Source organism: Rhinolophus sinicus, chromosome 14, assembly GCF_057876585.1.
Source record: "Rhinolophus sinicus isolate RSI-liver-muscle chromosome 14, RSI-T2T, whole genome shotgun sequence".
Taxonomy (NCBI): domain Eukaryota; kingdom Metazoa; phylum Chordata; class Mammalia; order Chiroptera; family Rhinolophidae; genus Rhinolophus; species Rhinolophus sinicus.
Window position 1 is genome coordinate 188,723,624 of NC_142514.1, and position 68,465 is coordinate 188,792,088.

At 57.6% G+C, this 68,465-nt stretch overlaps 4 protein-coding genes and 1 pseudogene across 10 annotated transcripts; 2 read left to right on the forward strand and 3 right to left on the reverse strand.

The window, feature by feature from the left end:
* Positions 1-3,812: 3,812 nt before the first annotated feature.
* B4GALNT4 (beta-1,4-N-acetyl-galactosaminyltransferase 4) lies at positions 3,813-15,551 on the reverse strand. 6 transcript variants are annotated; one of them, XM_088789840.1, is made up of 20 exons: positions 15,180-15,547; positions 12,308-12,411; positions 11,971-12,063; positions 11,797-11,892; positions 11,620-11,710; positions 11,446-11,546; positions 11,157-11,224; positions 10,863-10,941; positions 9,657-9,723; positions 9,387-9,521; positions 9,209-9,318; positions 9,006-9,106; positions 8,839-8,933; positions 7,819-8,764; positions 5,802-6,091; positions 5,501-5,654; positions 5,319-5,391; positions 5,053-5,206; positions 4,601-4,702; positions 3,813-4,193 (listed from the first exon to the last, which is right to left on the reverse strand). In XM_088789840.1, exons 1-20 carry the CDS (start codon positions 15,328-15,330, stop codon positions 4,009-4,011), a joined length of 3,195 nt encoding a protein of 1,064 aa, XP_088645966.1. In that variant the 5' UTR covers positions 15,331-15,547; the 3' UTR covers positions 3,813-4,008. The 6 variants fall into 6 exon arrangements, 5 of the variants coding, with proteins under 5 accessions (XP_088645966.1, XP_088645969.1, XP_088645967.1 ...); XM_088789843.1 differs by having other exon boundaries at positions 11,971-12,059; positions 15,245-15,546; XM_088789841.1 differs by having other exon boundaries at positions 15,245-15,545.
* A 20,135-nt stretch (positions 15,552-35,686) lies between these two features.
* Positions 35,687-37,146, forward strand: LOC141572313 (interferon-induced transmembrane protein 1-like; annotated as a pseudogene). The gene is made up of 2 exons (XR_016018451.1): positions 35,687-36,280; positions 36,845-37,146. The product of XR_016018451.1 is annotated as an interferon-induced transmembrane protein 1-like (transcript).
* Positions 37,147-38,220: 1,074 nt separating this feature from the next.
* On the forward strand, positions 38,221-39,423 carry LOC109436297 (interferon-induced transmembrane protein 3-like). Its single transcript, XM_074337040.2, has 2 exons — positions 38,221-38,580; positions 39,143-39,423. The coding sequence occupies exons 1-2, from the start codon at positions 38,332-38,334 to the stop codon at positions 39,302-39,304; spliced, it is 411 nt and encodes a 136-aa protein (XP_074193141.2). The 5' UTR covers positions 38,221-38,331; the 3' UTR covers positions 39,305-39,423.
* A 2,638-nt stretch (positions 39,424-42,061) lies between these two features.
* On the reverse strand, positions 42,062-43,283 carry LOC141572312 (interferon-induced transmembrane protein 3-like). Its single transcript, XM_074337039.2, is given in 3 exon segments — positions 42,062-42,220; positions 42,223-42,363; positions 42,926-43,283. Coding segments are annotated over 3 exon segments (456 nt in total). The 5' UTR covers positions 43,175-43,283; the 3' UTR covers positions 42,062-42,154.
* A 4,681-nt stretch (positions 43,284-47,964) lies between these two features.
* Positions 47,965-49,375, reverse strand: LOC141566988 (interferon-induced transmembrane protein 1-like). The gene is given in 3 exon segments (XM_074337038.2): positions 47,965-48,127; positions 48,130-48,270; positions 48,835-49,375. Coding segments are annotated over 3 exon segments (393 nt in total). The 5' UTR covers positions 49,021-49,375; the 3' UTR covers positions 47,965-48,061.
* Between the last annotated feature and the right edge of the window lie 19,090 nt (positions 49,376-68,465).

Consider the following 68,465-nt stretch of genomic DNA (forward strand, 5'->3'; position numbering starts at 1 on the left):
CAGGGAGCGGGGTGGTACCTTTCATCCGCATCTCCACTCTCCCCCCACACCTTCACATACACCCATCTGCCCCTCAGTCCCACTGTGGGTTCCTCAAATGGTACTGAGCTCTTCCAGTGCACAGGCGCTTCTCTGGGGAAAGTGTGTGACAAAGACAGACGTAGCTTCTCACCGGAGCTCTCCTGCTGGGGGCTTGGGGGGTCCCATGGGACATAGACCATGAACCCAGCGACCCACAAGCAGTGATTGATGCCTGTCAGGATGGTGGCGCCCGCGCGAGCCTCTGAGTCCCTTTAACTTCTCTCCAGACAGAGGGAGGAGCCTGGCAGAGGCCCCACAGAGGAACCAGCTTTGCACTGGAGGGCCCAAAATGGAATAGAGTGGCTGGAACCCAGGCTAGGTGGGCCGATGGGAGGAGCTTGGGGGAGGAGCAATGGGACTCCTTTGCGGCTTTGCAGCAGGGGAGTCACCATTAACTAGATTTGTGTTTCAAAAGAGTGACAGCCTCTCTGTGGAGAATGAATGAAAGAAAGCAGAGAGCCTGGTGGGGAAGTGGTGGCGTGGACCAGGTGGGGGGCAGGGAGGGCGGAGACCTGGCAGCTGCCTCCCTGTCCCCAGCTTTGCGTTCCTGTCACTGGAGGAGAGTCAGCTGATGCCACCTCTGTCAGGATGCCTGCGCTGGGGTCCTGAGAGAAGCAGTAGTAGGAGTCCCAGGGACCGTTTACCCAGGGCTGCCTGTGAACCAGGAAGATGCTAAATACTTTGTCATACTCTGTCCTTAACCCTCTGGGCCCCAGGAGGGCGGAGTTTTGACATCTCCACTTTACAGATGGGGAAAGCGAGGCTCTGTGAGGCTAAATAAGTTTCCAGAAGTTACAGTACAAGCCAGGTGTGGAGATATTATTTCTTCTTTTAAATAAATTTTATTGGGGAATGTTGGGGAACAGTGTGTTTTTCCAGGACCCATCAGCTCCAAGTAGTTGTCCTTCAGTCTAGTTGTGGACGGCGCAGCTCAGCTCTAAGTCCAGTTGCCATTTTCAATCTTAGTTGCAGGTGGTACAGCCCACCATCCCTTGCGGCAGTAGAGGAGTCCAACCGGCAATCTTGAAGTTGACAGCCCACACTCCAACCAACTGAGCCATCTGGCACTGGTCCATGTGGGAATTGAACCGGCAGCCTTTGGTGTTAGGAGCATGGAGCTCCAACCGCCTGAGCCATCAGGCCAGCCCTGTCTCTTCATTTTAATTTGCATTTCTCCTACCACTTATGATATGCAGCATCTTTTCATATACCTGTTTGCCGTCTGTACATCTTTTTTGGTGAGGTGTCTGGTAAGGTCTTTGGCCCATCTTTTAATTGGATTATTTGTTTTCTTATTGTTGAGTTTTAAGAGTTCTTTTGTACTTCGGGTAACATTCATCAAATGTGTCTTTTACAAATATTTTCTCCCAGTCTGTGGCTTGTCTTCTCATTCTCTTGACATTGTCTTTTGCAGAGCTGACGTTTTCAACTTTATGAAGTCCAGCTGATCAATTATTTATTTCATGTATCACATCTTTTGTGTTTGAGTCATTGCTATACCCAAGGTCATCTATGTTTTCTGTTATTTTCTAGAATTTTTATAGTTTTGTGTTTTATTTTTAGGACTGTGATTCATTTTTGAGTTAATTTCTATGAAAGGTGTAAGATTTGCATCTAGATTCTTTTTATTTTGCATGGGGATATCCCGTTGTCCCAGCACCATTGGTTGAAAACACTATCATTGCTCCACTGTATTACCTTTGCTCCTTTGTCAAAGATCAGCTGACCGTACTTATGTGGGTCGATTTCCGGGTTCTGATTGCTGTTCCACTGACCTAGTTGTCTGTTCTTTCATCAATACCACACTGTCTCGATTTCTGTAGCTTTATAATCAGCCTTGAATTTGGGTAGTGGTAGTGTCAGTCCAACTGGTAATGTCAGTTCTCCAACTTTATTCTCCTTCAATATTGTGTGGGCTGTTCCGGGTCTTTTGCCTCCATTGAAACTTTAGAATCAGTTTGTCAACATCCACAAAATAACGTGCTGGGATTTTGATTAGGATTGCGTTGAATCTGTGGATCGTTTGGAAGAACTGACATCTTGGCGATGTTGAGTCTTCCTATTGACAAACATGGGGTATCCCTCCATTTCTTTAGTTCTTTAATTCTTTCATCAGAGTTTTGTTGTTTTCCTCATATAGATCTTATTCAGACTTTTTTAGATTTATGCCTAAGTATTTAATTTTTTACAGTGTTGATGTAAACAGTATTGTTTTAAATGTCCAATTCCACTTGTTCATTGCTGGCATATAGGAAAGGATGTGCTTTTGTATATTAACTTTGTATCCTGCAACCTTGCTGCAACTGATTAGCCCCAGAAGTTTTCTGTGGATGTTCGTTCTTTCCTGTGCCCTGTGGGCACGGGTCCGCTATGGACCAGCAGGACTTGTGGTGAAGCCCACATGTCACGGCTAACTTAGCATCTGTGAACATCTGGCTGCTCTAATCACAGCCCCACAACTGAATGCCTCTTCCCTGTCCCTTCCAGCAGGGCCATCTCTAGAATCTTCTTGGGGCTGGATTGGAGTGTCCATCAAAACCCTTCCTGCTGCTCTGTGTTCTTGGATCATGAACCTAAGTGAGGTATGACTTAAGAATACAATTTGAGTAAATCTCAAGAGGATTGTTGGGGCTGTTGGGCAGATATGCTGCCTCCCCACTGAGTGTGAATGACAACTCCAAACATGTCCATGCCCTAAGTCCTGGACCTGTGACTGTCACCTTACATGGCAAAAGGGACTCTGCAGCTGTGATTAAGGAAAGGATGTTCACTGAGATGGGGAGACTCTCCTGGGTTACCTGGGTGGGCCCAAGGCAATCATAGGAGTCCTTCTAAGAGTCAGGCAGGAAGAAGATGTGAGAATAGAAGAAGCAGTGAGAGAGAGATGGGGGAGGAGAGGATGAAAATGGTAAGATGCTGGCTTTGAAGACCGAGGAAGAGCCTATGAGAAGAAATCCAGGCGGCCCATGGAAAGGCAGTAGATTGCATCCTGAAGCCTCCAGAGCAGCGCAGCACTGTAGGAACTTCTGACCTCCGGAAGTGTAAGATCACAAATCCCACAGCAGATACAAGGAATTCACACAAGCAGGCACCCGGCAGAGTCCCAGCTTCCCTCCCGTGACCCCCAGAGCAGAGCTGGTCCTCACCAGCATCATCCAGCCTCTGGGTCAAGACTCTCTGAGGAGCCCTCTTCACTCTGCACTTCCAGCTACAAGAGCAAAAGTCAAACAAGCCCCTGGTTTGCGTTTAAATTAGTTTGAGTCGGGTTTTGTTTCTGCCGACTCAGATCTAACTGATGAGCCCCCACCGGACCTCGTTATTGGACACTCCCCACCTAGGGTGCCAAGCGCCCCTTCCCCTCTGAGGAGGTCGGGGTAGGACTGACACCTAAGTTCTGGTTTCACATGAAGAGGGCTAAGGACATGGCCCAATGTTCTTTGCTCACAGGTGAGAAGGCCCTGCACTGGCCGTGTCTGGTGGCACCTAAGTGCAGGTAGTGAGGTGAGGAGGACGCAAAGCCCCTTCCTCTACGGGGTTCAACAGACGCTCAAAGGGACAGGACAGGGAGGGGACAGTGGTCTTGGGGTTGGGGGTGGGGTCAGCGTGGCACCTGCAGCTGTGAGTCAGGAAGGGCATCAGGAGTAGGGACAGTGCCCAGGGCCACCCGTGGGGACAGGGCTCTGGCCATTGCCAAGGCCCATCTGTGTCCTCCTAAGAAAGCCAGGCAGATGGCGAGTCAAAACTAAAAAATATATTTCATTTCATTTCATTCTGAATAAAAAACGGAACAGACAGAACTCCTGGAAATCCTGAAAACAATGTCATCGCTACGGCAAAATTTCACAGAAATCATCACACAAAGTGTGGGGACAGAGCCCGGGCCTGACCCGCTATGAAGGCTGCCTCTCTGGGGAGGGGGTGGTGGCCTCAGTGGGCAGGTACAGGACCAGGCGGGGCTGGGCAGGGTGGCCCTTCTTCAAGGTCCCTCTGTGCGGGAGCCCTTCCGGCTGTGAGCGCCCCGCTGCGCACCCCACATGCCCCGCCGGGAGTGGTAGTGGTGGTAGAAGTTCCGTAGGCGCAGCCGCTCCACCTCCAGCCCCGCCTGCAGCACCCTGGGTGGAGAGGGAGTCAGTGCTACCCTGAACCTGCAGCACCCTGGGGAGTGGGGGGTGGGGTGCTCAGGGCCCTGGGTGGGCGAGGGAGGTGATCAGCGCTGCCCTGAGCCTGCAACCTCCTGGGGAGAGTGGGATGGAAGTGGTCAGGACCCCAGTCCAGGAGCTAGGGGTGTCAGGGCTTCCACCACTGTAGGAGTGCAGTGGGAGTATGGGGACTCAGGGCCACCACTGGGTTGCTGGAATCTGGGAGCAGGACGGGTTCAAGGACTGTCCCTGTTCTGCAGGACCCTGGGACGGGATGTGGCTTCGGGGAGTGGGGCCTGCAGGTCCTGGAGGAGGAGGACACAGGTCTCAGTCTCTGTGGCGGGGGAGTGGTCACCTGTCCAGCAGCTCCCAGTCCTCACCGCCCCACTGGTCCCGGAACTCCTCAGTATTCATGCCTCCCACGCGCTCAAAGTCGGACTTGTAGATCCCAAAGAGGCCGAAGCCATTCACCTCCCAGTAACCTGGGGGCAAAGGGTGCCCCTCAGACTCCAGGTCCTGCGAGGCCCCCGGACCTCAGAGGGGTCTGGGGCAGGTCCCATCATCAGGGGGCTCCCAGACCTCACCCTTCCAAGTTAGTCATAACCAGGAGCCCTGCACATGACTGGGGTATGGACAAGGTTCCTAGTGGCTGGGCATGATCCTGGGGGGGAACCTGGGCACCCTGGGGGGGATAGGCATTATAGGGGCATTGATGGGGCCCCAGGTCTACCTTGGGGCTTGGGAGAGGTTCCGGGGAGCCTAGATTTCACCCTGGCACTGGTGGGACTCCTGGCACTACTGGGGTGGGGTGGGGGTGGGCATGGGGAACTACCGTGTGGGTCCCCTGGTGAGCTCCCGCAGGCCAGGCGCATGACCACAGGCGCAAAGGCCAGCTTGCCCTCCACGCAGTGCTTGCGGATGCCATCCAGAATGTTGGCCGGAAAGTGGATGTGCAGGTCACAGAGAAAAACGATGCTGCTGGCATCCTGGAGGTCGCGGGGAGATCAAAGAGCCGCCCTCTGCCCTGTCCTCCTTAAGCTGAGTTCCTACCTCAGCCAGCATCTCTCTCCACCCTCCCGCGCCATCCTGCCCACGCACCTCCACCGCGTCCACTCCAGCTTGCAACCCTGCGGAGCGCTCAAAATTTCCGGTTCTCCTCAGGTACTGGTACCTGTGGGCGAGGGAACAGGTACGGATCCCTCGGGGCAGGAAAACACACCTCCCCAGGAGGGAAGCGGCGCCAGGTCCCCCCAGGTGGGGGTAGGGCGGGGCGCCGGTACCGGGGCAGCCGCGCGGCTCGCAGGGCCTGCTCCACATCCATGTCCTCGCTCTCGAAGTCCACCAGGATGACGCTGAAGTGAGAGTCCCCGGTGTGGGCGTGCAGCAAGGCCATGTCCGCCAGGAACTGTGCCACCCAGCGCGCCTGGTTCTTCACTGGAGGAGGGTGGGGCCACTGAGACCACCCCCACCGCACCTAGCGGTACCCAGTCCAGGGCCAGGGGCGCTCTCTCCCCTTCCCAGGGGGCCTCCTGGGGCGCCCCCCACCCAAACCAGGTGCGGGTCCCCAGCACTCCCACGCACCTGGCACGATGAAGTGTACCATCACGTCCTGGCGCCAGACCAGGCGCAGCGGCCGACAGAGCCCCGGGCGGCCGTCAGGGCGCGTGGAGGCGGTGGGAACCGGCTCAGGACTCTCTCCATCCCCGTCCGCATCCCCGGTGCGAGCTCCTGGCAGGCGCAGGAAGACGTACTCGGACAGGCGCAGGCGGCCGCCCCCGCGCTCCTGTAGCTCCAGCTCCAGGAGGAAGCGGCTCCCGCGCGCGGAGTCCCGGCGCTTCTCCACATTCACGATGCGCAAGAGCACGTAGCGCCTGGGAGAGGTTGAGTCAGTTCCTAGGGCTGCGAGCATACCCCCTCCCTCTGTTCTCCAGGCACTGCCCTCATCACTGGAAGCCCCACAGGGGTTTGCAGAAGGCAGACCCACACTTCATCCCCTTCCCAGGGAAGCCCGGAGACGTCCAAGCCCAGGCCCTGTGCTCTTCTCCTGCCCTCTCAGGTTTTCTTCCACAGCCTTCGTCCACCGCCATCTTTCTGACATGCTCAGACCCTTCAGTGGCACCCATTACACACTGACAAGGTTCCAGTGTCTTAAACTGGCATTCTGGGATCTTAAGGCGGTCTCTAACTGCAGCCTTCAACAGCTCCTCACATTCCAGGAGCTCACTTCCCTTTCCGGTGGGATTTTTGTCCTGGGGGGGCCTTCTGGCGTGCTTGACCCCATCCTCCCAGTTCCTTGTAAGAGCCTGGGTGGCTCCCTTGGCACTAGCCCAGGGGCTGTCCTGATCCCTGAGGTTAGAAGACGCCTGGCCTGCCCCTCACAGCCCCTGCTGAGAACCTGACTTTCCCCCTCCACTGCGCCCTCAGGAGAGGCTTCTCATTATCCTGGGAAAACAGGACCCCGCCCTTGACTAAGGTGTCTTCCTCCTGCACCAGGCCCTCCCTTTGCACCCAGTGCCCCCTACCCTTACCCGTGTGACCTCCCAGGGCTCCAGACTCCTGCCGTCCCCACCAGGCTCTCCCCAAAAGTCCTGGACTTTCTGCCCCAAACACTCTGGGTCTGTCTACACTCTCATTCCTTGGGGCCACCCACAGCCTTGCACTGCTCGGGGAAGATGGGGCCACAGCCATGACCACTCCACTGAACACCCCCCCTTGTGCCCATGGGATGCTGAGCTGCTCTCCAGGAGCTCAGAACCAAGGGCGGGCTTGTCCTCTGTCACCTAGAATCAAATCCCCCCCCACTCCCAGTCCAGGTCATCCCATCACTGCCATGGTCACGTTGTGGTCACATCGAGCCTCAGTCACGGTCCCCAGGGGCTCCCCTCCCACCACTCCCCTCCAAGGCAGCAGCATGCCTGTCTTCAACCCAAACAAGTCAACCCCCTATCCTGCACAAGACCTTGTATGGCAGGCAAGAAAAATGAGTCCTGAGTGTGGCTTTCAGGGCCACGACCCTCCCTTCTCAGTCCTCCACCAGCCTCCCTGGCCTCCTGTCCCAATGCCTTTGCTTGTCACTGCTGTCAGTGCAGGTTCTGCCCCTCCTTCAAGGCTGGCACAACTCTGAACCCCCCAGTGCCTCCCTGGAGATCAAATTGGGGCCCCTACTCTCTACCCCCTACCTGCTTGGGGAGACGGGACTGGATTCCTGCGACCTGGGGGAGACCACTGGGGGCAATGGGACAGAAGCTGCGCCCTCCCAAGTCAGGTGGACACCCCTCAAGGAAGACCCAGCAGAATGTCAGGAGGAAGGATCTAGGGGCTCTTAGCATGACCTTTGGGTGTGTTTATCTGGAGGAGAGGCCTGGGTGGCTCAGAGTCATCGTTTAGGTCCAGGTCTGAGGTGACAGGGTGGGGTTTGGAGGTGCAGCATAGTGGAGCCAGCCCTGGGGTGGGAGGTGAGGGTCCTCGCACTGGACAGGGTCCCTGGACACTAAGGAGGCCCAGAAAGGAGAGAAGACTTCCCTAGGGGGTGGGTGTGCCACTCCCAGACCAGCCGGGGTGAAGGTCTGAGGGTCTCCCCTGCCATGCGTCCCCATACCCGCCATGGCGCGCGTTTAGCCTCTCCATATACTGAGCCACCACATCCACTGCCTCAGCCTCGGGCAGCTGCAGGTTCCCTGACACGTTGCAGCGCAGGTCATTCCAGTCGGAGCGCAGCAGCTCGAAGTCCACGGCGCCCACGCTGAACGTGCGCTGCCAGTCAATGGCGTCCTCGCGCCAGCGGCTGAGCGCCGGGCCAGCTGCCTCCTCGCTGTCCTCTGACAAGGCCTCCTCTCCCGGAGCCCCATCCTCCTCCTCCTCCTCCTCTTCCTCCTCCACCTCCCCAGGCAGCTGTGGCCTGGACACCTGAGACAAGCTCAGGAAGGAGGTCACAGGCCCCATTTCAGACGACGAGTTTAAGTCCGCGGTGGGTGCTGTGAGTTCCAGCAGGTGTGCCTGGTCCTCCCGGCTTCCCTGGGTGGCCTGCGCCCGGGCTGGGGGCCTCAGCTCTGTGGCCTGAGAGCCGCCGGTCCTGCGGCTTCGAGACTGGGGTGGGCGTGGGGGCGCCCGCAGCTGCACCCTGGGCAGAGGTCTCCGGCGCAGGAAGACACCCGGGAAGGGTGACCAGGGCGGGCCACGTGGGCTGAGTGGTGCCAGTGCCCGGGTAGACACCCGCAGGCCCGGCCGCACCCGTGTCACATACACTTTCGGGGGTGGCTGCCGGGCTGCCACGCGGGGAGGGGGGGCTCGGCCCAGGAAGAGGGGCAGGGGGCGTGGGGCCCTGGCCCTGGCGGCCCAGCTCAGTGCCCTGGAGCGCCTGGGGGTGGGTTGGTGCCTGGGACTGGGAGGCGTGGGCAAGGCAGGGGTGGTTCCGGCCTCGGTGGGGGCTTCAGTGGGGGCCGCCCGGGCCAGGCCGAGGGGTCGGGTGCTGCTCTGCGCAAGGGCCGCCTGAGTGGGCTCCAGACTGTCGAGCAGCTCCCCCTCGTCCTCATCATCCAGGAATTCTGCGGGAAGCGCCCACTGTTAAGCCCTCCATGCCCAGGTGGGCGCCGACTGGGGGCAGTGGGGGGACACTCACCATCCGGGTTGAGGAAGAGGAAGGCTCGGTGCTGCACCTGCTCATCTTCCTCCCCCTCCTCCTTGTCCATTTTCATGTACTTATAGAACCCAAACCTGGAGGGGCGGGACATCAGAGACCGATCCCAGAGGCCCCGCCCCGCTCTCCTCGGGCGCAGCCCCACCCACCTTTCCAAGTATAGCGGCGACTCGCGGTAGAAGCACTTGTTGTCCGTCTCCATGTGAGTGAGGCGCGTGTGGTCATTGGGATAAACGAAGGACAGGTACACCTGGGGCAGCGCAGAGAGCTCAGGGCGGGGCTGGAGGGGTTCAGGGGACCCTGGGGTGGGAGGGCCTGGGTCTCAGGGACCCTATAGGCGGGTGGCACTTACAAATTGCAGTCCCTGGTATCTCGCGATGGGAAAGTCTTTGACCACGTAGGTGGGGGCGTAGGCGCAGGGCTCCAGCACATTCTCCAGACTCGCAGGCTGCAGGCGAGGAGCTGTGGGAGGGGTGGTCACAGCGCGCCGGCCCATGGCCCCGCCCAGCCCCCCTCGGGCCCTTGCTCACTGAGGAAGAAGGTGTCTCGGGGGTCTGGCCTCAGCATGTCGGCTCTGGGCTCCTCCTGCGGCAGACGCCCACCCACGTGGCTGGCTGGGGACTGCGGGACGTGGGCGACGTGGTCCATCTTCAGGGCGGACTCATCTGGGGGCAGTGGGATGTGTGGGTTCCCCAGGAGTGTCCAGACCCCTTTTCACCCCTCCACACCCACATCTGGAGACTGTCCCAAAGAGACCACCATCGGGAGCCCCCCCCCCCAAAGAGGCACTAGCTCCTCACCTGTGTACAGGGAGAGGTGAGCGGAGCCTATGACCTGGAACTTCAGGCCGGGCAGGAAGGCTCGCCACTGAGGGGGGTGGAAAGCACCGTCAGGACCGAAGTCTGGGTTCCTGCAGGAACATGGCTGGGACACGAGGAATGGGTCTTGCCTGCTCTGAGGGTGAGGTACTAGTGGGGGAAACCCCTTCAGGGATGCCAGAAGTTCGGAGGGTGGATGGGAGGCGGGGGGCAACAGGGAAACTGGTGGTGGCCAGAAGGCTGGGGTCCCAGTGGCAGGTAAGGACTCCCCATCCTCCCCTCAAGGCTTTCCTGACATCCTGAGTGTTTCCTCACCTGCTGGTTATGGCTTCCACCCCCACCTGCTCCCTGGGGGGGTTCTGCAGCCATTGCTCTCCTAGAAGTCACAGCTGGCCTTCCAAGGGCCAGAGCCAGGCCCCCATCTCAGCTCACTGGAACCCCTCCGTTTACCCACTCCTGTGGCTGCTTGTCAGTCTCTGCAGACTCTGTCCCCGGCCCTCTTTCCTTCCTAGCTCATCCTAGGACCTCAGCTATCCCCTCCCCCCAGCTTCTGCAAGGTCATTCCAAACCTGGGTCTCCATCCTGGACCCTCCACCAAGCAGAGTTTGGGTAACACCCACCACACACACCATATACGTGCAACATCCCACAGGGCTGGGTTGAGGACCTTTGGCCCGCTGCAGTCACCAGCCGTCTGCCCTGCCATTTCCTCCATTTCCACCTCGCTGTGCAGGGACCCAGGGCCCTGTAAAGACTCCCGCCTCCCCCGAGGCTCTCTCCACACAGCGGCCACAGGGTTTTCCCGAAATGCAAATCCAAGTACCTCATTCTCAGGAGAAACCCAGCTGTCCAGGTGGCATTGCAGGCTCTGCCTGCTCTGGCCACTGGATACCTCTGAGTTCTGGAAGACTGGGTGTTTCCATTCCTCTGCACCCTCGCCCCAAATCCTCTCCCTACTGGACCTCCATGGGAATGTCTCTCATTTCTCAAGACTACTCCAGGGCCGCTTCCTCGAGGAAGCTTCCCTGAGCTTCCAGCAGCCATGGCCTGCCCTGAGCAGCTGCTTTGTCAACTAGACCAGAAGCTCCTGCGGGGAAGGGGGTGGAGGCAGGGTCCACATATTGTCCTGCAGGGAGTAGTCAGAGGGGGGGAGGGCAGGGCAGGCGAGGTTGGGGGGGCCACACTCACGCCCACTTCCACGTGGTCTGAGCCCCGGTCATCCTGCTTGTGCAGCAGCTCAAAGTAGTACCTCCGGGAGGCCATGAGCCTGGGGACACAAGGAGTCAGGGGGACGTGCCCCGCCATGCCCCAGGAACCCCAAACAGATGGAGAGCCCAGAGGAGGTGGAGGGCTCAGGACTGGTCCCTTAGGATGGCAGTGTGGCCGGGCAGCGGGGGTGCAGTGTTCTAGTGTGTGGGGCAAGATGTCACCTATACACTGACACACAAATACACTCATGTACACACCCTGCTAGTCACTCACCGTCTGGGCTTGGACACCTGGGAGCTGAACTTGGTGAATTCTCCAGGTGCCGTCCATTCTGAGCCAGTCTGGGGGGCGATACAGAAGGTATCATGTTTGGGTCCCGATACAGAAGGGGAGGTTCCCTCTCTCCTTGTGGGTTCCAGCCCCATCCAGTCCTAGTTTCTAAGAACTGGAGGGGGCAGGGGACCTCGGCGGCAGGACGCCCAGTGAAGACAGATGGGAGGTGTGGATGGTGAGTGGGAGGGCAGAGCTGGGAGCTGGGGTCAGGGCTGTGGAATGGGGGTACCTTGCCCACAAAGGCCACCAGCTGAGCACCCGCGGGGCTCTCGTTTGGGCTCAGCCAGAACTCAGAGTTGTCATCCGAAGCCACAGAGAACTGGACGTCTCCTAGGCCACAGGACAGGGGCTCAGGGGGCGGGTCCTTCAGGATGCCCCACCCCCGCCGGCCCCAACCCCGCACCATCTCTCGCTGGATGAATGAAGCCAAAGATGCGGAGTCCGTAGTTCTTCCACTTGGGGGACACAGCCAACTTCTTCACAATGGTACGCGTCTGCGGGCAGCAACCTCTGACGTCAACACCCACTGCACAGCCCTGTCCACCCTGGAGGGTCAGCCCCACCCTGCCGCCACACTCACGTGAGGGAACAGCGGGAAGTGCAGGTTCCTCCTCAGGTGGCCCACAGCGCCCCCGCACCAGTCCTCGAACACGTGCAGGTTGACCTGGCCCTTGTACTGGGGGGGGGAGGGGGACCTTATCTTCTGCACAAACCCCGCCCTCCCCCCAGCCACTGCAGGCTGCGCAGAGCTCACCTCAGCCCGCCATGGGGGCGCCTGATGGGTGAGGTTCAGCGGGGGAGGCCTTCCCACCTTCCCAGAGAGCAGCATGTTTGGGTCCTGACCTGGCTACAGAAGAGAAAGGATGCCAGGGTGAAAGCTGAGAAATGTGAGGGCAGGGAGGGGGCATCTTACAACCACACACACCACACTGGGACACAGCCCCTGGCAGAGCCATACATCACACCCACGCCCACCCTGACGCAGACCTAGGACATCTATCTGCCTGTGCCTGGGCCGGTGCCTGTTGCAGCTGATCCCGGGCCCCCACTCACAAAGTCCACACGGCTGCCTCTCCCACCGCCCTGCTCACCGCCTGCTCCTCCTCATGGCTCTCACTGGAGTCCTCTGCCTTCTGTGTGGACAGTGCAGCCAGGACACCCCGGCCATCTGTCACTCCAGTCAACTTCTCACCGTCTGTGGGTGGCACATGGGGTGGGACGGGGCCTATGCTCTCTCCAAAGCCACAGGTCCTGCTACTGAGGTCAGGCTCCCCCTTCCCACATGGCTGTGGTGGAGCAGGAAGGCCAGTGGTGTCTCCTCCTTTACGCTCCCTGTGCCGCCAGGTGCCCACCCTTCAGCTGCACAAGTCCTCTCCACTTGGCCCTTCTCTGACATCCCACTGTGGTAGGGGAGCCCCTGTCTGAGCCCTCTACCTGGCTTTCCCCAGTCCAGGTTGGTGAGGGAGCAGTTTTGTGTGTGCACATGTTAGTATATATGCGAGCACACACACACGCATCTGGCCAGCCTCTGCAGTGGCTCCACCTCCAGGAAGCTCCTTAGGACTGCTCTGTGCCCCCAGCATTTTCCTGGGCGCTGGAATGTTTTGTGTCTGCCTCCCTTACCAGAATTGAGAGCTAAGGGTTAGTGCTGGAGCTTGTGGTGCTGGTGTAGTGGGAGGCTAAGCCAGCCCAAGGTGTGGCACATGTAACCCCTGCTGCCCCTCAGGCTGGCATCTGGGACCACAGGAGCCCTGGCACCAGCCTTGGCAGGGGAGAGATGAGCACAGTGGTCTGGCTGCTGGAGGATCTGAGACCCAGGCAGCCCCTGAGGGAGACTGTCCCCTGTGCTTGGTGGCCCCAAAAACCCTTAGCCAGGAGCAGACCACCCCCATGCCCCTCCCCCCTCCACTTCCCAGGCCTCCTTCCTAAGCTGTGGACCTGAACACCCCTTCCCCAGGATCTGAGCCCACCCAGGAGGCCCCTCTGCCCCAGGGTCAAGCCTGGGCTTCGACATCCAGACGCCGGAGCTGGGTTCCTGTGTGACACACCTGTCCTGGGCCCTCCTCTCAGGGAGAGGCTGCCCATGGTCTCCCCCCTGTGATACCCCTGCTACTTGTTCTGGGTTCTTACCCCAGGCACTGTCCTCTGCCCAGCTGGGAGGGGAATCCTGGAGGCTCCCAGCCAAATCCCCACACCCTGGCCTTGGTGCTCACCCCCACCAGCCTCCTCCAGGCGGCGCCCAGCCCAGGCTGCCACCACGGTCCGGCAGGGCTCAGTGGCAGCACAAGGTCCACACCAGCTCCCTGCCTCCCAGCTAAGTCTCCCTTGGGGACCTCTGCCTGCACAGGATGCTGGCACAGGGAAGGTGGTCTCCTGCTTCACTCCTGTGGCAGTGAGGACAGCCCTGATCTGATAGGAAGGCCTCAGCCTGTCCAGCTGCTCTGCCCTGTGGGAGTCCAGGTGGCTGGCCAGGAAAGGGGGCTGAGAGCCGGAGCTGGGGAGCTCCTGGAAGGTGCCATATGAGACTTGATCTCCAGCACCCTGAGCAGTGCAGGCAAGGTGACCAGTTTCCCAGCTCCAATGGTCCAGAGGGGGGCTCAGAAGTGGGGTTCCCACACCTCCACCCCTCCCATTTGCTGAGTTCAGCTCCCTGACTGCTCAGGAAGTCAGGTTGGGGAGGACTGTGGTTGCTCAGAAAACCACACAGGCGTCTGAGGAGGGGGGCTGGTTTTGTTCTGTGTCACTGAGTCACGCTCTGGGGTCCTGCCTTATTTGCTGGTAGCTGGGGGTGGGGGTGGGGAGGGCGGAGGCTTCTTTTAGGGAATGAGCAGTGCTGGGTGCCTCTTGAGGGTGTGGCAGCTGGGAGGTGCGAGCACTCTGGGGGGTTGGGACCAGCCCAGACCCCTGGCCTGGGGTCTCTGGAGCCCCAGGTGTCAGGTATTGAGGGAAAGCAAAGGGGCTTTGGCAAGTGGGGAATGGGTGGGGCTGAACAGGGAGGTTCGGACCCCCCAGGTGTTGTGAGTCAAAGTCATCCTTCTGAGTCTTTGGGAAGCAAGACTACCCCTCCCCCATCCTAAGGATACTCCACTTCCTTGATAAGGGTCAGGGGCAGCCCAGCTGGGATCTTTCCTGCTCTGAGGTGTCTCCCTCTCTCCTGTTCCTCCTTTCCAGGTTCCAGGCACTCTGTCCCCCATCTTTGCACCCCAGGTTTTCATCATGCTGTTCCTCCTGTTGGGACACTCTTCCCCCAAATGTTGTGTGTCAAAGGTCACCACATCCAAGATCCCCCTGGCTAAGGCGGCAGGACACCTCCCATGGCTCTTTCCCACCGTGCTCACGGGGCCCTGATCTGTTCCATGGGTTCACTGCCCGCACTGGGGTGAGCTAGGGGTGCCTGGGAATTTAGTCCAGGCAGTTCAGGGCTCCCCGGGCTGGATCCCTAGCACCACGCCTACCTAGCACACAGTCCCCGATCCCAGGTTCACCTAGGGCACCATCTCCAGGAAGCGTTCCAACTGCACGGTTAGCTCCCCCAACCGCCCTGTACCTCCCCCAGAGCTGATGGGGACACTGAGGCTCTGCTAGGTACAAAGAGAGTGATGGAGACAGCAGTCAGACTTGGCCTCTGGAAATCCCAGCGCGCAGGGCGTGGGGGCGGAGATCTCTCTAGGAGACCCCCTCCCCATTAACCCCGTCACTACCGGCTCCAGGCCAGATCCCGAGTCCACTCAGTTTCAGGGACGCTCCCCAAGAGGGTCGCGCTCGTCACTGGTGACATCATAGGGCGTCCGGGCCGGGCCAAACCGCGCCCCCTGCCCCAATATTACCGAGCTGGGAAGGGCAGACAGGGTGTGCGGGCGGGTCTGGCCCACGCCGAGAGCAGGGCGCAGTGGGAGGGCCCTGACCGGCGCTGCTCGGGGTCCTCCCCGCCCCCCGCCCCAGGGCGCGCGCCCCCTCCTGTACCTCGCCCGTAGCCCAGCCGCTGGCGCAGCGCGCGGCCCTGGCGCACCAGGTTCAGGTGCACGTACGTGAGCCACGCGGCGCAGGTGAGCAGCACCAGCAGGAGCAGCAGCTTGATCTGCTTGCGGATCTTCTTCAACGGGAACCACGGCATCGCGGCCGGCCCTGTCCCGCCCCGGGCCGCGCTCAGCGGCGCCGCTGCGGCCCCCGGCTCCCGCGCGCCCCGCGCTGCATCCCCGAGCCCCGCATGGCCCTTTGTCCGCCGCCCGCGGCCACCGACTGCGGCCGCGACCCCAGGCTGCCCTTGGCCGCGGGCCCGGGATGGGCGGCGGAGAGGCTCCGGCGGTGCCCCCGCCCGGCCCCGCCCCGCCGCTCGGGCTCCACGCTCCTGGGGGCCGCGGCGGGATCGAGCAGCATCCACGCTGCGGTGCTACCCACCGTGAAACGGGCCCGGCCGGCGCGCGGCGGGAGCCAATCCCGGCCCCGCCAGCCCGCGGGAAGCCAATCCGCCGCGCGGGAGGCGGGCCGACGTGTTAGGGTGTGCCCGGCGCTCGTCTCCACGCAACGCGCGCGCATCCACCTGGGCGCGCCGACCCGCGCCGCGCAGGGGCGCGGGAACCCAGGATGTGCAGGGAGGAGGACGCGGATGCCGGGTTGGAGGGTTTGCAGAGGTGTGGAGGACCGGGACGCGGAGGGCGAGGGGCGCTGGCCGGGGGCGGAGGGTATGAGGACGTGCGGAGGACAGAGGATGGGGGGGAGGGGAGACGAGTACGGGGAGGTGCAAAGGACCGGGGAAGCGAGGACACGGGAACACAGTTGGGGGTGCACTGGAGGCCGTAGGGACAGGGGAGATACAGAGGACACGGCAACACGAGTTGCTGTGAGGACGAAGTGGGGAGAGGACAGGCCAGGACACGGGGCTGGGAGGTGCGGAGCGCTGGGAGACACGGCGACAGGGACGGGGGTAGGGGTGCGGTGGGGGGTGGGTAGGGATGGAGCCGGTGGGCGGTGCAGGCTATGCGTGGGGGGGACAGCGTGGACACGTGGAACAGAGTGATGGGGGAATACTGGGGGCTTGGGGAATGTGGGGGGAAGGCCGAAGGATGGGGACAGCTTGGTCTTGGAGTTGGAACAAGCCTCTTGAAAACAATGCAACCTGAAGGAATGGGGCTCAAAGTGGAGGAAAGAGGAAGTTTGGGGGAGAGCCACGTGTGGGTAGGTGGTGATGAGGAATGAGGGGTGCTGGTGTGTGTAGGTTCAACAGGCTGGTGAGAGGCCAGGCGGAGGAGAGTCTCAAAAGCACATGGCTTCACCTTGAGAAGGATAAGGAGCCACCAAAGGATCTTAGCTTGGGGTGTCAGGGTCTTACCAGGCGGGCCGGGCAGCAAGTGGTCCCCTGAGGGCGGAGTGAAGATGGAGAGCAGTTCCACAGGTACAAGGGTAGGAGGAGCTGTTCCAGGTGGGGGCTGAGGAGCAGCTCCTATGAGTTTAGGATGGGAGTGTGGGTTGGCCATGCACTTTGCCCCACTTGGTCCCCCTCTGCCCACTGCAGCCTGCCTGTCCTCTCCACCCCTGCCCTCCTGTGTGTGTGTGCTCTGGCTGTGTAACAAATCGCCCCAGCATTAGTGCTGCAGAATGATGTTTATGACGCTTTGTGCGTCAGGAGCTTGGGGCCCAACAGAACGGCTTTTCTCTGCTGCCTGATGTCAACGGGCCTCGGGTGAGAAGACATGAATGGCTGGGGGTCATCTGGAGAGTTCAGCCTTGGTAGGGAAGGCTGGGCTAAGCGTGGATGGCCAACCAGAGCCCCTGGACGTGGGCACCCTACAGCAGCGGTCTCTGAGAGTCACTGCACACAATTCTGTCACCTGCTGTCACAGACCAGCCATCTTTGATGAGGGGACATGGATTCCACCTCATCCTGGGATTGTCCAGGAAATTGCAGTCTTGTTTTCACCCTGCCACACCACCCCTCCATCCTTTAATTTTAATGTTGGGGCAGAGAATCTGGGTGGCCTTGTCCCTTTGTTTACGTCATGCTGTCATCTTTGCTGCATACCTCAGCAGCATCTTTTCAAACTTTCCTGCCTGTCACCTCCCATTCTCACCCCTTCCCTCCTCCAGTCCACTTTCCATAATTATGTTATCTGCACGTTTTTAAAAATATATATTGAGTTGTGTGTATTGTAAACATTTTATTCGTAGTATTGTGCTATAAATCTAATGTTGCCTGTGTCTTCTCCACAGCTCACATGTGTCCGCCCACGTTGCTGCGTGTGCATCTTGCGTGCCCCTCTGGTCGGGCAACCACTCTTTCAGCAAATCTGTTTTCACCTGGGGCCTTTGTGAGCCGAGACCAAAGGCCACAGTGACAAATAAGACAGACAAGGTCCCTCCTTTCATGGGGATGATATTTTTCTAAGCAGAGATTAAAAACGTGCTGTTTCAGATAGTGGTAGGTGCTGTGAAGGAAATAAGACGGGGTAACAGAATAGACTGACTGGAGGGGAGGCTCTCCTGATAGAGTGGTCACTCTGGGGGAGTGACACCTGACCGGAGATAAAAACATCTTAGAAAGCAAGCATTGGAAAATGGATCCACGGCGAGGTGATTGCCTCTGTCGGCCTAAGGGCCAGCAGCTGGGGTCTGCGACCATTCCTGGCCACGGTCACCCCTCACTCCACCTCCCCAACTTCACCCAAGTTCCAGCTGAAGCTGACAAGACGCACCCAGCACAGTCTCCCTCCTGATGACCCAATGTGCGTATACACACACACAGACACACACACACACACTTTATTTTAAATCACATTTAACTTCCAAATAAAAACAGGTAAAATCATGCTTCTGCTAACTAGGGCGTCTCTACCCCAACCCAACCCAAGCTAATGCTCCAGACGAGACTGAAGGAAAGTTATAGTCATCATTTTGTCCAGCTTTGGGTGACGGATTCTGACGGAGTCACATGCTCTCTAAGAGTGTTGGACTCGAAGCTCTGGAAGAGTTAAGGAACCAAAGCTAAGATGTAAGGCTCACTGTTATTAGTGTGTTATGTAGGTAGAAGGGGAGAGGAAACCGGGAGGGAAGAATTTAGTGCAGTGTAAGTGCTGTCCTGGGAAGCTAAGGAGAGGTACCCGGCCCTCCTACAGCCATGCCTGGAGCTGGCCCCCATCACCACCTCCCACCGCCCATCCCATGTTCCCTTTGTCCTCAGCTGGTCGCACTTCTCTCTGGTGGGGTGACTCAGACCTTCCTTCCCGAGGGGGCTGTGCCTGGGTCTGGTGGTCCTAGTTTCCACTGGCATTTACTCCGGGACAGAGGCTACTCAGACAGACCCTAGGTGACCTCCTGCCTTCCAGACTTTCTCCTTGCCCCATTCTGCAATGAAAGCCCAGCTTTCCCATCTGGGACTGGTTACCCCAGCCAGCACAGCCACCCTGTCGATTCCCCGGTGTGAGGGGCCCAAAGTTGATGGGGCAGCCTCACCTTACCGTGTAATGTGTCCCAAGGTGGAAGCCCTCTCGGGTTTGCCCAGGACTGGGGATTCCTAGGACGTGGCACTTGAAGTTTGAAACCCGTGAAGTCCCAGGCATATGAGGTTAGTTGGTCACTGTAGAGCACCTGTCTCTCAGAATCTGACTCCAGTCTGCAGAGCCCAGAGCTGTGGGACAGGAAGAGAGTTTTTTACTAGTGAACTGTTAGGGACAGCAACACTGCCACATCCACTTCCTGATACCTAGACCTGGAACCCTGTGGGAGAAGCTGTGGATCACCGACTCGGAGCGTCTACTGCACCCAGAGGGCATGACCCCAGCTCCATGGGGTCGCCACCCCACTGGCGCCAGGCTAGTCTAAACCCCACACTGCCATTCCTCCCACCATCTGCCAGGCCAGCTGTGTGGCCCGCAACCTCCACAAGCACGATCCCACTGCCACACTTCACCTGCGGTGGAGCGAGCTCCTGGGGACACTGTGAGGGTGGACAAGGCGTCTGCAATGCCACGATGGTGGTTTTGGCAGAAGCATCATAGGCAGGAAGGTAGGTCCACACCCCAAGTGTCCCCTACAGTAAGAATGGAGGGCCATCCACCCCACCCCATGGAGAAGACAGGGCCAGGGTGAGGCTCTGCACGTGGCAGCTGAGCACCTGACAGCCACTGCATCCAGCTGGCCCTGTGGGCGGAGTCCAGGTCGCAAGGCTATGGCACCCCCCGCCCCACTGCCGTGGCTCCTGAGCCTGCTGGCCGATGGCAGCAGTGCTGGGGAAAGAGGCTGACGTGCCCACGAAATGGGTCGTGCCGCCCACCTAATTATAAAGGTCCTCGTGTGCAGAGCCTCTGTCACTGGTCTGCCTTTGTTCCTTCCCAGTCAGCGGGTCACAGGAGACCCCCCCACACACTATGAAACCATGGGTGCAGGTTGGGAAGCTGAAGGCAGCGGACAGTTACCTGTCACTGTGTGTTCAGGACCTCCTCATGTAACCTATCTGGGTTGTCAGGACCTGCTCCAGTGCCATCCATACATGTCACTTCCAGTGATGATGCCTAGCCTGATGGCACCCTACTCACAATGGGACATTTGTCCCTTCTCCCCTGCTGATTCATTTATTTAGTCATTTATCAGCATGTGCACATGTGTGTTTATGCTTTGGGTTATAACTCACTGCCATTTATTTATTTTGTTGCTCAAATGGTTCCAGCCTTGGTTCCAGTTCTTTGTTTGTTTGTTGAGGACCTCCTTGCTTTCTAGAATTACAGATGCTCCAGGCTCATCCTGTACATTTCCTTCCTGGTGCTAAAATCATCCAATTCCCCAAGGAGCTCTGGGTCCTCCCTTGTATTAGAGAGTGGTCTTAGAAACCAAGTTCTGGGGAAGAGGTGTACTCATTGCTGCTGGGGTGTTGTTTCTTTGTGCCCTCCCAGCAGACAAAGCAAAGAAATAAATGTGTGTGGGCAAAACGTGCATGGTCAGGGACCTGTAAGCATTTCTCTGCTAACAGTGTATCCATTAACCACAAGCTCTTCTCCGTGCTGCCGCTCTGATCATTACCACACAGACCTTCCTCACCTCACCTCTTGCTCACCTGTAGCCTCCCACTCCGACGGAGACAAACCTAGTTCCCGCCATCCACCAGCCACTTCCTGAGTTGTTGGTTTCAGTACACAAGACAGAATGACCATTGCTAGCCACGCCCCCGTGGGACACATCTCCATCCACTAGAGCACAGGGCTTGTGCACACTCCCCTTCCCTTTCTTCTTACAGACTCCACTTATTCCCAGGTGACGGATGTCGGCCCCTTTCCCTAGCCACTCAGTGACCCAGCATGTGTAATACAGTGACATTCTTTTGCCAGAGGGGACATTCCTTCCTGGGATTCCCCCTGACCTCCTAAATTATTTTTTAAAAATTTGCATTCATTAAGGCTCACTATTTGTGTTGTCAAGTTCTGTGGCTATGGACAAGTACATAATGCGATGTATCTATTATTCCAGTATCCTCACCCTGGAGTATAGTTTCATCCTCCAAAAACCCCCTCATGCTTCACCTAACCACCCCACCCATGCCCCTCTATTCTCTGGCAAGCACTCATCTTCATTTTTTAAAAATTTTATTGTGGAATATTGGGAAACAGTGTGTTTCTCCAGGGCCCATCAGCTCCAAGTCGTCCTTCAATCTAGTTGTGGAGGGCGCAGCTCAGCTCCAAGTCCAGTCCCCGTTTTCAATCTTTAGTTGCAGGGGGCGCAGCCCACCATCCCATGCGGGAATTGAACCGGCAACCTTGTTGTTGAGAGCTCGTGCTCTAAGCACCTGAGCCATCTGGCTGCCCAACCAGCAGCTCAGCAGCAGCTCGTTGTCTTCAATCCAGTTGTGGAGGGCGCAGCTCACTGACCCATGTGGAAATCGAACCGGCAACCTTGTTCAGAGCTTGCGCTCTAACCAGCTGAGCCATCCAGCCACCCCCCAGCACTCACCTTCTTACCCTGTAGTCAGTTGTCCCTTTCCTAGAATGTCACATACTTGGAACGAGATAGCATGCAGCCAATTCACACTAGCTTATAGCACTTAGCAATGTGTATTTATGGCTCACCCATGCCTTTTTGTGGATAGATAGGCATTTTCTTTTTGTTGTGGAATACTATTTTATCATATGAGTGTATGGCCATTATTCTGTGCACCCTTCAAAGACATCTTGGTTGCACCCAGTTTTTGCCAATGGTGAAGAAATCTACCGCAGATATCGGTGTGCAGGTTTTTGGGTGGACATAAGTGTTCAACTCACTTGGCTAAATGCCAGAGAGCGCGACTGCTGGATCTCACGATGAGAGTGTGTTGGGTTCTGTCAGAAGCCACCACACTGTCCTCCAAAGTGGCTGCTCCATCTGCACCCCCCAAACCGTGAGTGGGAGTTCCCGCGGCTGCACACCCTGGGCAGCACTTGGCGTTGTCAGAGTTTGGGGTTTTAGCCATTCTCTTGATAGCTTATTGTTGCTTGGATTGGCATTTTCCTAATGACATATGCTGTGAAGCATCGTTTCAAATGCTGCCCGATTTAAAATTGGGTTGTTTTCTCCCCCCACCCTTCCTCCCGCATCCCCCCCACACACTCCGGTTCAAGCCCTTGTTTCTCAGTCTAGTTGTGTAGGGCACAGCTCCCTGGCCCACGCTGGTATTAGGAGCCTTGCGCTCGGCCCCCCCCCCCCCCCCCCCCCCGCCTCCCCGCCTCCCCGCCGCTGAGGCAGTCGGTCGCCAGTCATCGGTCGGCCGCTCACGGCAGCTCTCGCCGGATGCCGACCGCTCACAATGGCTGCTGGCCACCAGCCACTCATGGCGGCACACAGGAGCCTACCGCAGCACACGGCGGCCCACACCAAACTGTGGCTGCTCAGGGCAGCCCGGCTCCAGGGAGAACTGTTGTTCACCATCTTAGCTGCAGAGGGCGCTGCTCACTGGCCCATGTGGGAATTGAAGCGGCAGCCTTCGGTGTTAGGAGCGCGGCGCTCCAACCGCCTGAGCCACCGGGCTGTCCACCCCCACCCCCCGCCGGGTTGTTTTTCTTATTGTTGGCTTTTCAGAGTTCCTTGTGCATCTTGGACGCTATCTCGTATCAGGCACATGTTTAGGAAATATTTTCTCCTAAACTGTGGCTTGTTTTTGCATTGTCTTCACAGTATATTTAGCAGAGTAAAATTTTAAAGTTTAAATAAAGTCCAACTTACCGACTTTTTTCTCTCATGGATGGTGCTTATGATGTTGCAGCTAAAAAATCGTCGCCAAATCCAAGCTCATGTAGGTTTTCGCCCTTGTTATCTTTGACAAGGTTGAGAGTTTTGCAGGTCTACGATGAATTTTCAGCTAATTCTGTGAAAGGCATAAGGCCTGTGTCTAGACTCACCTTTTATTTACGCATGTCCAGATGTTCCACCACTGTTTCTGGAAAAGACACTCCACTCCACTGAGCAGGCTTAGCTCCTTAGTTGACCATGTTTGTGTGCACGTATTTCTGGCTCTCTGTTCCGTCCCACTGACCTATCTGTCCGGTCTGTGGTCAACACCAGGCTGTCTTGATGACTGGAGCTTGAGAGTAAGTCACCCAGGGTCAGTCCTCCAAGGCTGTTGTTCCCTTCAGTATGGTGTCGGCTCTTCTGGGTTTTTGCCTTCCGGTAAACTTCAGAATGGGTTTGTCAACATCGAGAAAATAACTTGCTGGGATTTAAACTGGGGTTGCTTTGAATCGATAGGTCAAGTTGGGAGGAACTGACTTCTGAACAGCATTGAGCTCCTATCGGTGAGCAGGGGACGCCTCTCCACTCATGGAGATCTTTGATTCCTCTCACCCTACTTTTGTGGTTGTCGTCAGACGCCGCGTACATGTTCCGTTAGGTACACCGAACGCTTCCATTTCTGTGGTGCTGCTGTAAATGGTGTTGCTTTAAGCGTCAGAATTCCACAGGGCACTGCTGGTGTGCAGGAAAGCAGCGGATTTTGTGCGCCACCCTTGGCTCCTGCAACCTTGTTGTCAGCACTTACTCGTTCCAGGGGCCTCTTGTTAATTCCTCGGGTTTCCCCGCAGACAGTCACGTCATGTGTGAACGAGGACAGTTGTATGTCTTCCTTCCCAGCGCGTACATGTCCTTTGCTTCCCTTGTCTCCCTTCACCTTCCTAGACTTCCAGGACGGTGGTGACTAGGAGAGATGACAGGGGACATCCTTGCCTTGCTCCTGCTCTCAAGGGGGAAGCATGTGGTTTCTCACCCTCAAGTGTGATGTCAGCGGTATGCTTTCCGGTAGACTGAGCTTGATCAAGTTGAAGATTACCCCGTCTTTGCAGTTTCTGGAGAGTTTCCATCAGGAATGTGTGTTGGGTTTTGTCAGATGCTCTTCCGGCATCCATTGATGAGGTCACGTCATGTGTTGATTTTTAGCCCATAGGCGTGAATTACAGTCTTTAATTTTTAAAATACTGAACCGATCTGCAGCCCCGGAAGCAAATCCACCGGGTAGAGGCATAGAATGCTTTGGTGCAGTGTAATCCATCGCTGGGTGTGATTTGCTCATATTTCGGGGAGGATTTTTGCGTTCATGCTCGAGAGAGGTACTGATCCGTGGTGATCTGCGGTTTCCCTTTCTTCTTCTTTCTCTGTCCGGGTTTGGATTTATTAGGGTCACGCTGGCCTCAAAATGAGGCAGGAAGCATTCTCTCTGTTTCTATTTTCTGGAACAGATTGTACAGAACGGGTATCATTTCTGCCTTAAAGGTCCAATACAATTTACCAGTGGGACCTTCTGGGCCTGCTGCTTTCCTGTTTCGAAGGTTATTAATTACTGATTCAACTTCGTTAATAGGTATCGGCCTCGTTAGCGTACCTTTCTCCGTGTACGAGTTGTGGTAGTTTACGTCTTTCCAGGACTCGGTCCCTTTCATCAGAGTTACCGGATTTGTGGGCATCGAGTCGTTCGTGTGACCTTCATTGTCCCTTCGATGTCCCTGGGGTCGGCAGCGATGGCCTGTCTGCCATTTCTCATTGCAGTGATCTCTCTTGCCTCTTCTTATTTCTGGTTAGCCTGAGTAGAGGCTTCTCAGTCTTATTGACGTTCCCCCCCCACACACACAACTAACCAGCTTTTGGTGTCATTGATTTTTCCCCTCTGATTTCCTGTCTTCAGTTGCACTGATTTCTGATCTAGTCGTTGTTATTTGTGTCCTTCTGTTGGCTTTAGGCTTCTAGTGCCTCTTCTTTCTCCGGTTTCCTCCGGCGGAAGCTTAGACTGCTGCTTGTAGGCCTTCCTTCCTTTCTAACACACACACCCAACACTAGAGATGCCCGCTAAGCAGAGATTTGCCTGCATCCCACACACTTGGGTAAGTTGAGTCTCCACGTTAGTGTAGTTGAATTACGGCTTCTTTTAATCCTCCTGGGATTTATTTGGATCGTGCCCACGTGGTTTGGGTGAAGCCACGTCCGGCGGGTGAGGCTGCGAATGCTGGTGACATTGCTCACAGGGCTGAAGCCAAATAACGAACGGATGACGCAGAGCAAGTTCAATCTGGGCTACGTGCTCCGATGCGGAGAGGGTGGGCCCCAGACGCCTCTCCCTGGGAACCGGGGCTGCCTCCTGGCCATGGTCGCCTCTAATGATTGCTCAGACCACGTCCTCTCATTGGACCCCCAGGTTGTCCCATGGGGGGACAGATCCCTGGCTCCAGGCAGCAGCGGGAGTGAGGACCCTCTTCTGGCAGTGGCACTAGGCCGAGGGACAGCGGTCAGGACCCTCTCTACCAGGCAGGTGAGCCGGCACAGCCCTAAGATCAGCAGGCCCGACCCAGCACCCACCCGGGCGGTCCTAAGGGAAAACAGCCTGAGGCTCCTCCCGGTGAGGTGGGGAGGAGCACCTCCCTGCTGTGTGTGGGTCAGGGCCACGTCGGGCCCTCAAAGAGGAAGCTCGGGTCCTCTGCGGTGCCACCAGCACCCCCTCTGGACCCGTGAACGATCCTGGGAGCATGGCAGAGGACAGCACGGCGGGTCACCTTACCCTGCAAGTGGACTGATCGAGCACGTGCGGGACAAAAGGAGCAGGTGTGGTCCCAGCCCGTCAGCACCTCTGGCCTGTGGCGGGGTGGCCCGCTGTGTGACAACTGGAGTTCAGCTGACGGTAGGATAGTTGAGAGAGGCTGTGAGCTGTGCGCCCCGTGTGTCCTACGTGTTCTCGCTGAATGCCCAGACCATAGGGCCAGCTGTCCGAGGCTGAGGGGTTTCTGTAGCCGCTAGGCAAGTCAAGGGGACCAGGGGTGACCACTGTCGACTGACCACTCCCGGGGGAGGGACTGGCACGTTTGCTGCTTGCCTCGAGACCCTAGGTCACTCCGCTGTGATCTGACCCGTTGTGTGCGTAGCCCATCGCGTCACCCCGGGACTTGGGGCAGGGACCTGGTGCTGTCCTGTGAGGCAGTGTGTGCTGTGACCCTGAGTCTCGCGGGTTCCTCTCGGCACCTGTGGAGTGGTGCGACTTCACTCCGGCAGCCTCTGTGTGGCTGCAGTTTTACCCGGGGGACCTGCCTGGGAGGTCACCCACTCACTCAGCGCCGGACCACACTGCCCGGGGCTGACCTCTCCCGCAGTCAGCTCCGTTCTCTGACCACTTCCCCTCTGGGTTCCCTCCACTGGAGGACCTCACGACCCCCTTGTCGCCCCAGGGCCTCTGCACAGCATCTCTTCTGGCCAGAATGCTCTTCTAGGCTCTTCCCTAGGGGCCTTGGCTCTCGGGGACCTCTCTTCCTGGGAGATTCCTTGACACTCCCTGTCCTCCGATCACACTTAAACATCACACTGCTCCGAGCGCTTCCTGGCCCTTATAGATCCTGGAATTATGCTGTTTCCTTCTGGTTCACGTGCGTCTTTTCCCTGCTGCACTGTCCCTTCTTCCCAGTGTGTCCCCAAGTCTTGGGGGGTATTTCCCCAACCTGTTCTTCCTGGTGGTGGGTGGGCTTGGAGAGAGCTGCCCAACCTGCCCCTGAGCCCCGCAGCGCCCTCTGCACCGCACTAGGCCCGCTGTTGGCTGTTCAGAGAAGGGGGGGAGGGGCGGATCCTGCAGCTCCAGAGAGCTCCCGGCAAAAACAGCCGTCCGTTCCTGCAACGGGGCCCTGACCCCAAACCCAGCAGGGGCTTGCCCAGGCACCCCTTCCTCTGCGGGTGGTCTCCGTGGGTGCGGGTCCACCAGCCCTCACCCGTGGGTCCAGCGACACCCCTCCCGGCCCCTAGTTAAAAGGCGTCCTAATTTGGGCTTCAGTCTCATCAGAAATGCGATGGGGACCGATCAGGATCAGAACTGGGATCGAGTCAGAATTGGGGTCCTGTGGGGTCCAGTGTCCCTCCCTGCGTTTGGGGCTGGTGGCTGAAGGCGGCCATCGGGAAACCGCTCCTCTCGGGGAGACGCCCCTCCTTCCTCCTCCCCGCGCTCCTGTCTTTGTACCCTTCTCCACTCCCTGCGGTCGCATTTTGCGCGGTTGGCCACCAGGAGGCGACACAGGCCCACGCGTCGCAGCATGGGTCCGGGGAGGGTGCCTGGGCTCATCACCCCAGAAGCGGCGTGTGCGCCCTGCCTGGAGGGAAAGTCTGCACCCGGCGGGCTGCCGGTGGACCTGAGCCGTCCAAGCAGCTCATGTGGTGGGTTGGGAGGGGGTGACTCGTTCCGTAGCGCTCCCCGAAGGCCTGACACGCTGTCCCGATCAGACCCTGTGTTCGGGGCTGTGGGCCGGGTCGTGGTTGTCCAGAGGGTCTCCGGGAGACCCGGCGTGTGTGGAGGCCCAGGACCGCCCTGGCCGCAGGGAGAGGCGATGCGTGGGGGGGACGGGGCGCTGGGGGCGGGGAGCAGGGGAGCAGTTCAGCGTTAGATGTGGGGCGTGGGGACCGGGAAGGAGAGCGGGGAGGCGGGCTGCAGGAACTGGAGGCGGGGCCGGCCGGGCCCTGGGGACAGGAAGCGGGGTGCGCGGGGGCCTGGGAGCGTGGGGCGGGGCAGGGGCAGGCCGAGGTGGTGGAGGAGGGACACAGGGCGGGGGCACGGGTTGCGACTTGCTAACCTCCCTCCCCGCCTTTCCTCGGGAGATGTTTTCTCCGTTTCAACGAAGTGACGTGCACAGGGTGTGTCGGGGACGGGAAACCACGGGGCTGCGTCCAGATTTGAGGGGGGCGCTGGCCCGGGGGCCAGGTGCGCCCTGCGGCGAGCACAGATTTGCGCAACTGCGAGAGGTTGAGAAACAAAGTGGGTAGCTTTGAGGGTGCGCTCACGTCTGCACGGAGAACTTGCTGAGAAAGAGGAAGGGGGAGGCGGGGAGAGGGAACCTGTCCTCTGCTGGAGCCTGTGAGCGCTGCTGGGACGGAGTCCGGCTCCGAAGCTGCCACCGGACGCCCAGGACGTGCCCCTCGGGTCTGAGCCGTGGGGTGCCTGCCCCCAGCCTCCCCACTGCCAAGACGGCTTCCGTAATCTTGTCCTGAACCTTCCACCCCGCGAGGCTGCCTGGCGGGGCAGGAGCAGGCCCCCACCCCACCGGCCTGCGGAGTGGGCATTCGGGACGGGGGAACCCTGACTCCCTAGACCGGGGCGGGCTAGAGGGGAGCCGCGAGACACTTCCGGTGGCTTCCCCTCCCCCACCTCCAAACGCCTTTTGAGCCCTTTTTCCTCTGGACCAGCCTTATGGACACAGGGTCACCCTCCCGAGCACCGGAGTGTCTTCCTGGGGGCAAGGTCATAGCGGTGCAGAAGAGTCAGGTTCCCTGGGCCCGGGCCACGCCCCCGGCAGGCCGGCGTCGGCGGGGCCTCTCCAGAACCCCTGCGGATGGGCCCCCCTCCCCGGCTGCCGGCTGCCGCTCTTGCTGTGAGAAGAGCACTGTTCTTGGTCCCTGACCCGGGGGTCTGTGGGTTCTGACACTGTGCAGGCTCACTTGTCAGCTTGCAAGGCACGTGAACTCTGAGACCCTTCGGTTCCTGAGGGGAGAACCTCCAAATTCTCCAGAGATGAGCACCACCCCTCCCTGCAAACCTCCCGCCACTCCCCAGCTTTTGTTCTCTTAACCAATTAGACCTGAGGCTGAGCGGTGGCTGGCCAGGCTGGCCCTGCTCAGGACCGTGAGCATCCCCGCTGGCCTGGCCTCCCGCCCACGTGGCCACCCTCTGTGAGTCCCCAGCGGTGAGGGTGGGTGGGGGAGGAATGCTTTTGCTTCCGTCACACCCGGCCTCACACCCGGCCATGGACGAGGACGATGTTCATTAGATGGACTCCCCGCTGTTCTGCGCCCCCCCCGCCCCCCCCAATCCAGCGCAGCCTAACAGAAATGACACCCGGGAGGGCTCTGGTGCTGACAGTGGCCATCAAAACACCCAAGTGGGACTAGAAGCCCATCCCAATATCCGGTGTGTCCCAGCAGAAATCGGCACGAGAATTGGCCTTTCCCTGGGTGAACTGAGGTTCTGAGGTTCAAGTCCAAAAACGGTTAAGTAGGAGGGAGGAAAACAAGGGGGGAGCAGACAGCTTCTGCTGTTTCTGATTAAGTATCCACGTGATTTCCCGGCTGCACTGGCTGGCAGTGAGGCCGATGGGGGTTGGGACGTGGGGCAGATTCCTGCCCAGACAGGGACCCGGCCCTGGAGTTTTGCTGGGTCCTGGCGCTTCAGTGGTCAGATGAAACTCGGGTAGGAGTGCACCTGGGAGGTTTGGCTTTGACAATCCAAAAGCTGTTTGTTTCTCAGTCTCTGTCAAGTTCTCCGCCCCTTCTCCCCCTCTGAGCGCGAGGCCAGGCTGGGGACCCTTAACACTTCCTGTCCCACCTTCCCCTCTCTGCCCAGCACCCCTCCCAGCTGTAAGCTTTGCTCAATATGCCCAGCGTCTCCTTCGAACGGCCCAGAGTTCGTAGGATGAGTACGATTTTCACATGACCAGGTCTACACTCAATATTTAGGAAATGGGTCTCCACTTCTCAGGGATCTTTCAGGCAAAGACTCTGGGATCCAGGGAGCAGAGGCTGGGGGGCCGCCCAGGGGGAAACCGAGGAGGAAACAGCACAGGCTCTTGCTCCCCGCCCCCCAAACTCCACTGACCAGGGGTGGGTGCCCAGGAGGCCCCTAGGCCTGGGCCCCGGGCTGTCTGGCTCTGGTGAGCAGGAGGCCTGCCCCGCGGACCTCACTGAATTTGGCTGGAGGAAGTGTCCCCAGACCCCCAGTACCTTGGGACAGTCTCTCCCGCTCATCTTCTCAGCAGACCCCAGGAAATGGGAGTGGCTCCCCGGGACCAGAAGTGGATGCGGACTGTAATGCAGGGTCTCAGCTCCCGCTCCCCACACCAGAACGCAGGACATGGTGAGGCCAAAAAGGAACACCCACGGAGCCATAGATAGGGGCGTCATACCACTATAGTCTCGGAGGCGGCTGGTCGAGACACAGAAGCAAACATCCGCCAGTACCCCAACGAGGGGTCTTCCTGCACCTCAGTCTCACTGGCGGCCGGGCAAGACACAGGAGATAGGGTCAACCCTATCCGCGATCCACAATCCGCTTGCTAACTGCACTTGCCAGCCACAATCCACGCTTGCTAGCGTAGCCACGGCAGTTATACCAGTGGCCAATGGCTAACCGGTTACAGCTGATGGCCATCTGATCACAGCTGATGACCACCTACTACCCGAGCCAGCACCTTTCCACGTGAGGTCGAGAGCCTGGAAACTGCTCTCTGGGACTCCGTGCCCACACGGACGTTAAAGAGAAACAACCAGTTCACAGACATAGCCCTGGCTCATCTCGCCACGTGGACCTAGGACACTAAAAAGTGGGCTTAAACATCATTGAAGAGGCAGGCACTGAGCAGGAGCCGGAACACACTCGGACCCCGGGCCTGTCCTAATTCAATCCAGTGCTGCTGGCCGGGCGGAGACTCGGCACAGGAGTGGGGTCGGTCCCAGCTGAACCCAAAGGCGGGCAAAGATGGACTTGCAGATAAACAGGCTGGGATCCGAGCGCGGAAATGGGAGAAACCAAGTGCAAGGAAAGGCTTTCTAACCGGAGTTCAAGTCCAGGCACTACAACACACGAGATGAATTCGTTTGACTCCATAAACAGTTGTTCGTGTGCAGGACAAAAACCACCGTGAACTAAGTGAAAAGGGCTGAGGCTCGGGAGAAAATACTCGGAACACAAACCACGGACAGCAGGCTGGAATCCCTAACGTGCCAGGAAATCTTGAAAGCTGGATAGTAAAATCGGAGAAAAGACGCACACAGACAACTGACATTAGACAGAAAGGAAACGACCCTCCAGCATATGAAAGAAGACTTAACTTCACTCATCTTTTGAGAAATGCAATCTAAGATGCGACAGAGGTCTCACTTCGCACCTCTCAAACGAGCAAAAATTGACGGCAAGTGACAACACGCTGTGTTGGCGAAGCTGCCGGGAGGCGCAGGGTCACACCTCGCTGGGGGCGCCCAGGGTGCAGTCGGGTGGGACACTGGTCACACCTAACCAAATACATACAGAGGGCCTGCGCGTCCACGGGGGTCCCACACGCGTATTCAACCAACCTCACACCACAATCATTCAAAAGCAGTGGGAGAAAGTGCCAGAAAGCAAATCTCACGCTTGCCGCAAGTGGAGCGCTCTCTGTACCCATGGCCGTGAGCGCCGTGCGGCCACACTGCAGCAGCCGGTGTGCTACATGCAACACACCGTTTTCTACGGCAGACTTGAGCATGGGGTTGTCTCGTTATCCATGGGGGCCCTGGAACCAATCTCCCGTGGACACCCAGGGACACTGTAAACACTTTTGGAGCGACAGCCACGGTGACACTAAGTTTCTCAGCAAAGCACCGGAGGTCACAGGTGACATTCTAAAGAACTGAGAGAAAAAGAGTTCATTGTGCAGTCAAACTGTCATTCAAACGTAAGAGCATAAGAAGACATCTATGTCCAGGGAGCCTCAGAGTGTGCCCCCCCCTCCCCAAACCCCTGCACTGAAACGCTCTTGGAGGAAGAAGGAAAAGATGGAATACAAACCCAGGAAGAGCTAGGAGCCCCCCAGGAAACGAGGGGACCAATGTCTGTCTTAGGAGCTGAACCCCACCACACCCAGGAAGAGAGGAGCCAGGGGCCCCCGGGGAAAGGTGGTGTTGCCACACAAACCCCAAGCAGCCATCTGGTAAGGCCGGTGTGAGGACTGGGGACAAGAGGACGTGAGAAGGAAGCCACAGAGCCATGGAGTCGGCCCCGGTGTCCCGGGCAGGAGATGACAGAGGGACACGCAGGCGTAGGTCTGGAGTGTGACCACCCGGTGTTGGCTCTGTGTCCACCATCTCCAGCCCTCTGGCTTCTCCATCGGTGCTAAGTCCAAGTTGGAGGAAGGAAGGAAGGAAGGAAGGAAGGAAGGAAGGAAGGAAGGAAGGAAGAGAGGGAAGGATGGAAGGAGGGAGGAAAGGAAGGAAGGTGGGAGGGAGGGCGGGCAAGTGGGAGGGAGAAAGGAAGGAAGGAAAAGAAGGAAGGAAGGAAGAAAGGGAGGGAGGAAGAAAGGAATAAAGGAAGGGAGGAAGGAGGAAAGGAAGGAAGGAAGGAAGGAAGGAAGGAAGGAAAGAGGAATGGAAGGAAGACAGGAAGATAACGTTTCCTAAAAGTTATCCAAAGAAGACCCATCCCATGAAAGTCAACAAAAAGGAAACAAAAGGGAGAGCAAATACTAAGTCTGACAAACACGACAGAAATATGTACAAAGAACAATGATTACCATACATGCACATTTACAGGATGACAGCCGACAAGAGGTACAATTTAAGGAAAGATCCAGAAATAGGGGGGGGGACCCAGCGTGTGACCCTGGAGGTGGTGGTCCTCGCTGCGAGCCAGAGTCACCAGGATCCCCTCTGGGCGCTGCCCCCCGGGCCTGGCACAGGACATCTCGGGGACAAGGACACACGACTGAGGCTGGGCAGGAAACCAGCAAGGGATCGGATCGCCGGGCACTGGCGTTCCAGACCGTGACCCAGCCGTGCGGGCGAAGCTCTCGGAGATAAATGGTGAGCCACACGCTCGCGGCTCTCACGGCTCGGCCTAAAACGTGACATTGCAGATCTGGGAAGGATCTGCAGGAATTCCGGAACTGCAGGAGAGAATGACCAAAACGAAGAGCTCGAGGGTGGGTTTCTGGCCTGGGACACAGCCCGTGAGGCCCCAGGGTCACGTTCCGGAGCTGCTCCCAGGTGAGGTGGCTGCTGTGGGTACAAGGACCTCACTTGAGAAGACGACAGCTGTCCCGACTGGGCGGAAACACAGACAGGAGTGGGAGACACTGAGGGCACGGGGGAACCTGCACACGGGTCAGCAGAGGGTTCGGAGGGACAGGGATGGACAAGGCGGAAAACCAGTACTTGAAATGTACCCGATGAGAATTCTCCCAACCGCAGGCAGACGTTCACCCACAGCTATAAGAACCCGAGCCGTCTCTCCCGGGATAAATAAGGCAGCCGCACCTCACAGCGCAACTGTGGACAAGCAGAGATACAAAGTCACCCACCGCCTGTCCACGCCCGGGTTTCCCAGTGAGGAGTGACACCTACTTTGGTGGCTGCCTCACAGTCACAGCAGAAGCAGAGACAGTGGGAAGGCGGGACAGTCTCCCCTGCCCGCCCCCCCAACAGGCCGTACCAGTGACAGGTTCTTCCAGAAGGAAGGCGAGAGAAAGGTGTGTCAGGGGAAAAAAAGTGCGAGGGCTCAGCAACCGCCAAGCATTGGGACATGGGACGGAGCTGTTCCCCCAGAGGGAAGCCCGGTGGAGGGACGAGGACGTGGAAGTCGGTGACAGGCCCTCAATGAGCCCCGCCCGCTGCACCAGACAAGGACGGCACCGTCTCCATGTGAGGACCCAGGAACAGAGCCCACGCGGCAAGGGCGCGGCCGGGAGGGTGTCCGTGGCGCTGAGGGGTCCCTCCCCGCCGTGGTCCTTCGTCCCGGGCAGGTGAAAGCCCCTGATGGCCCCGATACTGAATACCCACGGGGAATGACGACGTACCTTTTGCGCTGACCACTAAGATGATAGCAAAAGAGGGGACCGTCCATGCTGCAGATGAAACAGTGAAACACTAACCAGCAGGCAGAGGGAGCCGTCCCTGCAGTCAGGAGGGTGCTGGGTGCCGAGTTCATGGACATACCTGCTGTGCTTCCATAGCCGGCAAGGGGCCATCTCACAGGGGACGGGTGCCCCTTCGTCGGCGGGTTGATGGCAGAAGTGGCCCAAGTCTCCGCCCCTGACACGGGCCTGGAGGTGGGGCTGGGGGGTCCCTGCGGCCCCCGTGTGTCCCACGCGGTCCCCGTCACTTGCTCCGGCTGACGGGCCCGTTCCAAGGCTGGACATCAGGAGCCCCCGCACCCCTGCTGTTCGTGGGGACCCTCCGCGGCTGCGGAGCAAGCCCAGCCGACCAGGAGGAACCGTACGTGGGAGAGGGTGGCGCTGTCCCCACCCCCCACCCCCCACCCCCGCAGCTGACCACAGCTGAGTGAGACCGGCCAAGGCCACGCAGCTGGACAAGGCAGCCCCAGCTCCCGGGTCTCACAGACCCGTGAGCAAAAACCAACGCGCGTTGGTGTGCACCACTGAGGTTTCCTGTGGTTTGTTAGGGAGACAAGTGACGACGGATGTCGGACGGCCACCACCTAAGTCTCAGGGACTCACCAGTGGAACCCCAGGGACAGTGCCATGCCACTCCCGGCCTGGCTGTCCCTGGGGGTGCAGGAGCCTGTGCTGTGCGGCTGGGACCTCAGGGCTGGCTGCGGGGTGCGGCGTGGAAGACCATGTGGCCTGTGCCGTGAGTGGGACACACGTCCCGACCCGGTCCTCGTCCCGCAGAAATGCACACTCGTGTGCAAGAGGGGCGCTGCGAGCTCACGGCTTCCTGGTCGCCGCACTGAGAGGGCCACTGACTGTCCCGGTAGAGCAGGAGCCGATCCAGATGGGACACAACCCAGATGTCCGAGTCCATGAGTTCAAACTGCGTGAGGCTCGCGGGTGATCGGGAAGACTGGTACAGGCCCAAAGGCACACGCAGCTCGTCCCATTTACAGCCCCTCCAAACCAGCGGAAGGAAACCCTGTCCTCAGCTGTGACCGGCACTCACTCAGCTTCGGTCTGACCGTGTGTGTGTGTGTGTGTGTGTGTGTGTGTGTGTGTGTGTGTGTGTGGAGTTTGTGTGTGGAGTGTGCGTTGTTGGGGGGCGGGGGGGGAGGGCGCGGTGACGGGAAGCCCTGGGCTGCAGCAGGAGCCTGCTCACCTCCAAAGTCCAGACTGGCGACCTCGGTGGGAAGGTGGGTCGGCCCTGGAAGGCGGTCAGGTGCCTTCCGGGCATGGGTCAAGCACAGGTTTTTCATTTGGGTGGTGGGTCCATAGGCGTTTGCATTTCAGCCGTACTGGAGGCAGGAGTTTACAGTTTCACGTGCTCTGCTGTCTATCGGGTAAACTTCACAATAAGGAAAGGTTCAAAGTGCCCAGCAGCAGACTCCCAATACATCGGCAAGACAGACGCAAGTGCTGGCAGAGACAGATTCATCACTGACGGCATTTCTGAAGTCGCCAAAATTCAGTCGGGCAGACATGTGGAGCGAGCACACGGAGGCCAAGGCCTCAACCGACCAGTGGGCAGAAAGCTGAAGGCCAGCAGGCGGCCGCCACGAGGGGCATGTCCGTCCGTCAGGGCAGGCTGGGTGGGGCCGCTCACAAGCCTCCTGAACACCCATGTCCTGTTCTTGCTGCACCCCCAGTAAGGTCACCGGGGACTCGGTTCCCCACCGTCACGCAAGAACCAGGCAAGTCCCACCTTGACAGGTGCCTGCAGGGTCCCCGGCTGGAAGGAAGGGCAGAGACTCACCTGGAATCGCCGGGGTTCAGGGGCTGCCAAGGTGCACCCCGGACCTGCTCAGGACAGCCAGAGGCATTTGCCCAGCTGCCGTGATGGCCGCCGATCCAGACCTGTGCTCACCGAGAGCGTGGATACTTCCTCCCTCTCCCCAAGGGGACCGCCCCAAAGTCTCCTCCAGGCAGCTGAAGGTCACTGCGTCAGGCCCAGATGTGTGCCCCCTGCAGCAGAGCTCAAAGCTGAAATGACGAATCCCGCACCTCGGGGACAGGACGGAGGAAGGAGGGCGAGTGGGACGTGCACAGAAGTACTGGCCTGAGCTCCAGGCGGCCGCCAAGGGCCCTGGACTCGGTCCTCTCACACACAGCTGCCTCCGCACATCATCGAGTGCCCGGTGTCCTCGTCCACTGGGGACCCTCCAGAGAGCGCCCGGGGGTCCTATGGGAGGCTCTCTGGGCTGCTGAGTCCTGACCTGCCACCAGGAGACACCCAATCCCACCAGGAGCGTGGACTTGAGACCAGAAAAGGACAAGGGATTGTGGAGAGGAGGCCTGGTCGGCTGAGGTGGGGCTTGGGGTGGGGGCTCCCTCTGGGGCTGGAGTGTGGAGTCTGTGTGAGAACTGGTAGGGGCCCTGCATGGGACAGCCTGACCTGCACAGGCTTGGGCCAGGGCTGGGGGAAAGGGAGGGGTGACCGCTGGCTGGAAAAGCCCCCAGTGTCCACCACAGCCCTCGAGGAGGGGACAAGAACTTACTCGAGGGACAGGAACAGAAAACTCACCCTTGGACCACAGCCCTCCCCACCCTCCATCTTAGTGTAACCCGAAACTCATTGGTTTCTTTCACCCTCCTGACACCCAGCAAGTCACCTGCTTACAAAATCACAGGAAACAGAAACTTCTGAGAAATCACAACTATCCTGGAGAGGCAGGAACCCTGAGCACCATCCCAGCACCCAGACTCTCACTCTCAGTGGCTGCAGGAGCCACACTTCCAGCTTCCTCCTCTGGGACCCACACACCTGCACACCGAACGCCAGAGATGCACCGGGAGGAGCACGAGGTGGCCGTGCTGGGGGCACCCCAGGGCTCGGGGCCCGTGATGTCCACCGTGGTTAACGTCAGCAGCGAGACCGTCGTGCCCGACCACGTCGTCTGGTCCCTGTTCAACACCCTCTTCTTTAACACCTGCTGCCTGGGCTTTGTGGCATTTGCCTACTCCGTGAAGGTAGGTGGGTGCGTGGGGGCACCTCCAGACAGTGTGTGTGAGCCCCCAGACGGGCTCTGCCCAGATGGCCCTGGGGGAGGGGAGTCCCTGTGTGTGTGTGTGTCCAGGTCATGACGAGGCTGCATGGGGTGCATGGGGACGGCCAGGGTCACCCTTTGTCCCCAGGACTCCAAGGCACTCCCTACTGACCAATACCAGAAATTCCATCCCTCAGACTCTCCACGTGGCTCCAGGGCTCTCTCAGAAACAACAAAGGGACTCAGGACGCCCTGACCCCTGGTGGGTGAGAGGCCAGCAGAGGGGCCAGGGAAGACTGAGGACCAGCCCTGAGAGCCCCGGAGAGCCAGAGAGTCCGTGAGGAAGGAGGTCAAGGCCCCAGGAGGGAGGGCTCCACCGGGCACTGTCCTGCTCGGGCTCAGGAACAGGGAGGCGAGGGTCCCCAGTCTGGCTGAGGGGCACGTGGAGGCTGCTCTGGGCAGGGACCAGCCAGGGGAGGACGTGAGTGATAGCACCTGGCTCTCGGCAGGACCCCTCCAGGCCCCCTCACCTCCTCTTCTCCCCCAGTCTAGGGACCGGAAGATGGTGGGAGACGTGATTGGGGCCCAGAGCTACGCGTCCACAGCCAAGTGCCTCAACATCTGGGCCTTGGTCTTGGGCCTCCTTGTCACAACCGCCGTCATCATTTCGGTCATCGTTACCGCTACCAGTGCACAGGTTCGCGGACCATATTAGAAGAACTATTAGATGTCATAAAGAGTTATGGAGGCCACTAGCAGGTGTCCATAGCCTGAGGCTGTCACCCTTTTCACAGCTGTTCATTATACACACGTGTCTACAACTGAATTCAATAAAGGATTTGTCTGTGAGGGTGCCGTGTTTTTACCTGGGGAGGGCGCCCTGCTGAGCATCCCCAGCCTGCGGCTGGCTGAGCCGGAGCCCGCCCTTACCGGTCCCACCTGCTGGCTGCCCTGGGGGTGGGGTGGAGCATGTCCGGGGGCGGTTGCCACATTCTGAGGTCAGGCAGAGGTCAGGAAGAGCCAGCCAGGGATGCCCGGCCCCCACTGGCTGTGTACTTCCCTGGCCCCCACCCCTACCCCCACCCCCACCCCTACCCCCCCACCCCCCACCCCATCCCACCCCCACTCCCTACCCCCCCACCCCCCACCCCCCCACCCCCACCCCCTACCCCCCCACCCCCACCCCCACCTCCCCATCCCTACCCCCCCACCCCCACCCCCCCACTCCCATCCCCCCACCCCCGCCTCTAACCGGCCAACCAGCTCTCCCCTCCTCAGTCCCTCCTGTCCACCCATCCCCGCCCACCAGCTCTCTGCTGTGTACCTACTGCAAACTTGGTAGACACTCATAAAACTGTGTAACATGGGAATGGCCCAAGCTACCACCTGAAATATCTCCAAAAGACCAAATGTGCGAGGTGGGGCGTCATAGGCCAATTAAGGGAAGTCACCAGGGAAAGCACAATAAAGAAGGGTAAGTTAGTTGTAAGATTTAAGACACTGTCTTGCGCACAGATGAGTTTCTAAAGATGGGGCCAGCCTCTCTTCCCAGGACAGCAGAGAGCCCCCTGACCAATGCAAATGTCTCTTACAAATGGGAATGACCTGATTTCAGAGCTTCTCTCACATCTGCTGTTTTTTAAAAAACAATAAGCCTAAAATAATCCCTATGTCAAAGATGCATATTTAGTAGTGATAAATTCTGTTTCCCTTCAGTGGCTGCAGAAATGTCCCCAAGGCCATCACAACCTAAATGAGGAACTGGGGTAACTGGCACTGGCCTGACTTGAGTGACAGGGATAGGGCACTCCCCCATCAGGCCCTCGGCCTCCCTCTCACTGCTGGCTTGTGTAACCTGACACCTCTACAATAGTTACACCCTCCTGGTACCCAGCCAATTCTCAATTTCCCAAACGCCCTGGAAAAGGAAACTGGAGAATTAGAAACTTTCAGGGAAAGGAAGCACCCGCTGAGCCCCTGTCATTCCCTGACCAGACAACACACCACAGACCACGGCTGCTCTGTGTCGGCACCATGAACCGCAGCTCCCATCACATCTTCCCTGGCCCCCGTACCGGTGTTCCCCCAACTTATGAGATGCTCAAGGAGGAGCACGAGGTGGCCGTGCTGGGGACACCCCAGGGCTCGGGGCCCGTGATGTCCACCGTGGTTAACATCCGCAGCGAGACCGTCGTGCCCGACCACGTCGTCTGGTCCCTGTTCAACACCCTCTTCTTTAACACCTGCTGCCTGGGCTTTGTGGCATTTGCCTACTCCGTGAAGGTAGGTGGGTGCGTGGGGGCACCTCCAGACAGTGTGTGTGAGCCCCCAGACGGGCTCTGCCCAGATGGCCCTGGGGGAGGGGAGTCCCTGTGTGTGTGTGTCCAGGTCATGACGAGGCTGCATGGGGTGCATGGGGACGGCCAGGGTCACCCTTTGTCCCCAGGACTCCAAGGCATTCCCTACTGACCAATACCAGAAATTCCATCCCTCAGACTCTCCACGTGGCTCCAGGGCTCTCTCAGAAACAACAAAGGGACTCAGGACGCCCTGACCCCTGGTGGGTGAGAGGCCAGCAGAGGGGCCAGGGAAGACTGAGGACCAGCCCTGAGAGCCCCGGAGAGCCAGAGAGTCCGTGAGGAAGGAGGTCAAGGCCCCAGGAGGGAGGGCTCCACCGGGCACTGTCCTGCTCGGGCTCAGGAACAGGGAGGCGAGGGTCCCCAGTCTGGCTGAGGGGCACGTGGAGGCTGCTCTGGGCAGGGACCAGCCAGGGGAGGACGTGAGTGATAGCACCTGGCTCTCGGCAGGACCCCTCCAGGCCCCCTCACCTCCTCTTCTCCCCCAGTCTAGGGACCGGAAGATGGTGGGAGACGTGATTGGGGCCCAGAGCTACGCGTCCACAGCCAAGTGCCTCAACATCTGGGCCTTGGTCTTGGGCCTCCTTGTCATATCTGCCGTCATCATTGCAGTCATCGTTATCTATGCCACTGCACTGGCTCAGATATGATTTTTGAAGAACTATTAGACGTCATAAAAAGTTATGGAGCAGCTGCCCATAGCCTGAGGCTGTTTTGCTTTTCACCACTGTTTATACACATGTGAATTCAATAAAGGACTTTTATGTGAGGGTGCTTTGTTTTTACCTGGGAGGGGCCCTGCTGAGACTGAGCCTACTCCCACCTGCCCCACCAGCTTGCTGCCCTGGGTGTGGGGTGGAGTAATCTTCAGAACTTACCAGCACCTGATCCCCACCTGGGGGCAACAAATGGGTAGGTTTTGGGAGAGGGTCCCTCCTTCCCAGAGGTCTGAGCCGTGACCCAGGATGCATTATTTAGGGAAGGGTGGGCCCTAGTCCAGAAAACCCTCAGCCCCTAAAACCCTCGTCTGCTCCAGAAGGCTGCAGGGGACATGACTCGGAGGAGTTCACAGGCCACCTGTGGAGAGAGCCCTAGTGTTCGCTTCTCTTCAGGTGATGGAGAAACTCCCGCTCTGACCTGGAAATACGCTGCTCAATACCTGGTTCTGTCAAGGCTTCCACAAGTCAGGGCACTCGGTGTGCCCCAGGGCAGACCCTGTGTCACGCGGGGTGTCATGCGAGGTCTTAGCTCCCACTCCCCACATAAGAACGCAGGACATGGTGAGGCCAAAAAGGAACACTCATGGAGCCATAGATGGGGGAGTCAGACCACTATAGTCTTGCTGGCGGTTGTGTTGGAGACACAGGAAGCAGGAGCCACACGATCCGCAACCCGCCGTCCACTTCTCTGCCAACCAGCCTCACTTGCTAGCTGCAATCTGCCTCTCTGCAATCGTAATCCACACTCCAACATGCCACTACACCACCGTTTGCTAGCTTAGCCGTGGCAGTTATATCAGTGGCTCATGGCTAACCGGTAACAGCCGATGGCCAACTAATCACAGCTGTTGACCATCTACTACCTGAGCCAGCACCTTTCCACGTAAGGCCGAGAGCCTGGAAACTGCTTTCTGGGGTTCTGTTCCCACACCCTGCCTACAACCAGCAGGACAGGAGGGTTGGGGGCTGGAGAAGCCATAGCCTGCACCTTCCTCCCTGTACACCTGTGTCACACCCCTCACCCACAAACCCCTTATTTGCCCACATGGCAGCACCCTAACTCCAGGAGCCGGCTAGTTTGTGGCGAGCCAGCCGCCACAAGTCGATCAGAACCTAAATGGGGGAGTGGGAATGAAATAAAAGACACTCACACAAATGCTAATGCTGCAGGTCTTCAGTGATGCTGAAGCCTCGAGTTTATTCTTCTTCACCAATATATGCAGTTTGAGTACGTGCAACTTAACAAAGAAAATATGCATTACCTTAGCAAATGTAAATTTTTAACTTTTACATAGAGGATACAAAATCACTGAAACTCCCAAAAGTAATTATCCTATCAATTACCCTGATAGCCATCAGTCTTCTGTGTCCGGGAACTGGCCGCTCCCACCACATTCCTTAGCAGCTTGTAAGCACCCCCCAGGTGCAGGCAGAGACAATGCCTTAGGGGAGGAAACAGGTTAAGCATAAACCCAGCCATTCTATAAGGCTCGGAGTTAGCTGTAACCATGGCTCCCCACACTAGTTGATTGAAGTACCTAAGATAAACCACAGGATCTCACGAGTGCGCCCGCTCTCCTGGGGCGCCCCATGTTCAAGCAGGAGTGTCAGGCCCAGGGAAGATGGTCCTGTTGGGGGGAAGCCTGGCAGGTCTGCCCCTCTGCGTCTGAGAAGGACTTTGTTCCTAGATGGGGAGGGGCAGGCAGGCAGCGCACACACGGGGGTCAGGGGAGGGGGCGCCGCCGCGTGACCCCAATCACGGCCCTGGGCGCACAGGACAGATCCCACATCCCCTGTCCGGCAGCGGTCAGGAAGGGAGCTCAGCAATGAAATGCGATGACTTGGGACAAGGGCCCGCCCAGGTGGGAGACCCTCTTGTACAGCCGGCAACAAACCCGTGATCTCCAGCTTTGGAAAAATTACAGGGCAGACCTGAGTCATCAAGCAGGCGCCCCTACAGGTCAGTAGGAAGGTCCTGGGTGCTGAGTTCTGGGCTCCTGAGGACCACCAGTAAGTAGCTTTACTCCTGGGAAAGGTTCGATTATAGGCATTGAAAGCCTCACGTGACACCTGGAACGGTGGACGGGGACGGAGTGGTGGGAGTGGCTGACAGATAAGTCGGGTCGCGCTGCTTAACTGTGGGTGGATTTCGCCCGCGGCAAGGGGGGGAGGGGGTCGCAACAGGCAGAAGAGCGGGGCCGAGGAGCGAGGTGCAGCAATGGGCGGGGGCAGAGGAGACCGGTGGGCGGGGCGAGGACCGGTGGGCGGGGGCGATGCGGGTGGAGGGGTGGTGGGCGGGGCCTAGAGGCTGGAGGCTTTACTCGTCTTTCAAAGCCATCCTCCGAAAACTTGTTCTCTTCCCGATTCTCTTCCGTTCTGTGAGCGCTGCAGGGAGACCCGCGGGCAGAACTGACCATGTCCAGCCAGGACCTGGTCCTGAGGCGGGACCAGGGCAGACAGCAGGACAGACGTGCTGGGGTGGGGAGGGAATGGCCGGCCAGTGTGGGCCGCGCATCCCTGGCTCTTCCTGACCGCTGCCTGACCTCGGAATGTGGCAACCGCCCCCGGACATGCTCCACCCCACCCCCAGGGCAGCCAGCAGGTGGGACCGGTAAGGGCGGGCTCCGGCTCAGCCGCAGGCTGGGGATGCTCAGCAGGGCGCCCTCCCCAGGTAAAAACACGGCACCCTCACAGACAAATCCTTTATTGAATTCAGTTGTAGACACGTGTGTATAATGAACAGCTGTGAAAAGGGTGACAGCCTCAGGCTATGGACACCTGCTAGTGGCCTCCATAACTCTTTATGACATCTAATAGTTCTTCTAATATGGTCCGCGAACCTGTGCACTGGTAGCGGTAACGATGATCGTAATGATGACGGCGGTTGTGACAAGGAGGCCCAAGACCAAGGCCCAGATGTTGAGGCACTTGGCTGTGGACGCGTAGCTCTGGGCCCCAATCACGTCTCCCACCATCTTCCGGTCCCTAGACTGGGGGAGAAGAGGAGGTGAGGGGGCCTGGAGGGGTCCTGCCGAGAGCCAGGTGCTATCACTCACGTCCTCCCCTGGCTGATCCCTGCCCAGAGCAGCCTCCACGTGCCCCTCAGCCAGACTGGGGACCCTCGCCTCCCTGTTCCTGAGCCCGAGCAGGACAGTGCCCGGTGGAGCCCTCCCTCCTGGGGCCTTGACCTCCTTCCTCACGGACTCTCTGGCTCTCCGGGGCTCTCAGGGCTGGTCCTCAGTCTTCCCTGGCCCCTCTGCTGGCCTCTCACCCACCAGGGGTCAGGGCGTCCTGAGTCCCTTTGTTGTTTCTGAGAGAGCCCTGGAGCCACGTGGAGAGTCTGAGGGATGGAATTTCTGGTATTGGTCAGTAGGGAATGCCTTGGAGTCCTGGGGACAAAGGGTGACCCTGGCCGTCCCCATGCACCCCATGTAGCCTCGTCATGACCTGGACACACACACACAGGGACTCCCCTCCCCCAGGGCCATCTGGGCAGAGCCCGTCTGGGGGCTCACACACACTGTCTGGAGGTGCCCCCACGCACCCACCTACCTTCACGGAGTAGGCAAATGCCACAAAGCCCAGGCAGCAAGGGTTAAAGAAGAGGGTGTTGAACAGGGACCAGACGACGTGGTCGGGCACGACGGTCTCGCTGCGGATGTTAACCACGGTGGACATCACGGGCCCCGAGCCCTGGGGTGCCCCCAGCACGGCCACCTCGTGCTCCTCCTTGAGCATCTCATCGGTTGGGGGAACACCGGTGTGGGGGCCAGGGAAGATGTGATGGGAGCTGTGGTTCATGGTGCCGACACAGAGCAGCCGTGGTCTGTGGTGTGTTGTCTGGTCAGGGAATGACAGGGGCTCAGTGGGTGCTTCCTTTCCCTGATAGTTTCTAATTCTCCAGTTTCCTTTTCCAGGGCGTTTGGGAAATTGAGAATTGGCTGGGTACCAGGAGGGTGTAACTATTGTAGGGGTGTCAGGTTACACCAGAGTGCAGAGAAAGGGAGGCTGAGGGCCTGGTGGGGGTTGTCCTCTCTGTCACTCAAGTCAGGCCAGTGCCAGTTACCCCAGTTCCTCATTTAGGTTGTGATGGCCTTGGGGACATTTCTGCAGCCACTGAAGGGAAACAGAATTTATCACTACAAAATATGCATCTTTGACATAGGGATTATTTTAGGCTTATTGTTTTTTGAAAAACAGCAGATGTGAGAGAAGCTCTGAAATCAGGTCATTCCCATTTGTAAGAGACATTTGCATTGGTCAGGGGGCTCTCTGCTGTCCTGGGAAGAGAGGCTGGCCCCATCTTTAGAAACTCATCTGTGCGCAAGACAGTGCCTTACATCTTATAAGTAACTTACCGTTGTTTACTGTGCTTTTCCTGGTGACCTCTCTTAACTGGCCTCTGACCCCCCTCGCACGTTTTCTGTTTTTTTTAGATGATATTTCAGGTGGTGGCTTGGGTCATTCCCAGGTACTCAGTTTTCTGAGTGTCTTCTAAGTTGGCAGGAGGTACACAAGTTATTAAACTCTTGGTTTTCTAGTGTGAATCTGTTTTTAGTACAGGGTTGTCTCAGCCAAGTAAGTACCTGGAAGCGTTACTGACCCCAAGTCCGTCTGCCCAATTCTTGGAAAAGCCACAGCTGAAAGTGTCAGAGTTTGGGATCAGGCCAGGTTTATTGATCGAGAAGATGGGAGCCCTAAAAGTGCCTCAAATCCATCCTGCTCGCTGGACTAGATTAAGGATTTAAGGGGTTGGGGAAACAGGTGTGCAGAAGTGCTGATGGGGCCAGTTTTAACTGCAGAAATTTGCAGCTTCAACACTGGGTCTTCCTGGACAGTGGCCCCTCCATCTCTGAAAGGGCCCTGGTATTCACCTTCTGGGCTTGTCTGAGTCCTTTGGTTCCCTGAGGGGGGCGCAAACTTTGGTTCCAGGAGCAGCTGGAGGTCAAAGTTCTCTCCTCTGCTCACACCTGGGCTGCATGTCTTACAGTTTGGTCTCTTGTCCCTGAAAAGCAACTCAGTATCTTGTTGGAACCAGCTCAGGCCCATTTCGAGCTGGTTCTGTGGTTACAGACATGTCAGAGAAAATTATTTTTCTTACCCAACCACAATTCCCCCCCCCACCCCCCGCCCACGCCCAAGCCTGTGCAGATCTGGCTTTCCCATGCACGCCCCTAGCATTTCTCGCACAGACTCCACACTCCAGCCCAGGAAGAACACCAGCCCACACCACCTGTGTCGACCATAAACAAAAGTCCTAGAGATTCCATCATCAAAAATATTTCTTTGGGAATAGAAAAGATTGCAGTCTGGTACAAGCAGCAATGGTGAGTCAGGTGCAGGAGGAGAGAGCAGAAAGTGGGACCTTCTCTGCAGGGCTCAGGAAGCTGAGTGGAGGAGCTGTTAGGACCACAGAGCCCTGTCATCACTGTAAGTCCCCCAGGGCTTGGGGGACCCCACAGGGTGTGAAAGCTCCTCCACGCCACCCCCAACTCCTGTCTAGGTATAAGTCTCAGCTATAAATTTGGACAGTTCATCTTTTTTATCAAAATCTTTCTCCGAAAGCATCGCTGATCCACAGTCAGGTCTTCCGAATTCAGCCTTTCCGTCCCCAGTGTCAGGAAGGCCATCTTCCGGGTGTCATCTCTCCGTCAGAGGGAAGGCGCATGGATGGGGGACAGCTCGTGTCGGGGGTTAACAGGCAACAGGTGCAGAGCTTAAGAAGAATTCAAAACTGCATCAGAACAACATCACAACCTAGTCTGCACGGTGAATTGACGCCAGGTTTCAGACCTGTAGTTAATGGAACACAGACCATTATTATCTTTGATAGATCCAAGTCCCTGATGACAGACTCAACAACCAGGAAAGTCCCCCCTTTCACAGTAGCTTAGGGAATTCAAACAAGGGCACGTTGCTTCTGAGATGGGGAGAAAGACAAGTCAGAATTCATAGTAAGAAAAGGCTGTGCAGGCCTGATCCAGTCGCTTTGGAAAGTCGTCCCCTTTGGAGGCCCCCTGCTTCCATTTTAAGACAGCTGTGGTTTCTGGTCACCAGACCGTGTGCAGTTCCAGCCGGGGCTGGGTGGCTTCTCGAGGTGTGACACGTGTGTGCAAGAGACTGCTCCCAGAGTTCAGCCGCACAGGGCTGCTTGCACAGCTCCTGACGGGGGCCCTTTCAGTCAGGCTGGCGGGAGTCTGCGTGGAGGTGTCTTCCAGTAAACCAGGACCTCAGGTTGCAGAGTGTGGGGTTTGGGGTTTCCGTCTCCTGGGAGCACAACTGTCCCAGAGCATGGCCATCTTCGATAGAAGCAGTTAGGCCATTACAGTAACAAAGTGTGTTTTCTCCATCAACTGTGGATAGAAGGTGCACGGGACGTCCCATGATTATGTCCGGAGCTGACCGTCTCTGAGTCCAGAGGGGTGGGTCTGGGCAAGGCTTTGGGCCCAGGTACTTGGAGGCTGTCTACACATTTTACCAGCTGAGTCTTACTAATGCAGCTAGTGCATTGGACTAAACCTGAGGGTTGAGGGTGGTCAGCGCGTGAAAGTGTAAAACAGGCCAAACGGCACAGACTTGTCGAAGCATCTGACCATTAAAGGGGGTTCCCCACCCCAGTGCAGTTTGAGAGGGAGCCCCATTCGTCTCTAACAGGACTTCAGCCCAGAAGAGGCAGCGTCCTGTCCACAGGGAGGCTGCAGGCTGGTGAGAGAACACAGATGGTGACTGGGACGTATCTGTATCCCCGAGATGGGGACTGCCTGAGATCCACTCACCACCCTCCCGGGTCTCCCGGGCATTTAAACTGTCCAGGGCAGTGTGGACCGGTGCCCTGGGTGGGACGTGCTCCGGCGGGACAGCGAGGGTGAGGGCGGTGCTTCTCACGGCCTTGCTAATACCGCCCCACCACTGTGGATTCTCGAGTGCTGTCATTCTGTGAGCAGAGGCAGGTACAGGAGTCAGGGCAGGTACAGGAGTCAGGAGTGGGAACTAGATTCCACAGGACGGGGGCGTTATCTGGTCTGGTCTAGCTTTCTCCTTTATCAGACTAGCAATTGGATTTCCAAGCTTGTTTTTCCTTTTCTGGAGCCAGTTGTGGGCCTCTCTGGACAGTTTTCCTAAATTACCCACTGCGCAAATATCCGTTCAGATGTGGACAGAGGTTTCACTGCAGCTGGTTCCTAGCAGCACGGTGACCAGCTGACCTCCTGTAGCTTCCAGTCAGGTTTTAGAACGTCCTGGGACCATAATAGTAGCTGAAGCAGCAGGTAACAGTATGGCCCCCAACAGCTCCCAAACACACAGGCCACTTCTAATTTTGTTTCCACTGAAAGTAAAGGAGGCGCGTTCCACAGCGGTCAAAGTCGTGCGCCTGTCTGCAGGCAGACCCACTGTCAGCACAGACGTGGGCAGCCTTCCCAGGCTAAAATACAGCCCACGGGAGCACAAATCATCCACGTGGCCGGGCTGGGGGCCACAGGGGACAGTGCTGCCTCGGGGACGTCCCAAGGGGTTAGGGCAGCGCCCAGCACAGGGCTTGCCACTGTCATCATTAAACACAGACCTGCTGTCACCAGGAGGAACCGGCGTTGCCAGTGGAGTAGCCTACAGATCACCCCCAGGGGCGGGGAGGGCTTGGTCAGTGCTGAGCGGTCATAGGGGCTTCGTGGCATCGGGGGAGGCGAAGAGCTGGATAAACCTCATAAACCACACAAGTGTGCTGTGAGGAGTAGTTAACAAAGGACTTGGTAGGAAGTGTGGGGACTGGCTGCAAAATGAGAGTGAAATGAGAATTCATGAGGGCGTCTCCTGCACGGACCACAAGCATGGTTAGAGAGGATGCAGGAACAACGTCCTCTGTGGCCTTCACTAAAGGGCAGTGCAATAATGACTCTAAGGCGGCCATGCTTGGCTGGTGGGCAGGGTGGGTGAATGAGCGGGACTGAGAGAGCCATGTGATCTGAGTGGTTGGTGAGGGGGTGGAGCCTACCAGGGAGACAGGTGCCATGTGGGCGGAGAGGCTGACAGCAGGCGGATGGGACAGGTGGGCTGAATGAGTTGGTGGACCTAAGGGGTTTGGTGGCAAGGCTGCCAGGGCTGAGGAGGGCATTGGGTGGGCCAAGAGCAGGTGGGCGGGGCTGAGGTTGGTTGGGGGCCGGGGGAGTGCCCTAGAGGCAGGAGGTGTTACTGCTCATTAGAAGCCATCATCCAAACACCAGTTCTCTTCAGGATTCTCTTCCCCGAGCGCTGAGGGAGACGCGTGGGCAGAACTCCTGCCTGCGTCCAGCCGGGACCTGGTCCTGAGGCACGACCAGGGCAGACAGCAGGACAGACCTGCTCCTGGACTGGGGTGGTGTGTGGGGGGGTAGGGGGTTGGGGGGGTTGGGGGAAAATGGCCGGCCAGTGTGGGCCGCGCATCCCTGGCTCTTCCTGACCGCTGCCTGACCTCGGAATGTGGCAACCGCCCCTGGACATGCTCCACCCCACCCCCAGGGCAGCCAGCAGGTGGGACCGGTAAGGGCGGGCTCCGGCTCAGCCGCAGGCTGGGGATGCTCAGCAGGGCGCCCTCCCCAGGTAAAAACACGGCACCCTCACAGACAAATCCTTTATTGAATTCAGTTGTAGACACGTGTGTGTGTATAATGAACAGCTGTGAAAAGGGTGACAGCCTCAGGCTATGGACACCTGCTAGTGGCCTCCATAACTCTTTATGACATCTAATAGTTCTTCTAATATGGTCCGCGAACCTGTGCACTGGTAGCGGTAACGATGACCGTAATGATGACGGCGGTTGTGACAAGGAGGCCCAAGACCAAGGCCCAGATGTTGAGGCACTTGGCTGTGGACGCGTAGCTCTGGGCCCCAATCACGTCTCCCACCATCTTCCGGTCCCTAGACTGGGGGAGAAGAGGAGGTGAGGGGGCCTGGAGGGGTCCTGCCGAGAGCCAGGTGCTATCACTCACGTCCTCCCCTGGCTGATCCCTGCCCAGAGCAGCCTCCACGTGCCCCTCAGCCAGACTGGGGACCCTCGCCTCCCTGTTCCTGAGCCCGAGCAGGACAGTGCCCGGTGGAGCCCTCCCTCCTGGGGCCTTGACCTCCTTCCTCACGGACTCTCTGGCTCTCCGGGGCTCTCAGAGCTGGTCCTCAGTCTTCCCTGGCCCCTCTGCTGGCCTCTCACCCACCAGGGGTCAGGGCGTCCTGAGTCCCTTTGTTGTTTCTGAGAGAGCCCTGGAGCCACGTGGAGAGTCTGAGGGATGGAATTTCTGGTATTGGTCAGTAGGGAGTGCCTTGGAGTCCTGGGGACAAAGGGTGACCCTGGCCGTCCCCATGCACCCCATGCAGCCTCGTCATGACCTGGACACACACACACACAGGGACTCCCCTCCCCCAGGGCCATCTGGGCAGAGCCCGTCTGGGGGCTCACACACACTGTCTGGAGGTGCCCCCACGCACCCACCTACCTTCACGGAGTAGGCAAATGCCACAAAGCCCAGGCAGCAGGTGTTAAAGAAGAGGGTGTTGAACAGGGACCAGACGACGTGGTCGGGCACGACGGTCTCGCTGCTGACGTTAACCACGGTGGACATCACGGGCCCCGAGCCCTGGGGTGCCCCCAGCACGGCCACCTCGTGCTCCTCCCGGTGCATCTCTGGCGTTCGGTGTGCAGGTGTGTGGGTCCCAGAGGAGGAAGCTGGAAGTGTGGCTCCTGCAGCCACTGAGAGTGAGAGTCTGGGTGCTGGGATGGTGCTCAGGGTTCCTGCCTCTCCAGGATAGTTGTGATTTCTCAGAAGTTTCTGTTTCCTGTGATTTTGTAAGCAGGTGACTTGCTGGGTGTCAGGAGGGTGAAAGAAACCAATGAGTTTCGGGTTACACTAAGATGGAGGGTGGGGAGGGCTGTGGTCCAAGGGTGAGTTTTCTGTTCCTGTCCCTCGAGTAAGTTCTTGTCCCCTCCTCGAGGGCTGTGGTGGACACTGGGGGCTTTTCCAGCCAGCGGTCACCCCTCCCTTTCCCCCAGCCCTGGCCCAAGCCTGTGCAGGTCAGGCTGTCCCATGCAGGGCCCCTACCAGTTCTCACACAGACTCCACACTCCAGCCCCAGAGGGAGCCCCCACCCCAAGCCCCACCTCAGCCGACCAGGCCTCCTCTCCACAATCCCTTGTCCTTTTCTGGTCTCAAGTCCACGCTCCTGGTGGGATTGGGTGTCTCCTGGTGGCAGGTCAGGACTCAGCAGCCCAGAGAGCCTCCCATAGGACCCCCGGGCGCTCTCTGGAGGGTCCCCAGTGGACGAGGACACCGGGCACTCGATGATGTGCGGAGGCAGCTGTGTGTGAGAGGACCGAGTCCAGGGCCCTTGGCGGCCGCCTGGAGCTCAGGCCAGTACTTCTGTGCACGTCCCACTCGCCCTCCTTCCTCCGTCCTGTCCCCGAGGTGCGGGATTCGTCATTTCAGCTTTGAGCTCTGCTGCAGGGGGCACACATCTGGGCCTGACGCAGTGACCTTCAGCTGCCTGGAGGAGACTTTGGGGCGGTCCCCTTGGGGAGAGGGAGGAAGTATCCACGCTCTCGGTGAGCACAGGTCTGGATCGGCGGCCATCACGGCAGCTGGGCAAATGCCTCTGGCTGTCCTGAGCAGGTCCGGGGTGCACCTTGGCAGCCCCTGAACCCCGGCGATTCCAGGTGAGTCTCTGCCCTTCCTTCCAGCCGGGGACCCTGCAGGCACCTGTCAAGGTGGGACTTGCCTGGTTCTTGCGTGACGGTGGGGAACCGAGTCCCCGGTGACCTTACTGGGGGTGCAGCAAGAACAGGACATGGGTGTTCAGGAGGCTTGTGAGCGGCCCCACCCAGCCTGCCCTGACGGACGGACATGCCCCTCGTGGCGGCCGCCTGCTGGCCTTCAGCTTTCTGCCCACTGGTCGGTTGAGGCCTTGGCCTCCGTGTGCTCGCTCCACATGTCTGCCCGACTGAATTTTGGCGACTTCAGAAATGCCGTCAGTGATGAATCTGTCTCTGCCAGCACTTGCGTCTGTCTTGCCGATGTATTGGGAGTCTGCTGCTGGGCACTTTGAACCTTTCCTTATTGTGAAGTTTACCCGATAGACAGCAGAGCACGTGAAACTGTAAACTCCTGCCTCCAGTACGGCTGAAATGCAAACGCCTATGGACCCACCACCCAAATGAAAAACCTGTGCTTGACCCATGCCCGGAAGGCACCTGACCGCCTTCCAGGGCCGACCCACCTTCCCACCGAGGTCGCCAGTCTGGACTTTGGAGGTGAGCAGGCTCCTGCTGCAGCCCAGGGCTTCCCGTCACCGCGCCCTCCCCCCCCGCCCCCCAACAACGCACACTCCACACACAAACTCCACACACACACACACACACACACACACACACACACACACACACACACGGTCAGACCGAAGCTGAGTGAGTGCCGGTCACAGCTGAGGACAGGGTTTCCTTCCGCTGGTTTGGAGGGGCTGTAAATGGGACGAGCTGCGTGTGCCTTTGGGCCTGTACCAGTCTTCCCGATCACCCGCGAGCCTCACGCAGTTTGAACTCATGGACTCGGACATCTGGGTTGTGTCCCATCTGGATCGGCTCCTGCTCTACCGGGACAGTCAGTGGCCCTCTCAGTGCGGCGACCAGGAAGCCGTGAGCTCGCAGCGCCCCTCTTGCACACGAGTGTGCATTTCTGCGGGACGAGGACCGGGTCGGGACGTGTGTCCCACTCACGGCACAGGCCACATGGTCTTCCACGCCGCACCCCGCAGCCAGCCCTGAGGTCCCAGCCGCACAGCACAGGCTCCTGCACCCCCAGGGACAGCCAGGCCGGGAGTGGCATGGCACTGTCCCTGGGGTTCCACTGGTGAGTCCCTGAGACTTAGGTGGTGGCCGTCCGACATCCGTCGTCACTTGTCTCCCTAACAAACCACAGGAAACCTCAGTGGTGCACACCAACGCGCGTTGGTTTTTGCTCACGGGTCTGTGAGACCCGGGAGCTGGGGCTGCCTTGTCCAGCTGCGTGGCCTTGGCCGGTCTCACTCAGCTGTGGTCAGCTGCGGGGGTGGGGGGTGGGGGGTGGGGACAGCGCCACCCTCTCCCACGTACGGTTCCTCCTGGTCGGCTGGGCTTGCTCCGCAGCCGCGGAGGGTCCCCACGAACAGCAGGGGTGCGGGGGCTCCTGATGTCCAGCCTTGGAACGGGCCCGTCAGCCGGAGCAAGTGACGGGGACCGCGTGGGACACACGGGGGCCGCAGGGACCCCCCAGCCCCACCTCCAGGCCCGTGTCAGGGGCGGAGACTTGGGCCACTTCTGCCATCAACCCGCCGACGAAGGGGCACCCGTCCCCTGTGAGATGGCCCCTTGCCGGCTATGGAAGCACAGCAGGTATGTCCATGAACTCGGCACCCAGCACCCTCCTGACTGCAGGGACGGCTCCCTCTGCCTGCTGGTTAGTGTTTCACTGTTTCATCTGCAGCATGGACGGTCCCCTCTTTTGCTATCATCTTAGTGGTCAGCGCAAAAGGTACGTCGTCATTCCCCGTGGGTATTCAGTATCGGGGCCATCAGGGGCTTTCACCTGCCCGGGACGAAGGACCACGGCGGGGAGGGACCCCTCAGCGCCACGGACACCCTCCCGGCCGCGCCCTTGCCGCGTGGGCTCTGTTCCTGGGTCCTCACATGGAGACGGTGCCGTCCTTGTCTGGTGCAGCGGGCGGGGCTCATTGAGGGCCTGTCACCGACTTCCACGTCCTCGTCCCTCCACCGGGCTTCCCTCTGGGGGAACAGCTCCGTCCCATGTCCCAATGCTTGGCGGTTGCTGAGCCCTCGCACTTTTTTTCCCCTGACACACCTTTCTCTCGCCTTCCTTCTGGAAGAACCTGTCACTGGTACGGCCTGTTGGGGGGGCGGGCAGGGGAGACTGTCCCGCCTTCCCACTGTCTCTGCTTCTGCTGTGACTGTGAGGCAGCCACCAAAGTAGGTGTCACTCCTCACTGGGAAACCCGGGCGTGGACAGGCGGTGGGTGACTTTGTATCTCTGCTTGTCCACAGTTGCGCTGTGAGGTGCGGCTGCCTTATTTATCCCGGGAGAGACGGCTCGGGTTCTTATAGCTGTGGGTGAACGTCTGCCTGCGGTTGGGAGAATTCTCATCGGGTACATTTCAAGTACTGGTTTTCCGCCTTGTCCATCCCTGTCCCTCCGAACCCTCTGCTGACCCGTGTGCAGGTTCCCCCGTGCCCTCAGTGTCTCCCACTCCTGTCTGTGTTTCCGCCCAGTCGGGACAGCTGTCGTCTTCTCAAGTGAGGTCCTTGTACCCACAGCAGCCACCTCACCTGGGAGCAGCTCCGGAACGTGACCCTGGGGCCTCACGGGCTGTGTCCCAGGCCAGAAACCCACCCTCGAGCTCTTCGTTTTGGTCATTCTCTCCTGCAGTTCCGGAATTCCTGCAGATCCTTCCCAGATCTGCAATGTCACGTTTTAGGCCGAGCCGTGAGAGCCGCGAGCGTGTGGCTCACCATTTATCTCCGAGAGCTTCGCCCGCACGGCTGGGTCACGGTCTGGAACGCCAGTGCCCGGCGATCCGATCCCTTGCTGGTTTCCTGCCCAGCCTCAGTCGTGTGTCCTTGTCCCCGAGATGTCCTGTGCCAGGCCCGGGGGGCAGCGCCCAGAGGGGATCCTGGTGACTCTGGCTCGCAGCGAGGACCACCACCTCCAGGGTCACACGCTGGGTCCCCCCCCCTATTTCTGGATCTTTCCTTAAATTGTACCTCTTGTCGGCTGTCATCCTGTAAATGTGCATGTATGGTAATCATTGTTCTTTGTACATATTTCTGTCGTGTTTGTCAGACTTAGTATTTGCTCTCCCTTTTGTTTCCTTTTTGTTGACTTTCATGGGATGGGTCTTCTTTGGATAACTTTTAGGAAACGTTATCTTCCTGTCTTCCTTCCATTCCTCTTTCCTTCCTTCCTTCCTTCCTTCCTTCCTTCCTTTCCTCCTTCCTCCCTTCCTTTATTCCTTTCTTCCTCCCTCCCTTTCTTCCTTCCTTCCTTCTTTTCCTTCCTTCCTTTCTCCCTCCCACTTGCCCGCCCTCCCTCCCACCTTCCTTCCTTTCCTCCCTCCTTCCATCCTTCCCTCTCTTCCTTCCTTCCTTCCTTCCTTCCTTCCTTCCTTCCTTCCTTCCTTCCTCCAACTTGGACTTAGCACCGATGGAGAAGCCAGAGGGCTGGAGATGGTGGACACAGAGCCAACACCGGGTGGTCACACTCCAGACCTACGCCTGCGTGTCCCTCTGTCATCTCCTGCCCGGGACACCGGGGCCGACTCCATGGCTCTGTGGCTTCCTTCTCACGTCCTCTTGTCCCCAGTCCTCACACCGGCCTTACCAGATGGCTGCTTGGGGTTTGTGTGGCAACACCACCTTTCCCCGGGGGCCCCTGGCTCCTCTCTTCCTGGGTGTGGTGGGGTTCAGCTCCTAAGACAGACATTGGTCCCCTCGTTTCCTGGGGGGCTCCTAGCTCTTCCTGGGTTTGTATTCCATCTTTTCCTTCTTCCTCCAAGAGCGTTTCAGTGCAGGGGTTTGGGGAGGGGGGGGCACACTCTGAGGCTCCCTGGACATAGATGTCTTCTTATGCTCTTACGTTTGAATGACAGTTTGACTGCACAATGAACTCTTTTTCTCTCAGTTCTTTAGAATGTCACCTGTGACCTCCGGTGCTTTGCTGAGAAACTTAGTGTCACCGTGGCTGTCGCTCCAAAAGTGTTTACAGTGTCCCTGGGTGTCCACGGGAGATTGGTTCCAGGGCCCCCATGGATAACGAGACAACCCCATGCTCAAGTCTGCCGTAGAAAACGGTGTGTTGCATGTAGCACACCGGCTGCTGCAGTGTGGCCGCACGGCGCTCACGGCCATGGGTACAGAGAGCGCTCCACTTGCGGCAAGCGTGAGATTTGCTTTCTGGCACTTTCTCCCACTGCTTTTGAATGATTGTGGTGTGAGGTTGGTTGAATACGCGTGTGGGACCCCCGTGGACGCGCAGGCCCTCTGTATGTATTTGGTTAGGTGTGACCAGTGTCCCACCCGACTGCACCCTGGGCGCCCCCAGCGAGGTGTGACCCTGCGCCTCCCGGCAGCTTCGCCAACACAGCGTGTTGTCACTTGCCGTCAATTTTTGCTCGTTTGAGAGGTGCGAAGTGAGACCTCTGTCGCATCTTAGATTGCATTTCTCAAAAGATGAGTGAAGTTAAGTCTTCTTTCATATGCTGGAGGGTCGTTTCCTTTCTGTCTAATGTCAGTTGTCTGTGTGCGTCTTTTCTCCGATTTTACTATCCAGCTTTCAAGATTTCCTGGCACGTTAGGGATTCCAGCCTGCTGTCCGTGGTTTGTGTTCCGAGTATTTTCTCCCGAGCCTCAGCCCTTTTCACTTAGTTCACGGTGGTTTTTGTCCTGCACACGAACAACTGTTTATGGAGTCAAACGAATTCATCTCGTGTGTTGTAGTGCCTGGACTTGAACTCCGGTTAGAAAGCCTTTCCTTGCACTTGGTTTCTCCCATTTCCGCGCTCGGATCCCAGCCTGTTTATCTGCAAGTCCATCTTTGCCCGCCTTTGGGTTCAGCTGGGACCGACCCCACTCCTGTGCCGAGTCTCCGCCCGGCCAGCAGCACTGGATTGAATTAGGACAGGCCCGGGGTCCGAGTGTGTTCCGGCTCCTGCTCAGTGCCTGCCTCTTCAATGATGTTTAAGCCCACTTTTTAGTGTCCTAGGTCCACGTGGCGAGATGAGCCAGGGCTATGTCTGTGAACTGGTTGTTTCTCTTTAACGTCCGTGTGGGCACGGAGTCCCAGAGAGCAGTTTCCAGGCTCTCGACCTCACGTGGAAAGGTGCTGGCTCGGGTAGTAGGTGGTCATCAGCTGTGATCAGATGGCCATCAGCTGTAACCGGTTAGCCATTGGCCACTGGTATAACTGCCGTGGCTACGCTAGCAAGCGTGGATTGTGGCTGGCAAGTGCAGTTAGCAAGCGGATTGTGGATCGCGGATAGGGTTGACCCTATCTCCTGTGTCTTGCCCGGCCGCCAGTGAGACTGAGGTGCAGGAAGACCCCTCGTTGGGGTACTGGCGGATGTTTGCTTCTGTGTCTCGACCAGCCGCCTCCGAGACTATAGTGGTATGACGCCCCTATCTATGGCTCCGTGGGTGTTCCTTTTTGGCCTCACCATGTCCTGCGTTCTGGTGTGGGGAGCGGGAGCTGAGACCCTGCATTACAGTCCGCATCCACTTCTGGTCCCGGGGAGCCACTCCCATTTCCTGGGGTCTGCTGAGAAGATGAGCGGGAGAGACTGTCCCAAGGTACTGGGGGTCTGGGGACACTTCCTCCAGCCAAATTCAGTGAGGTCCGCGGGGCAGGCCTCCTGCTCACCAGAGCCAGACAGCCCGGGGCCCAGGCCTAGGGGCCTCCTGGGCACCCACCCCTGGTCAGTGGAGTTTGGGGGGCGGGGAGCAAGAGCCTGTGCTGTTTCCTCCTCGGTTTCCCCCTGGGCGGCCCCCCAGCCTCTGCTCCCTGGATCCCAGAGTCTTTGCCTGAAAGATCCCTGAGAAGTGGAGACCCATTTCCTAAATATTGAGTGTAGACCTGGTCATGTGAAAATCGTACTCATCCTACGAACTCTGGGCCGTTCGAAGGAGACGCTGGGCATATTGAGCAAAGCTTACAGCTGGGAGGGGTGCTGGGCAGAGAGGGGAAGGTGGGACAGGAAGTGTTAAGGGTCCCCAGCCTGGCCTCGCGCTCAGAGGGGGAGAAGGGGCGGAGAACTTGACAGAGACTGAGAAACAAACAGCTTTTGGATTGTCAAAGCCAAACCTCCCAGGTGCACTCCTACCCGAGTTTCATCTGACCACTGAAGCGCCAGGACCCAGCAAAACTCCAGGGCCGGGTCCCTGTCTGGGCAGGAATCTGCCCCACGTCCCAACCCCCATCGGCCTCACTGCCAGCCAGTGCAGCCGGGAAATCACGTGGATACTTAATCAGAAACAGCAGAAGCTGTCTGCTCCCCCCTTGTTTTCCTCCCTCCTACTTAACCGTTTTTGGACTTGAACCTCAGAACCTCAGTTCACCCAGGGAAAGGCCAATTCTCGTGCCGATTTCTGCTGGGACACACCGGATATTGGGATGGGCTTCTAGTCCCACTTGGGTGTTTTGATGGCCACTGTCAGCACCAGAGCCCTCCCGGGTGTCATTTCTGTTAGGCTGCGCTGGATTGGGGGGGGCGGGGGGGGCGCAGAACAGCGGGGAGTCCATCTAATGAACATCGTCCTCGTCCATGGCCGGGTGTGAGGCCGGGTGTGACGGAAGCAAAAGCATTCCTCCCCCACCCACCCTCACCGCTGGGGACTCACAGAGGGTGGCCACGTGGGCGGGAGGCCAGGCCAGCGGGGATGCTCACGGTCCTGAGCAGGGCCAGCCTGGCCAGCCACCGCTCAGCCTCAGGTCTAATTGGTTAAGAGAACAAAAGCTGGGGAGTGGCGGGAGGTTTGCAGGGAGGGGTGGTGCTCATCTCTGGAGAATTTGGAGGTTCTCCCCTCAGGAACCGAAGGGTCTCAGAGTTCACGTGCCTTGCAAGCTGACAAGTGAGCCTGCACAGTGTCAGAACCCACAGACCCCCGGGTCAGGGACCAAGAACAGTGCTCTTCTCACAGCAAGAGCGGCAGCCGGCAGCCGGGGAGGGGGGCCCATCCGCAGGGGTTCTGGAGAGGCCCCGCCGACGCCGGCCTGCCGGGGGCGTGGCCCGGGCCCAGGGAACCTGACTCTTCTGCACCGCTATGACCTTGCCCCCAGGAAGACACTCCGGTGCTCGGGAGGGTGACCCTGTGTCCATAAGGCTGGTCCAGAGGAAAAAGGGCTCAAAAGGCGTTTGGAGGTGGGGGAGGGGAAGCCACCGGAAGTGTCTCGCGGCTCCCCTCTAGCCCGCCCCGGTCTAGGGAGTCAGGGTTCCCCCGTCCCGAATGCCCACTCCGCAGGCCGGTGGGGTGGGGGCCTGCTCCTGCCCCGCCAGGCAGCCTCGCGGGGTGGAAGGTTCAGGACAAGATTACGGAAGCCGTCTTGGCAGTGGGGAGGCTGGGGGCAGGCACCCCACGGCTCAGACCCGAGGGGCACGTCCTGGGCGTCCGGTGGCAGCTTCGGAGCCGGACTCCGTCCCAGCAGCGCTCACAGGCTCCAGCAGAGGACAGGTTCCCTCTCCCCGCCTCCCCCTTCCTCTTTCTCAGCAAGTTCTCCGTGCAGACGTGAGCGCACCCTCAAAGCTACCCACTTTGTTTCTCAACCTCTCGCAGTTGCGCAAATCTGTGCTCGCCGCAGGGCGCACCTGGCCCCCGGGCCAGCGCCCCCCTCAAATCTGGACGCAGCCCCGTGGTTTCCCGTCCCCGACACACCCTGTGCACGTCACTTCGTTGAAACGGAGAAAACATCTCCCGAGGAAAGGCGGGGAGGGAGGTTAGCAAGTCGCAACCCGTGCCCCCGCCCTGTGTCCCTCCTCCACCACCTCGGCCTGCCCCTGCCCCGCCCCACGCTCCCAGGCCCCCGCGCACCCCGCTTCCTGTCCCCAGGGCCCGGCCGGCCCCGCCTCCAGTTCCTGCAGCCCGCCTCCCCGCTCTCCTTCCCGGTCCCCACGCCCCACATCTAACGCTGAACTGCTCCCCTGCTCCCCGCCCCCAGCGCCCCGTCCCCCCCACGCATCGCCTCTCCCTGCGGCCAGGGCGGTCCTGGGCCTCCACACACGCCGGGTCTCCCGGAGACCCTCTGGACAACCACGACCCGGCCCACAGCCCCGAACACAGGGTCTGATCGGGACAGCGTGTCAGGCCTTCGGGGAGCGCTACGGAACGAGTCACCCCCTCCCAACCCACCACATGAGCTGCTTGGACGGCTCAGGTCCACCGGCAGCCCGCCGGGTGCAGACTTTCCCTCCAGGCAGGGCGCACACGCCGCTTCTGGGGTGATGAGCCCAGGCACCCTCCCCGGACCCATGCTGCGACGCGTGGGCCTGTGTCGCCTCCTGGTGGCCAACCGCGCAAAATGCGACCGCAGGGAGTGGAGAAGGGTACAAAGACAGGAGCGCGGGGAGGAGGAAGGAGGGGCGTCTCCCCGAGAGGAGCGGTTTCCCGATGGCCGCCTTCAGCCACCAGCCCCAAACGCAGGGAGGGACACTGGACCCCACAGGACCCCAATTCTGACTCGATCCCAGTTCTGATCCTGATCGGTCCCCATCGCATTTCTGATGAGACTGAAGCCCAAATTAGGACGCCTTTTAACTAGGGGCCGGGAGGGGTGTCGCTGGACCCACGGGTGAGGGCTGGTGGACCCGCACCCACGGAGACCACCCGCAGAGGAAGGGGTGCCTGGGCAAGCCCCTGCTGGGTTTGGGGTCAGGGCCCCGTTGCAGGAACGGACGGCTGTTTTTGCCGGGAGCTCTCTGGAGCTGCAGGATCCGCCCCTCCCCCCCTTCTCTGAACAGCCAACAGCGGGCCTAGTGCGGTGCAGAGGGCGCTGCGGGGCTCAGGGGCAGGTTGGGCAGCTCTCTCCAAGCCCACCCACCACCAGGAAGAACAGGTTGGGGAAATACCCCCCAAGACTTGGGGACACACTGGGAAGAAGGGACAGTGCAGCAGGGAAAAGACGCACGTGAACCAGAAGGAAACAGCATAATTCCAGGATCTATAAGGGCCAGGAAGCGCTCGGAGCAGTGTGATGTTTAAGTGTGATCGGAGGACAGGGAGTGTCAAGGAATCTCCCAGGAAGAGAGGTCCCCGAGAGCCAAGGCCCCTAGGGAAGAGCCTAGAAGAGCATTCTGGCCAGAAGAGATGCTGTGCAGAGGCCCTGGGGCGACAAGGGGGTCGTGAGGTCCTCCAGTGGAGGGAACCCAGAGGGGAAGTGGTCAGAGAACGGAGCTGACTGCGGGAGAGGTCAGCCCCGGGCAGTGTGGTCCGGCGCTGAGTGAGTGGGTGACCTCCCAGGCAGGTCCCCCGGGTAAAACTGCAGCCACACAGAGGCTGCCGGAGTGAAGTCGCACCACTCCACAGGTGCCGAGAGGAACCCGCGAGACTCAGGGTCACAGCACACACTGCCTCACAGGACAGCACCAGGTCCCTGCCCCAAGTCCCGGGGTGACGCGATGGGCTACGCACACAACGGGTCAGATCACAGCGGAGTGACCTAGGGTCTCGAGGCAAGCAGCAAACGTGCCAGTCCCTCCCCCGGGAGTGGTCAGTCGACAGTGGTCACCCCTGGTCCCCTTGACTTGCCTAGCGGCTACAGAAACCCCTCAGCCTCGGACAGCTGGCCCTATGGTCTGGGCATTCAGCGAGAACACGTAGGACACACGGGGCGCACAGCTCACAGCCTCTCTCAACTATCCTACCGTCAGCTGAACTCCAGTTGTCACACAGCGGGCCACCCCGCCACAGGCCAGAGGTGCTGACGGGCTGGGACCACACCTGCTCCTTTTGTCCCGCACGTGCTCGATCAGTCCACTTGCAGGGTAAGGTGACCCGCCGTGCTGTCCTCTGCCATGCTCCCAGGATCGTTCACGGGTCCAGAGGGGGTGCTGGTGGCACCGCAGAGGACCCGAGCTTCCTCTTTGAGGGCCCGACGTGGCCCTGACCCACACACAGCAGGGAGGTGCTCCTCCCCACCTCACCGGGAGGAGCCTCAGGCTGTTTTCCCTTAGGACCGCCCGGGTGGGTGCTGGGTCGGGCCTGCTGATCTTAGGGCTGTGCCGGCTCACCTGCCTGGTAGAGAGGGTCCTGACCGCTGTCCCTCGGCCTAGTGCCACTGCCAGAAGAGGGTCCTCACTCCCGCTGCTGCCTGGAGCCAGGGATCTGTCCCCCCATGGGACAACCTGGGGGTCCAATGAGAGGACGTGGTCTGAGCAATCATTAGAGGCGACCATGGCCAGGAGGCAGCCCCGGTTCCCAGGGAGAGGCGTCTGGGGCCCACCCTCTCCGCATCGGAGCACGTAGCCCAGATTGAACTTGCTCTGCGTCATCCGTTCGTTATTTGGCTTCAGCCCTGTGAGCAATGTCACCAGCATTCGCAGCCTCACCCGCCGGACGTGGCTTCACCCAAACCACGTGGGCACGATCCAAATAAATCCCAGGAGGATTAAAAGAAGCCGTAATTCAACTACACTAACGTGGAGACTCAACTTACCCAAGTGTGTGGGATGCAGGCAAATCTCTGCTTAGCGGGCATCTCTAGTGTTGGGTGTGTGTGTTAGAAAGGAAGGAAGGCCTACAAGCAGCAGTCTAAGCTTCCGCCGGAGGAAACCGGAGAAAGAAGAGGCACTAGAAGCCTAAAGCCAACAGAAGGACACAAATAACAACGACTAGATCAGAAATCAGTGCAACTGAAGACAGGAAATCAGAGGGGAAAAATCAATGACACCAAAAGCTGGTTAGTTGTGTGTGTGGGGGGGGAACGTCAATAAGACTGAGAAGCCTCTACTCAGGCTAACCAGAAATAAGAAGAGGCAAGAGAGATCACTGCAATGAGAAATGGCAGACAGGCCATCGCTGCCGACCCCAGGGACATCGAAGGGACAATGAAGGTCACACGAACGACTCGATGCCCACAAATCCGGTAACTCTGATGAAAGGGACCGAGTCCTGGAAAGACGTAAACTACCACAACTCGTACACGGAGAAAGGTACGCTAACGAGGCCGATACCTATTAACGAAGTTGAATCAGTAATTAATAACCTTCGAAACAGGAAAGCAGCAGGCCCAGAAGGTCCCACTGGTAAATTGTATTGGACCTTTAAGGCAGAAATGATACCCGTTCTGTACAATCTGTTCCAGAAAATAGAAACAGAGAGAATGCTTCCTGCCTCATTTTGAGGCCAGCGTGACCCTAATAAATCCAAACCCGGACAGAGAAAGAAGAAGAAAGGGAAACCGCAGATCACCACGGATCAGTACCTCTCTCGAGCATGAACGCAAAAATCCTCCCCGAAATATGAGCAAATCACACCCAGCGATGGATTACACTGCACCAAAGCATTCTATGCCTCTACCCGGTGGATTTGCTTCCGGGGCTGCAGATCGGTTCAGTATTTTAAAAATTAAAGACTGTAATTCACGCCTATGGGCTAAAAATCAACACATGACGTGACCTCATCAATGGATGCCGGAAGAGCATCTGACAAAACCCAACACACATTCCTGATGGAAACTCTCCAGAAACTGCAAAGACGGGGTAATCTTCAACTTGATCAAGCTCAGTCTACCGGAAAGCATACCGCTGACATCACACTTGAGGGTGAGAAACCACATGCTTCCCCCTTGAGAGCAGGAGCAAGGCAAGGATGTCCCCTGTCATCTCTCCTAGTCACCACCGTCCTGGAAGTCTAGGAAGGTGAAGGGAGACAAGGGAAGCAAAGGACATGTACGCGCTGGGAAGGAAGACATACAACTGTCCTCGTTCACACATGACGTGACTGTCTGCGGGGAAACCCGAGGAATTAACAAGAGGCCCCTGGAACGAGTAAGTGCTGACAACAAGGTTGCAGGAGCCAAGGGTGGCGCACAAAATCCGCTGCTTTCCTGCACACCAGCAGTGCCCTGTGGAATTCTGACGCTTAAAGCAACACCATTTACAGCAGCACCACAGAAATGGAAGCGTTCGGTGTACCTAACGGAACATGTACGCGGCGTCTGACGACAACCACAAAAGTAGGGTGAGAGGAATCAAAGATCTCCATGAGTGGAGAGGCGTCCCCTGCTCACCGATAGGAGCTCAATGCTGTTCAGAAGTCAGTTCCTCCCAACTTGACCTATCGATTCAAAGCAACCCCAGTTTAAATCCCAGCAAGTTATTTTCTCGATGTTGACAAACCCATTCTGAAGTTTACCGGAAGGCAAAAACCCAGAAGAGCCGACACCATACTGAAGGGAACAACAGCCTTGGAGGACTGACCCTGGGTGACTTACTCTCAAGCTCCAGTCATCAAGACAGCCTGGTGTTGACCACAGACCGGACAGATAGGTCAGTGGGACGGAACAGAGAGCCAGAAATACGTGCACACAAACATGGTCAACTAAGGAGCTAAGCCTGCTCAGTGGAGTGGAGTGTCTTTTCCAGAAACAGTGGTGGAACATCTGGACATGCGTAAATAAAAGGTGAGTCTAGACACAGGCCTTATGCCTTTCACAGAATTAGCTGAAAATTCATCGTAGACCTGCAAAACTCTCAACCTTGTCAAAGATAACAAGGGCGAAAACCTACATGAGCTTGGATTTGGCGACGATTTTTTAGCTGCAACATCATAAGCACCATCCATGAGAGAAAAAAGTCGGTAAGTTGGACTTTATTTAAACTTTAAAATTTTACTCTGCTAAATATACTGTGAAGACAATGCAAAAACAAGCCACAGTTTAGGAGAAAATATTTCCTAAACATGTGCCTGATACGAGATAGCGTCCAAGATGCACAAGGAACTCTGAAAAGCCAACAATAAGAAAAACAACCCGGCGGGGGGTGGGGGTGGACAGCCCGGTGGCTCAGGCGGTTGGAGCGCCGCGCTCCTAACACCGAAGGCTGCCGCTTCAATTCCCACATGGGCCAGTGAGCAGCGCCCTCTGCAGCTAAGATGGTGAACAACAGTTCTCCCTGGAGCCGGGCTGCCCTGAGCAGCCACAGTTTGGTGTGGGCCGCCGTGTGCTGCGGTAGGCTCCTGTGTGCCGCCATGAGTGGCTGGTGGCCAGCAGCCATTGTGAGCGGTCGGCATCCGGCGAGAGCTGCCGTGAGCGGCCGACCGATGACTGGCGACCGACTGCCTCAGCGGCGGGGAGGCGGGGAGGCGGGGGGGGGGGGGGGGGGGCCGAGCGCAAGGCTCCTAATACCAGCGTGGGCCAGGGAGCTGTGCCCTACACAACTAGACTGAGAAACAAGGGCTTGAACCGGAGTGTGTGGGGGGGATGCGGGAGGAAGGGTGGGGGGAGAAAACAACCCAATTTTAAATCGGGCAGCATTTGAAACGATGCTTCACAGCATATGTCATTAGGAAAATGCCAATCCAAGCAACAATAAGCTATCAAGAGAATGGCTAAAACCCCAAACTCTGACAACGCCAAGTGCTGCCCAGGGTGTGCAGCCGCGGGAACTCCCACTCACGGTTTGGGGGGTGCAGATGGAGCAGCCACTTTGGAGGACAGTGTGGTGGCTTCTGACAGAACCCAACACACTCTCATCGTGAGATCCAGCAGTCGCGCTCTCTGGCATTTAGCCAAGTGAGTTGAACACTTATGTCCACCCAAAAACCTGCACACCGATATCTGCGGTAGATTTCTTCACCATTGGCAAAAACTGGGTGCAACCAAGATGTCTTTGAAGGGTGCACAGAATAATGGCCATACACTCATATGATAAAATAGTATTCCACAACAAAAAGAAAATGCCTATCTATCCACAAAAAGGCATGGGTGAGCCATAAATACACATTGCTAAGTGCTATAAGCTAGTGTGAATTGGCTGCATGCTATCTCGTTCCAAGTATGTGACATTCTAGGAAAGGGACAACTGACTACAGGGTAAGATTAGTGCTTTCATTGCACAGAGGATCGGAGGTGAAACTCACCCATAGAGTAAGCTGGTGGGCACATTACCTGTTCTCAGAAGGAGCAAGGGGACAATTCCTGCCACAAGTCAAATCAGGCCAGAACTCATACTGGTTTGGGATCCGAAAATCCCCAGTCAAACATTTAGTTTGAAGCAGTCTTGGCAACACAGTTCTGGCAGAAGCAAAGGAAAATGGGAGAAAAGCTTTGTAAACCCAGACCTCAAAGAATTCCCACAGATAGAGGTCCAAGGATAGGTAGGGGCTTGCTGTCAAAAGGTATCCAACGCACCAGGAAAAAGCCAGCCTAAGTGAGTCAGCAAAAATAACAGACTGCAGAATTAGACCCACAAAGACACAAGATACTGGGATTATCAGATGAGGAATACAAAAAATTAAAAAAAAAAAATTCCGTTCAGTATGTGTGGGGACAGAGCTAGGAGTGTAGTTTCCAATCTCTCACTCTCACGTGGAAAGGTGCTGGCTCAGGTAGTAAATGGCCATCAACTGTGATTGGATAGCCATCAGCTGTGGCTAGTTGGCCGTCAGCTGTAACCAGTGAGCCATTGGCCAGTAATATAACTGCCATGGCTACGCTAGCAGCAAGTGGGGGCTAGCAAGAAGATGGTGGCTGAGCTAGCAAGAGTGGATTGCAGTTAGGACGGTGGATTGCAGTTAGCAAGTGAGGTTGGTTGGCAGAGAGAAGTGGACAGGAGTTTGCAGATGGTGTGGCTCCTGCTTCCTGTGTCTCCAGCCCAGTCACTAGTGAGAATGTAGTGGTGTGACTCCCCTATCTATAGCTCCGTGGGTTTTCGTTTTTGGCCTCACCATGTCCTGCGTTCTTATGTGAGGAATGGGACCGGAGACCCCGCATGAACTCTACATGACAGTATGTTTAAGGAGATATAATAAAAGAGGATTGAAAGTGTGATGAAATGACAAGAGATTATCAGAACTGACCAGACATAATTAAAAAGAAAGTAGACATTAACTAGATCTAAATTAGACATTCAAATAGCTTAAACTGAAGATAAAAACAGCTGAAGAGAGAATTCAAGAAGTGGAAGGTGGATCTGAAGAAATTGCCCAGAATGCAGCACAGAGACAAACAGGGAAACTATGAAATTTTAACCTCCCTGGAGTGAGCACATCCAACAGGGTCTAATTGGAGTTCAGAAGGAGCTGGTCTTAAGCCAGGTCCCCTGCATTGAGCAGTGATCAGTTAGGGGATCCTGGCAAGGAAGTGGGGGAAGCGCAACAGGAAAGGAGAGCCGTGTGTCTAAATAAATAAATAAATAAACGGGTGGCCGGAATGTTAAAACAGGGCAAAATAACCTTTGGAGTAGCCCTAAGCAAACTTGTGCCCCAATGAACTGTTTGCAGAGATAACAAGAAAGCAGATATTATGACTACTGAACTAAAAATGAAAGACGTTGTTTAGAATTAGTGTCACCATGTCATGTTATCTGCACCAATAGCAACACATTCCTTCTAATGATGTCATTGTCCCCTTCCCTTTTCATAAATACCCATTGCCTTTGTCTCCTATTGGAACACTATTTGGGCTTCTGCATGAATCGGTGTTTCCCAAATAGCTATTCTTATTGATCTCAAGTAAATACTTGTTGCCTCTCACTTTGAAAGGCCTTTTGTTTTTAGGTTACCACATGCAAAGGTGCGGTTCCAGGCAGTGCCATCCCCCTGCTTAACCCCTCGGGGGGCTCTGCAGTATAAGAGCCAGCTCAGAGTTTGTCCTGCTTCCAGGTGAGGGTGCTGGCTCTCACACCAACCATCTCTGGTCAAGAGTGGACCTCAGGCATGAAGACCCCCAGCTGGAGCTGCTCAACTTGCTGGTTGAAGTCCATGGAGCACGTGGAGCTTGCAGAGGAGTTGGCAGGAGTTGTGAAGTGGACTTGGGGGGACCCACAGTTGAGGAGGGGATGGGCAATAATCCACGAGACTATTGTAGCTGAGATCTCACCAGAACATTTAAAGACATATGTTGAGGAAGGAGGCTAAAAGCCAATTCATGTCCACACACATCAGAAGGAGGCTGCAGATGACCAAAGACAGAGGGGAGATGTACACAGAGCTGTGGTCTGGTGGTCATCACGTTCCTCCCTGGAAGTTGGGGGAGTGGAGGGCAGAGGTAGGCCTGCCCAGTCCCTGTCTGGAGCCTCTCTCAGTCCTAGCGGGAGGGACAGGGTGGTTGCACAGATACTTAAGCTGTGGTAGCAGAGGAGGGCAGTGTGGGAGTGATGGGGTCATTCAGGGAGATACAGGGGTCCCCACTCCATGTCTGCCCTGCCCCCAGGTCCCTCTTCCCACCAGCAGGGAAAAGAACTGGCTGCTGCAAAATTACATGCAAAACACATGCAAACCACATGCAAATCGCATGTTAACCACGTGCAGCCTGCAAGGAACCCACTTGGAACCACATGTGAAACATGCAGATGTCATACAAACCACATGCAAACATCATGTAAACCACCTACACACTATATGCCGACTATATGAAAATCACATGCAAAACCTATGCAAGCCACATGTAAATTACATGAAAACCACATACAAACCATATGCAAACTGCATGCAAACCCAAAGACAGGACATACGAATCATCACTAACACACATTCACATATTTGAGACGGAGGCATTTGGATAAAATCCAATTACCATACCTCAAATGGATCTAAAGGGAGTGAAATGCCCCTGAGACGCATGGAGTGGTTTTCCATGGTTATATTTGGGGCAGCCAGCACATCTGCTCTACACTTTATGGGCCAGGGTGGGAGAAGGTTCCTAGGAACATTCCATGAAGTCATCTTCTTGGCCCATGTGTAAGCTCATACACGTGCTGAAGCATAGGCAGCTGAGCCCCTGCAGGTGAGACTGGTTTCCCATGGGGTCTAAGCCACAGCTGTTTGGGTTAAAGGTCCCCCTTTTGTTGCCACGTCTTCTTTTCTGCTTCTGTAGCTGCCTTTGGGAACTGTAAAAGAGTGTCTTTTATTGATTTAGCAGGGAGCAAAGAATATTCTCGGGTCTGGACAATTTGATGGCTTAGTGCTTCCTGTCTAGCAGCAGGAGCAGCTGAATGATTTCCTTTTGCTTCAATGGTGGTAGCTTTAGAATATCCTGGAATTTTGATAATTGCCAATTGTTTCGTTTGCTGTATGGCACCTAATAACTCTGCAACCTGTTTCCCATTCTTTATGGGCTGCCCTGAGAAGTCAAGCAGCCTCGCTGCTTCCACAGTCAAGAGCTGCACCAAAGGCATAACGACTCTCTAAGTATTGACTATTTGACCTTTGGCCGATTGACAAGCTCGAGTCTGAGCAATTAACTCGGCTTGCTGGGCAGATCTTATTTCAGGTAAGTAAGAACTTTTAATTATGTCCACCATGGAGATTACTGCATATCCAGCTCGATAATTTCTACATTTGTCTTCAAGATAAGATCCATCTGTAAACCAATGTCAGCATCAGCAACAGGTGTTTCCTGTAAACAAGAACGTGGTCAGTGAGTAAAACGCAGTCATGGGCGTCTTCATTCTGGAAAGAGCGTAGTAAAGTCGCTGGGTTAAGACAGTTACATTGAGCTAACATGATATTAGGTGCAGAAAGCAGGAGTACTTCATAAGAAGCCAGTCGGCTGACTGAGTAATGCTGAATATGGTGAGAGTTCAGCAAATATTTAACAGAATGAGGAACATAAATGGTTAAAGGAGCACCCACGACGATCTCTCCTGTTGGTTTGCACAACATGGCTGTAGCAGAGATGGCGGTCGTGCAGGGAGGGGCCCTTTGGCTACTGAGTCCAACTGCTGACTGTAAGATCCTGTATGTCTACAATGGGCTCCACGTTTCTGAGTTAGAACTCCCACAGCATTTCCTTCGTTTTCATGTATGAAAAGGAAGGAAGGAAGTTGATAAGTAGGGTGTCCCGGAGCGGGAGCTCTAGATAACGTTTCCTTTAGAGCTTCTTCAGCTTTTCCTTCTGGGTTCCCTTTGACTGGATCTAGGAAGGAAGGAAGTTGATAAGCAGGGTGTCCCGGAGCGGGAGCTCTAGATAACGTTTCCTTTAGAGCTTCTTCAGCTTTTCCTTCTGGGTTCCCTTTGACTGGATCTAGGAAGGAAGGAAGTTGATAAGCAGGGTGTCCCGGAGCGGGAGCTCTAGATAACGTTTCCTTTAGAGCTTCTTCAGCTTTTCCTTCTGGGTTCCCTTTGACTGGATCTGGTCAATCCGATTTTAATAAGACATACAGAGGCTGGGCCATTAATGAAAACTTTGGACCCAGTTGTGACAGTGTCCAGTTAACCCTACAAATCCTCTAAATTGCTTCTTAGTTCTTGGAAGGGAAAGGATATTATTCCTCTGAGTCTTCCAGGGTTAATTATTAGCCCATCTTTAGAAATGAGAAGGACAAGGTATTTTACTTGGGCAAACAGAATTGAAGTTTGTCCTTTGCGACCTCAAGTCCTTTT

Bases quoted from the DNA above. Each gene is read 5' to 3' on its own strand.
- B4GALNT4 (XM_088789840.1), bottom strand. From the start codon at position 15,330: ATGCCGTGGTTCCCGTTGAAGAAGATCCGCAAGCAGATCAAGCTGCTG. The intron at 12,064-12,307 runs GTGAGCAGGGCG...TCTCTTCTGTAG, and splicing joins GCCATGAGGAGGAGCAGGCG to CCAGGTCAGGACCCAAACAT. The intron at 10,942-11,156 runs GTGAGTGACTAG...TTGTGTCCCCAG, and splicing joins CAGGTGTCCAAGCCCAGACG to GCTCATGGCCTCCCGGAGGT.
- LOC109436297 (XM_074337040.2), top strand. From the start codon at position 38,332: ATGAACCGCAGCTCCCATCACATCTTCCCTGGCCCCCGTACCGGTGTT. The intron at 38,581-39,142 runs GTAGGTGGGTGC...CTTCTCCCCCAG, and splicing joins CATTTGCCTACTCCGTGAAG to TCTAGGGACCGGAAGATGGT.